This window comes from Ostrea edulis, chromosome 5, assembly GCF_947568905.1.
Source record: "Ostrea edulis chromosome 5, xbOstEdul1.1, whole genome shotgun sequence".
Lineage (NCBI taxonomy): Eukaryota > Metazoa > Mollusca > Bivalvia > Ostreida > Ostreidae > Ostrea > Ostrea edulis.
The window spans coordinates 29,144,237-29,216,325 of NC_079168.1; the positions used below are offsets into that span (position 1 = coordinate 29,144,237).

The window sequence follows — 72,089 nt, forward strand, 5'->3', positions numbered from 1 at the left end:
CACCACAGGGGCTCGGTTGTCAGATATTGAAGTTTTGTATTATTTGTTCCCGAATAATAAATTGAAGTTTTGCATGAGTTGTGTCCGAATAATAGATTATATAAATAAAATCCACCACCAAAATCCGCTTTTTTCGAGGTTTTAAAAAAAGGTGTATCATGTGTACATTATAATCTATTATTCGGACACAAATCATGCAAAACTTCAATTTATTATTCGGGAACAAATAATACAAAACTTCAATATCTGACAACCGAGCCCCTGTGGGACACACTGGAATCAGGTGTCTTTAGTGGAGGATGCATCCCCTGTTGACCGGTCTTTAAGCAGCTGTTTCAGTCATCAATTTTAATTCATGCCTCGCATTGCAAGTAGTTCCCTCAAGTAAATTTTAGTTAGCAAAGGGCTACCTCTTCCATAAGTGATGTAATCTTGTAGCGATCACTCCATGTCGGACTCATCTCATGAAATCAGAACGTATTATGTACACGAATTCTTCCAAGTACGACTTATTAAATCCATTGTTTACACTCGCGACGACATGACATGTTATTGTGGATAGCATGGAAGGTATATTGTTTGATATTAATATATTTTGGGTAGATCTAGTGTTGTGCATCATATATTAAGTCACATCAATATTGTTTATATATATTACATGTAAATAGATATATTTTTTAGAGGTCTAGTGTTGTGCATTATGACTATACATAAAATCACATCGTTTCAGATGGAAGGATAACCAAAGCCCTACTGAAAACCAGAAGTGGAGAATTTGACATCGAGAGTATTCATACCCTAAACCTTCGGGATTGTGGTAAATGTGTGCTTAACCTGCATACTTTATACCTTTAATTCATGACCAGGAATGAATTATTAGTGCAGTTGCGTTATTTATCAACACACAAAAATATTTGCATTAGATAAAATGTTCTATCGTTAAAGTGATAATGTCCTACGGATCCAGTGAGGGCCTGTCCCGAGACACAGTTAGATTATTCTAACTAACTTAATATAAGTTTGTTGTCATCGATTGGCCTGATTTAATTAATCAGCCTTATAGAGAGTGGACACATGACATTTAGAGCCCTATCAGGACTGAGAATCGAATCCAGTACTCATTAGTTAGGAGCACTGATATTAATCTCGGCGATTAACTACAGAACTCCTAAATATATAACTACAATACAATACGCTTTTGTTTGCATGATTCTTAGTTCTGCCATCAATTTAATTTGTACATTTTCTCCTTTCCAGTGGTGGTGTTTTGGCAATTTTTAATCAAGTTGATTGACTTAATTTTGAACTTACTAATTTGGGGTGGGATGTGAAGAAATTAGGCCCTATTTAAGGAATTGGTAGACTGTAGATACTAGCATTGATATAGCTTAGTCAATTTCATTTCTTTCATTCCACTGCACAGCATTTTGTGTAATGCATGCGAGGTTTTTATATGCTTATTTATCAATAATCCCAAACAGTTAAATTGGTCCTCATAATTCAGATTTATGTAAAAGTTAAGTATTGCTAGCATCTGACCAGGCGACCTAGATTCAGGTCTCAGTGCCGACGGTGTAGATTGTGTCACGCACTCTTCTCTGTTACACATTATCTCCATAATCTTTCCAGGGTTGAGTGATCTTGGATGTGTCAGTGAATGCACTCAGTTAGAACGACTTAATCTGTCCAGAAATGATTTGACCAAGCTCAACAAACTTGCAGGATTAGGGAACCTGGCTGTCCTAAACCTCTCAGGAAACCGCATTACAAACCTAGGTAATATATGATTATTAAGTTTTTAGTTATCACCAAATATATGCCTTTCATTTACATCACCTTTCAATACTTATCATTTCCATTAGTGGAACTCTTCAAATTAAAGGCGCGTAAAGTCGTGCTACCGGGACAACATACGTAAACATTACTTAGGCATACATAATATAAATTATGGTTTTGGATATATTATATATAACCGACTGCAAACCACAACACTGATTAAAATTCTAAAGTCAAATTTAGGAATTGATTATTCTTACAAGAAAACAGACGAACTTATTAAACTATGTGAGGGAGTGCAGGTACTAAATCTGCCAAATCTGATCGATATAAAGCATCAATCGCAAAAAGAACTGTGAAGGGAAAAACCTATATGCACATCCAACACAAAAACTTTTAATGTGAGTAATATGTTTTTAAAGTTATTCTGTCAGACTATGAAGACATTCTATTTTATCATACAATTAGGACAGGTTCATATGGCATGGACTTGGTAATCGTACACGAACACCCCCTACCCCCCCCCCCCCCTCCTCAATTTCCATATTTTAGAACAAGTTATATATATGCCAAACTGCATTTATTAAGACGTTTATAACACTAATTAACACAACTAATGCGTTTCCAAACTGCATTCAAACTATTTTGAAAATTACAAAATATTGATGGATTTAGGACAGAGAACATCATTGTTTAGAATTTTTGAAATAGGTGTGGTGGAGTTTAAAAACATGTAACATTTTTAATAAGATTGTGTTAGAATATTTGAAAAATGCAGTTTGACCAATGGTTATTTTATTTAAAAATACACCATGTATTTTAACTCTTAAAAAAAGGGGGGTGCTATGACCGTTTTGTTTATGTCCCAGTAATCTCGCACTTGCTCGCGAGACTTGTGCATTTTCTTACCGATGACACACAAGAGTCATCAAAGCGCGATAACTCTAACGAGCTGGTAATGAGAAGTATTATATACACCATGAATTGCACATTCATTAAAGTTTTTATATGACATAGTGAATTTTGACTATTATTCATTTTCCATTCCTTATTTCATGTTCTATGTATTTGTACAGAAGGATTGCAAGCCCTCGAAAACCTCCAATCAGTCAATTTGGCAGGAAATTTAATAGGAAGGTAATTTTAAATTTTTATTTTAATACCTCGTTATATTTAAGGTTTAAAAATAAAACAGTACAAAATTTTGTTGTGAAATCACTAATTTTAAAGGAGATATGTTGTTATTTGTGTTGTATGGGCATTTCCTCAAATTCAGATTCTTAAGGAACAAGAAATGAACTATCATGATGCCCCAGCCATGTAAATTTTTCTCTGAAATCACAAAAATTTAGCCCTACAAGATATGAAGAGACTTTACAGTGCCTTTTACCATAAATTTTATTTGGTTTAATTTTCATATTGCTACGAGTGAATTATCTTTTTTTTTTTATGCCCACAAAATCAAAGATGCAGGGGCATATAGTTTTGGGCCTGTCCATCTGTCTGTGGCAAAATACTTTAACCAAAAACTTTAACCTTGGACATATCTTTTTCACTACAAGAGGTAGAGCTTTCATATTTGGTATGTATATCTCTTGTGGCAAGACTTTTCCATTGACACCAAAATCTTTGACCTTGAGACCTTAACCTTTGACCTGGTTCCTCTTTATTGTAATCCGGGGCATCAGTGTTTCACAAATACATCTTGTTTCACAACACAAACTATTGCTTTGTCATTAATACATGTGTATCCTAGCTGTCTCCATTATTACATTAGAAATTTTAAAATGATCATATAGCACAAGGATGTACCACTTTGCAGAGTTTTTGATTAAAATAAGTTTTGAGAAAGCAACTTTCCACTGGTTACATTTCAGTATAAACAGTTCGAGATGTTACATTTCAGTATAGAGGGTTTGAGATGTTACATTTCAGTATAAATGGTTTGAGGTGCTACATTACAGTATAAATGGTTTGAGGTGCTACATTTCAGTATAAACAGTTTGAGATGTTACATTTCAGTATAAATGGTTTGAGGTGCTACATTTCAGTATAAATGGTTTGAGATGTTACATTTCAGTATAAACAGTTTGAGATGTTACATTTCAGTATAAATGGTTTGAGATGTTACATTACAGTATAAATGGTTTGAGGTGCTACATTTCAGTATAAACAGTTTGAGATGTTACATTTCAGTATAAATGGTTTGAGATGTTACATTACAGTATAAATGGTTTCAGGTGCTACATTTCAGTATAAACAGTTTGAGATGTTACATTTCAGTATAAATGGTTTGAGGTGCTACATTACAGTATAAATGGTTTGAGGTGCTACATTTCAGTATAAACAGTTTGAGATGTTACATTTCAGTATAAACGGTTTGAGATGTTACATTACAGTATAAATGGTTTGAGGTGCTACAATACAGTATAAATGATTTGAGGTGCTACATTTCAGTATAAACAGTTTGAGATGTTACATTTCAGTATAAATGGTTTGAGGTGCTATACATTTCAGTATAAATGGTTTGAGATGTTACATTTCAGTATAAATGGTTTGAGATGTTACATTACAGTATAAATGGTTTGAGATGCTACATTTCAGTATAAACAGTTTGAGATGTTACATTACAGTATAAACAGTTTGAGGTGCTACATTTCAGTATAAACGGTTTGAGATGCCTGACAGCCCTCGATAAGCTGGAGGAGCTGAGGATACATGACTCGGTGAAGGATCTCAGTAATCCTCTCTGTCACAACTCCATGTACCGCAGGGACGTCCTAGACATGCTCCCAAACCTCAAAGTTCTAGACGGTAAGGATCAATTGATTTCATCTAAATATGCTACCAATTTAACTAAACCTCAAAGTTCTAGATGGTAAGGATCAATTGATTTCATCTAAATATGCTACCAATTTAACTAAACCTCAAAGTTCTAGACAGTAATGAGTATATATGAATGTTTTTGACCTTAATTAACATGGTACTGATTTAAACCTCAATGTTCTAAACGATGCATATGACTTTATTTGAGCTTTACATGGTACCAATTTATCTTAGATTTAAAAGATCCTAGAATTAAACATCCCAGATTTAAAATCAAGATTTGGTTTTGTTGTCATCATAAAGCCTTAAGTGCACTACAAGAAGTTGAAACTGTGCAGTAACATATTGCTGCACATTGACTTCACATTTTAGTGTCTTTCTCACATTTATTTATCATTAAAGCAAGCAGTGCAAAATACCTTTAAACTGTCACTGTGTTTAACACCAAACTTTTCAACCTCAAGCTGAATTTTACAATGTATATTTTACAGGGGAGAGAATTCTGAATGTCACTGTGTATAATATTGAACTCTTCTACCCTGAGCTGAATTTTATGATTTATATTTTACAGGAGAGAGAATTCTGAACATCACTGTGTATAATATTGAACTCTTCTATGGCCCTGAGCTGAATTTTACGATGTATATTTTACAGGAGAGAGAATTCTGAACATCACTGTGTATAATATTGAACTCTTCTACCCTGAGCTGAATTTTACAATGTATATTTTACAGGGGAGAGAATTCTGAACATCACTGTGTATAATATTGAACTCTTCTACCCTGAGCTGAATTTTATGATTTATATTTTACAGGAGAGAGAATTTTGAACATCACTGTGTATAATATTGAACTCTTCTATGGCCCTGAGCTGAATTTTACGATGTATATTTTACAGGAGAGAGAATTCTGAACATCACTGTGTATAATATTGAACTCTTCTACCCTGAGCTGAATTTTATGATTTATATTTTACAGGAGAGAGAATTCTGAACATCACTGTGTATAATATTGAACTCTTCTATGGCCCTGAGCTGAATTTTACGATGTATATTTTACAGGAGAGAGAATTCTGAACATCACTGTGTATAATATTGAACTCTTCTATGGCCCTGAGCTGAATTTTACGATGTATATTTTACAGGAGAGAGAATTCTGAATGTCACTGTGTATAATATTGAACTCTTCTATGGCCCTGAGCTGAATTTTACGATGTATATTTTACAGGAGAGAGAATTCTGAACATCACTGTGTATAATATTGAACTCTTCTATGGCCCTGAGCTGAATTTTACGATGTATATTTTACAGGAGAGAGAATTCTGAACATCACTGTGTATAATACTGAACTCTTCTATGGCCCTGAGCTGAATTTTACGATGTATATTTTACAGGAGAGAGAATTCTGAACATCACTGTGTATAATATTGAACTCTTCTATGGCCCTGAGCTGAATTTTACGATGTATATTTTACAGGAGAGAGAATTCTGAATGTCACTGTGTATAATATTGAACTCTTCTACGGCCCTGAGCTGAATTTTACGATGTATATTTTACAGGAGAGAGAATTCTGAACATCACTGTGTATAATATTGAACTCTTCTACCCTGAGCTGAATTTTATGATTTATATTTTACAGGAGAGAGAATTCTGAACATCACTGTGTATAATATTGAACTCTTCTATGGCCCTGAGCTGAATTTTACGATGTATATTTTACAGGAGAGAGAATTCTGAACATCACTGTGTATAATATTGAACTCTTCTATGGCCCTGAGCTGAATTTTACGATGTATATTTTACAGGAGAGAGAATTCTGGGACATGGAAGTGATGTGTTCTCCATGTGTCGTGATATAGAGGAGGCTCTGGAAAGTGAGTCCTACTGACATATTTAGCATCATATTCATTCATGTTACCATTGGAGGGGATATAAATGTGGATTTAAATTTTAATTTTGGGGGGTGAGGGGTTTAATACATATAGATGCCTGTTCACAGTCACAATATTTGGGGAGGGGGTGTATTTGATAGATTTAAGTTTTTCTTTCATGTTTTGTAAATATAAAATTTGTATTTAATACATTTAGTGTTGAATTTTAGACAATGTGTTTAATGACAATAATCACTTGCAGGGAGACAGGACGTAAACAGCCAGCAACACTCCACCCCCTCCCCATGGGTGTCAGATGATTACTTTGAGCCAACCACAAAATTTGAAGAGACGAGATTGGGAGACGCAAAAGAGCAGCTACAAGGTTTGTATGTAAAATAACAGCAGTAAAGAAATATCTACGCTCAAGCTCTCTCATTGTAAACGATAGTTGTTTCGACATGAAACTTTCGTATTTCAATTTTGTTTTATGTATTTATTTATTTTTCTCAATTTTCTTTTTGCAGCATTGTTATCATCCTGCAAAATATCTGTTGAAAAATCGGAAGAAGTTTTTGTGAAGTTGAAGACGTCAATAAAATAGTGATTTATCAGACACTGAAGATTTATCAATATGCCAGACACCTTTCTATTCAATAAAACATAAACAATCGTGGTTTAAAATGTCATTTATAGCACAATTACTTCAGCGTGTTGAATCGAATACTAAGTGAACAAATGGTTTCCCTGATATTTAAAAATTTTATGAGAATTGCGAATTTTCTGATGTTAAGAACATTACAACAGCATAAAATTCACAATTCTTGTTTAAAAGAATAATAAAAAATACATAAAAACTAGTTAAAAAGACAAAATCTTAATTCTATCCATTTCAAAACACCACTGCTTTATGATATGTATTTATCAATTGTGAATATCTGAGAAATCATTAATAAACATACAAAAGAGGAAGAGTTATTGCCCTTGACAACATTTTTTTTAATAGATATCAAATATTTATGGAAAATATAAACTTTTTCAGTATCAAATAGTTTACTGAAATTTTTTAATTGTACTTAGTGAATAAAATTCCTACAATAGATATATTTCTATCATGCACAAAGTTTAATTAATTGAATATTTTGATAAATGTGAAGTGATTTTCAGTAAATTGAACTGAGAAAGACTAAAGTTTTTTAATCTGCACCTCAAAGTAAATCGATATGAAGCAAGTATATACATTTCAATAGTTCTTAAACTTTATATTAATGCCAAAAGATTGTGTTATTAAATGGCTTTAATTTTGACATCTCAAAAATACAATTTCGATTCCGAACACTAGTTCTGGAAACAGTAAACCAGTACAATTTCTTTTGACCAGCAAACTACAGGTTAGCAGCATGACAAATCGTCAGGGTTCACACATGTACTACAATGTACGATGTTTCATTATCCTACTGTAGTTTTTTATCTATATGCTTAGGAAGTAGATCACTTCCTTCACTAACCGTGAACTAGTCTGGACCAGTAAAGTTCAGTTACTACCTTAAATCCCTAGTAAAGGTTTCTTTTTTGACAGACTTTGAATCCCCTCTTTTAAGAATATTCTGTGCAGTTCAAGTCATCAGAAACATAATGTTCCAGTGGTAGTTTTACAGAATAAGAAAGAAAATTGGAAAGACTAAATACAGCTGACATCTGGTACAGCTATACATATTGTCATACAGAGATAACAAGACTTATCTCTCTTGAAATACATTCTGTTACCTTGTTTATATTTTCAAGAATCAAAATAACAATGTCTCTGATATTAGATGCAATAAAACTAAATTTTTCAGCATACACTGTATGTGTTAATTATAAACATGTCAGTCTCACTAAATTGTTGCAGGATAAGTATCAATGAAAGTATCAATGAAATCTTGCTGCACTTGAAGATTTGAAGGGAGAAATATCACTTTTCAGTCTTCTTGTAAGAAGAGTTCTCCTTGGCCCAGTCCTGGGGCATTGTCATGTCCCTGCAGCTTCAGTGTCACTTTTAAATTTCCAATCCTGGCGACACATTGGACAGAGTTGATTCACCTGCTGGGAGTTCAGCCATTTGACAATACAGTGGATGTGGAAACAATGGGAACACTCTCCCCACACTGAAAAAACAACAACAGGATATCAGTTGTCTGACATGTACCATGAGGTCCATGGGCTACATCGATAACCTAAGAAGATGTGCAATTTTCTTCTTCATAGATTAAGCATATTAACAATTTAAAGTGTTATATGATTTTTTGTTGAAATGTGATGGTTAAAGGCTGATATGTGATTGCTTAAGACTGATAACTATGCTGAAATGTGATTGCTAAAGACTGATAACTATGCTGAAATGTGATTGTTAAAGACTGATAACTATGCCAAAGTACAAAGGTCACATCACACTATGACATTCTACTAAGTTCAAGTTTGATGATATAACAATCAGTCTGATACACGTATATGAAATACACAATCTAATTAAAATTAGATCCTATGATCCGCTCATCTACTATCGCTACACTAATCATAATTAGATTGATGAAATACATCGAGTGTATGAGCCCCGCTACGATGTAAACACACTAGGTAAAGATTACATCTTTGTCAAATATTTGACATTTATACAAGCCATAGATCTTTTGAATCGACCTTAAAAATGGAGACCTGTTCTATGTTGCAGCAGGCATTGGCATGTTAAAGAAACTCCCGCTGCACTTTTAGCACTGAAGATGGGTCTAAATTTGTGGTACTTCACCTAGCTACAGTGGGTGATGTCTAAATATAGAGACAAAATCTCAAAGGTACGTAAATTAAAGAAAACAAAACTTGAAAATTGTCAAAAATGTAAAGTTTTCACGCAAAATCTGTTAAGCAGTGGGCCAATTGAACTACATTATACAAATCTTTCTGGCTTGGAAAGATTGAAGAAAAGATGCTTGACTTGCAAAGATTGAAGAAAAGATGCTTGGCTTGTTAAGATTGGAAAAAATATGCTTGGCTTACAAAGAATTTAAAAATTTACCTAGTGGACAATCATTTCCCAGGATTTAAATTTACCTCGTGGACAACCATCTCTCGGAATTTTAAATTTACTTAATGGAAAATCATCTCCTGGAATTTAAATTTACCTAGTGGACAATCATCTTTCTGGAATTTAAATTTACCTAGTGGACAATCATCTTTCTGGAATTTAAATTTACCTAGTGGACAATCATCTCCCTAGAATTTAAATTTACCTAGTGGACAATCATCTCCCTAGAATTTAAATTTACCTAGTGGACAATCATCTCCCGGAATTTAAATTTACCTAGTGGACAATCATCTCCTGGCAGTTTGCAGTCAGGACAGCATCCATCAAACGCCATCCGACATATTCCACAATTTTCATCATTAGCCAACCATCTCCATGTGGCAACACCAGTCCAACTACAAGATAATCTTTATAAAATGGACTGAACACATCATAGATCATTAGCTAACTACAAGATCATCTTTATATAAAATGAACATACACATGCAATAGATCATTAGTTAATTAACTACAAGATTAGCTTAACATAAAATGGATTTACAGGCAAATGTATAGGAAAAAGTTTTAAAATCTTCTTTATAAAAAATGAACACATCACAGATCATTAGCTAACCAGCATTATTTTCTCAAGACGCCATCATGCTGGGTAAGAAAAGTGGAAATTTAGATGAAAGCTTCTTGAAATCGAGTATATTCAAATTTGTTCAAATCTTGGTGCCCTGGGGTAGGGTGAGGCCACGATAGGGGATCAAAGTTTTCTTTGCTTATATATACAGGATTGATTGTATATTGTTTAACATCCCACTCGAGAATTTTTCACTCTTACGGAGATGTCACTATATAATTGCTGGTGAAGGGCTGCAAAATTTAGGTTTATGTTCAGCATTTACAGCCTTTGAACAGGGAGGGATACTTATCGTGCCACATCTGGTGTGACATGGGGCCTCTGTGTTTACGGTCTGATCCGAAAGACCAACCCATTCAGTCACCTCTTACAACAAGCAAGGGGGTACTGAGGACCGGCGACATAAAAAGTTAGTTTCAAGCCCTGTCACAAGTTTGAACAATATAAATGTGAGTCGGATTATATAAACATGCAGTAACCTTGATCTTGTTGATTATATCCAAATATATTATGCATCTTAATTGATTTTGAAATATGTGCTTCTATAAGTTCAGAGGTTGAGGGAGCTGAAGTTTAACGATATTTTGTGGGAGAGTTTTGGATCCATAATCTTTTTCTTCAGAAAGTCTCTTAGCAGTTCACCTTCCCGTAAATCAAGAAAAGGCTCTGTAAAATTTTGGTTGACCATCATCCTCCGTTTGTTGATCTTTCCAGAAAAGGGAAGATCTACAGGACTTTCCATGTGAAGATCTACAGGACTTTCCATGGGAAAATCTACTGTAACAGGACTTTTCATGTCAAGATCTACAGGACTTTCCCCGTAGTTAAGAGTTCCCATGTGATATGCAGGAGGTTGAAGACGAACATCATTTCTTTTTTGTTTGTTCAAAATATAGTTCAAAATATAACAATGAGAGGTTACAATTAAAGGAGACCACTTCAAATTTCTCCGTTTTAATGTCTACTGAGAAACTAATATGGATCTTGAATAATGAAAGTAAAGAACTAAAAGAAGTTTTATGTTTGTTTTGAAAATTTATTTTTTAAAACAGCATAAGAACCAATGTATAAACATATGTATTTTCATGTGCATGCAGGTTTTTGGAAGTTTATCATGTAAAAGAACATTTAAATGCATGGGTGCAATATGTACATGTATTAACATCTACTTTTACACACAAGTACAAACATATTTCATCATCAACACTACAGACAATGATGCCTGGTTATGATTATATAATAGTTTTTGTGCGAAATAATGTTTGAAGTATACTTTTTTTTGTCAGCAACACCTTCCGGGCCCCTTGATTGGTCAATAAAATACATCTATCTTGTATTGTAGTTATGGTTAATAGTGGTCAGCTGTGTACAAGTAACTATGGTAACCATCTGTACATATTTCAATTCATGACATTTTGGACTATACTTCAGCATCGAGTGACAAACTTCAAGTTCACCAGTGTCACAAAACATATTCAACTGACGAATTTATATCATTTAGAAGTCTTTTGTGAATAATACCAGATAATAGGGCTTTATGTGCCTTGCTGCCCTTCTTTAGCCATCGTTTCCTTTCTGGCTTCCTCTATGGCAAGTTTAGGGTGACTACGTTTTATAATTGTTATGTGATGTTCTAAAGACCTCCACATTTCAACAAGCAAATCACGGTCTCCTCTGCAATGGCTAGTACATTACCTCATATGATTGTTTATAGGCTTTATCCAAGGAGCTAAATCTTCACATCCTTTCTTTTTAGATGCGGCCAGAAGATTTTTACATATGCTTTTTGCTAAAATTTATGCTATACTACCGGGGTGTTCCTTTTTGAGATAACCTCTTATTTGTACATGTCCATGTTGCTAAAGCTTTTACAGAAATATTTGATTGCTGTAACTTTGACTAGTATCTTTTGAATCCTTCCAACTCCATTGTAGATAAACTTTGAAGACTTTGTTTCATCCACTTGAACAACATTAAAACTTAATACTGCTGAAGTCAAGCCTTCCATAACAGTATATGTACAATACTTGGCATTGAATCCTGGCGAATCACATCTACCAGCTTCACAAATTACCATCGAATTTCCTCTCCACTTCATAAGAACATAATTTTGTTGCTCTCCGCAGTATATATCAATGACAGGTAGCAGTATAGTCCGAAATATCTTACATTTTCCTGGCTTTTTTATGATTTTGATATTTACTGTGCCAGGAAAACTTTCGTGGCACGGTAAATATCAAAATCATAAAAAAAGCCAGGAAAACAAAATTACATCAGATATTTCAGACTAGTAGCAGTAATGCTTTGCTGAGCCTGAAATAAAAAAATGTTTTTCTTGATGTTATAACATATGTATATTCAATTTCATGTACTTTGTAAACTTTGAAATGCCAAAGAAAGTCTGCATTGATCATAGAAAGTCAATCCACTAAAATATGTAGCTGCTGATGACATTATGTTGCCAGTTGGTTGTTTGCCTACAAAAGGTTGTGATTTCTATATAAATTCAGGGCTATTCATGCAATTAAAAATCACAGACAATCCTGTTCCATTAAAATGATGCTTTGTCATGTTGGTAGCAATAGGTTGTTTGTAAACCTGGCACACTAATATACAAAACTAGAGCCAAGCTCGTTGCAAAGCAACGAGAGGTCTTCCGTCGGAGCTGTGTGACATAAAAACCTTAAACTTGACCATATGTCCTTAGGTCAGGTCCTAATGCAGCCTAGTTAACATGAAAATACAGGAACCGTACATGAGTATGTGTGTGTGGGATCTAACTTTCGCCTTCTTTTCCTCTTGATATGTTATACGTAACATCACCCCGGGAAAAATTATTTGAAATACTTATCCAGTGATTTTACAAAAGACGAATACAAGTTAATAAGTTTTTAGAAAGAAAATAATCAACTGTACTGTGACAGGAAGATAAGTACTGTAACGATATAAGTAGTTTGGCTACGCTGGCGATTCTGACTTCTCGTATGTACTTATGAAATAGTTTGAGAATTTAATATATATCATTGAAATGAAGCTATAAAGGTGTACTATAAATTTTTATCGTAATATGTTTAATAAATTTATACTACTTAAGTACATGCGTGTATGATCTCATTCCACGAATCAGTCTTTTGAGGCGCGCGTGTATGTGGGATTAAATTCTTTCAGCATTTAACTTTTCAGTCCCAATAATGAACAAATAATTACTATTTAAATTTATGAAATTCATGGCTCAGGACATAAAATAAAGGTTTATAGCTGTTACCAATATTTTATCATACAACAAAATTATGATAGCATAATATTCAGATTGAAGAGAATAATTCATCGAGTTTGAATTATTTATACATACAAATCAAATAAATTGCTCTCAAATCTTGAATATTTTTATTAAACTTTAATATCTATCTGCGTAAATACATGTAGGTATATTATGTACACAGTGCGCACAGAAGTCACGTATGAATTTCACGCCAGGGGCATGTGCCGAAGTAAGTTATACACGTATTTTTCCCCCTTCACCTACCTAATGATACGGTTACCTGTTTGCGGGTCAAGCATTTTACTCATATATAACACAATACTCGAGCAAAATATTATGTTTATGAGATCAATAAGATGTTAAGGAACAACTTTTCCAGCGAAAGCCATATCGAAATATTTACCGTTTTTGAGTTATAAAGCGAAAACTTTGAAGATCCCCAGATTCCTAATTGATGGGGCCAGCCCCTTTTAAGGGATATCAAAAGAAAGCTCTTAACATTTTGCACAACTTTTGCTCTACATGTCTTAACAAAATATTTTTAGTTTAAAAGATACAAAGGAAAATATGTGTAATTTTTTGCTCCTTTAGGTGTCCTAATTTTTTAACCCTTACAACCACCATTTCGAACGCTGTAATCAAAAAACAAAAAACGATGTGCACAACTACAATGCTCCTACTTTTCATTTTCAATGCATTTTCTGCTCAAGCTTATACAGTCTCGGAGCCTTTGTCTGGAAACCAAAGCCCCTAAAATTTCATTCAAAGGGGAATAACTTGTGAACAGAAGGGAATTTCTGAAATGTTGTACATTATTTTAAAATTGTTCTGTAAAGTTTATAAACCCTGAAAATTTGAGCAAAATCCATGCAGAAATGAGCGAGATATGAAGCTTCAAAGTTAGCGTCTAGGAAAAAAAAAAAAAAAAAGAATAATAAGAATAATCTTAACCAGCACAATCAGTAGGTCTTCCGTTGTTACGGAAGACCTTAATAAGGTTTTGACACATGACTAAATAAATTTTGCATCATCTGTAGGACTGGCTTCTTGCTCTTCCTCACTTGATAGAGTTGATATAATTGTTAGACTCATCTGAGGGAATGTTTGTGAAACCCTGCTCAGCTTGGTCTCCAACTGACTCAACACTAAAGTGATAATTCATCCAATTCAAATGAGAGGCACTAAGTGCAGTGAAGATTTGACAGGTGTGGAAGACAGGACTGTGGCTGATGTTTATGGAATACTGTTCTGACGTGATTTAGAATATCTGTGGTCTGATATTGCTAGATCAGGGTTTCGTCTGCATTCACAGTTAACACAAAATTCTGCACTGATCATAGGGTGTTCACTTCTAAAGTCACATTGAGTGCTAACATTGTTTTTAGCTCTGACATCATCATAATCACATTGAATCCCGACATCCTCAGTGCTCTTTGCAGTCTACAATACATTCAATTTGTCGATGAATTATTCTGTGAAAACAATGGCAATGTTTTCATCCACATTACCAAATTGATAAAAATACAAATATATGCATTCAGCATATAAAATATCTCACCTTTATCTTTTTTGATTTTCCCCTTTTTCCTTTCTTAACTATTCCTCCTTTTCTTTTCTGTTCCACAACTTCATCATGTTCATTGGAACAACTTGGCTCCTCCACATTCCCAGCATTACCAAGAATATTTTCAAGCAGCTGAAATAAATGATTTTAAAGTTTTTTATATAATATACAGTTTCAATATTATGAATCTTACCGATTCAACAAACTACATTGGGCCCATGAGGATCTGGGTTAGAATACATCCTCAGTACCCAGCTTGCTTGTTGTAAGAGGCGACTAAATGGGGTGGTCCTTCAGATGAGAACGCAAAAACTGACATGTCATGTCAGCAGGTGTGGGATGATAAAGATCCCGCCCTGCTCAATGGCTGTAAGCACCAAGTACATTGTGTATAGGGCAGAATTTTGCAGCCTTTCACCGGCAATGGTGACATGTGCATAAGAATGAAAATTCTCAAGAGGGACGTTAAACAATATACAATCAAACAACTAACTGCATAGTTTGATCTACTCACTTCTAATTTTTCTTTCTCTTTCTTTCTCCTTTCACTTGCTTCTCTTTTCTTTGGAATTTTGGAGTCTAAAAATATTGTAGGAACTGCTCCCCTTTTAAGTTTCTTCCTTGGCTTGAAGTTCATCAAGCGTGCCTTCAAAGAATAATATACAATAATGAAATGATATTTATTAGATGTCTTTTAAAATTACATCAAACACTTTATTTATCATGTTTATCAAATATGCAAATCCTAATAAATTCCATGGTAAATTCAACAGAAAATCCTACCTCAACATCATCTTCAAAACAATCCTCTTCAAAGTGTTTTTCACAGACAACTTTGTGATAGGCGAAAACAAAAGTCTTTATGTTTAAATTGTTATTTCCTAAATTGTGAATCCATCTTTTGCACAAATTATAATCTCGCTTAGGATCAGGGATAGAAAATGTGTGAAATCCCTGTCCTCTCCTTACAGTGCAAAATCTGGCTTGACATTCAGGCATCTTTTTTCATTTTGGTGCACTAACTCTGTAACATTTGTGACCGAGGTTCTCTCTCCAGCATCTTATGTCCCAACTACGTCATAAAACAGATGCATGCTGGGAAATAATAGACACATGTTTTTATTGATGGAAGCTCGTAAGAGAGATAAATAAACCAGTTTCTAGCCACGCTGTTTAGTTTTAGAAGGCCTTCTAAGTATGCTGCGCAACAAAATATTTATTTTTCATGTTCACTTCCCTAAATTGGATCTAGATATCGTGAAGGGAAGTAACTCAATTTTAAATGAAGATCTGATGGGAGAAATAAACAAGGAAAAAAACATGCTATAGGCCTAATGATTGTAACGTTTAACAGAAGCTTCTTTATATATGATATTATGAACATACTCTGCTGTTTAGTGCACTACTTACCCTGTAAGAAGAGAGGAAATTCCCAAAAGCATGAAAAGAATAAAAGTTCACATGTAAAATACTAATCTCGTAATTTAATGAGCTCATTTAATTGTCAACATGGTCTAAACGTATCTTACTCTAAAATACACGTATTCTAAATACATTTTAATTCAAACATTTGTTATATTCAAATCAAACGTTTCATACCCTTTATTTTCACTTTCATTTTCCGTGAAACAGCGCTTTGGTTAACTCGTACGTTATGTTAATACCTCTGTGACTAAATTGAATAAAACCGGATATTTAAAACAAATAATTACAGGAATGTGTAAAGTCAGGTTTTTTGTAAAATAACATCGATATCAATATTGGTTTCTGAATATAATACACATTCTTTTTTAGTTCGGAAACAAGACTAGAACGTTTGGGTTTGAATTTTCGTTTGTTACTATTTACATCCGGTTTTATCTATCAATCAACTAAAGTCAAGCTAGCGGACAATAAGCTAGCGGCCAATAAGGATTTTTCCTAATATTTATCGCTTAGAAAATGTACGTATAACGAACCCGACAAAAAAGTACTCTCAATATACGGCGCCTAGCGCCTAAACTAGGGCATGTGTCACTCAGGTGACCACAGGACATTTTAGGGCATTGACCCCTCTAATAGATTCTGACCCCAAAAGGGTAAGTATAGGCACCGATTTGGGGCACGTCGGCGCCAATTATAACCTATTTTTACTATCTAACTATATGCGGTAGGGGTCTCGGTACGGCGCCTAGCGCCTAAACTAGGACTTGTGCCACTTAGGTGACCACAGGACATTTTAGGGCATTGACCCCTCTAATAGATTCTGACCCCAAAAGGGTAAGTATAGGCACCGATTTGGGGCACGGCGGCGCCAAATATACCCTATTTTTACTATCTAACTATATGCGGTAGGGGTCTAGGTACGGCGCCTAGCGCCTAAACTAGGACTTGTGCAACTTAGGTGACCACAGGGCATTTTAGGGCATTGACCCCTTTAATAGATTCTGACCCCAAAAGGGTAAGTATAGGCACCGATTTGGGGCACGGCGGCGCCAAATATACCCTATCTAACTATATGCGGTAGGGGTCTAGGTACGGCGCCTAGCGCCTAAACTAGGACTTGTGCCACTTAGGTGAACACAGAGCATTTTAGGGCATTGACCCCTTTAATAGATTCTGAATTCAAAAGGGTAAGTATAGGCACCGATTTGGGGCACGGCGGCGCCAAATATACCCTATTTTTACTATCTAACTATATGCGGTAGGGGTCTAGGTACGGCGCCTAGCGCCTAAACTAGGACTTGTGCCACTTAGGTGACCACAGAGCATTTTAGGGTATTGACCCCTTTAATAGATTCTGACCCCAAAAGGGTAAGTATAGGCACCGATTTGGGGCACGGCGGCGCCAAATATACCCTATCTAACTATATGCGGTAGGATTCTAGGTACGGCGCCTAGCGCCTAAACTAGGACTTGTGCCACTTAGGTGACCACAGGGCATTTTAGGGCATTGACCCCTTTAATAGATTCTGACCCCAAAAGGGTAAGTATAGGCACCGATTTGGGGCACGGCGGCGCCAAATATACCCTATCTAACTATATGCGGTAGGGGTCTAGGTACGGCGCCTAGCGCCTAAACTAGGACTTGTGCCACTTAGGTGACCACAGGGCATTTTAGGGCATTGACCCCTTTAATAGATTCTGACCCCAAAAGGGTAAGTATAGGCACCGATTTGGGGCACGGCGGCGCCAAATATACCCTATTTTTACTATCTAACTATATGCGGTAGGGGTCTAGGTACGGCGCCTAGCGCCTAAACTAGGACTTGTGCCACTTAGGTGACCACAGGGCATTTTAGGGTATTGACCCCTCTAATAGATTCTGACCCCAAAAGGGTAAGTATAGGCACCGATTTGGGGCACGGCGGCGCCAAATATACCCTATTTTTACTATTTAACTATATGCGATAGGGATCTAGGACTAGGACTTGTGCCACTCAAGTGACCACAGGGTGTTTTAGGGCATTGACCCCTTTAATAGATTCTGACCCCAAAAGGGTAAGTATAGGCACCGATTTGGGGCACGGCGGCGCCAAATATACCCTATTTTTACTATCTAACTATATGCGGTAGGGGTCTAGGTACGGCGCCTAGCGCCTAAACTAGGACTTGTGCCACTTAGGTGACCACAGGGCATTTTAGGGTATTGACCCCTCTAATAGATTCTGACCCCAAAAGGGTAAGTATAGGCACCGATTTGGGGCACGGCGGCGCCAAATATACCCTATTTTTACTATTTAACTATATGCGATAGGGATCTAGGACTAGGACTTGTGCCACTCAAGTGACCACAGGGTGTTTTAGGGCTTTGACCCCTCTAATAGGATCTGGCCTCAAAAGGGTAAGTATTGGCACCATTTTGGGGTAGGGAGACGCCAAATATATCCTATTTGCACTATATGACTCTATGCAATAGATGTTTAGTTAGGGTGCCTAGATGAACCGCCTAAACTTGGACTTGTGCCACACATGTGATTACAGCCCAATTTAGGTATTCAACTCCCTAATATGATCTGACCTGAAAAGGGTAAGCAAAGGCACCGTAAATATATTTTTTTTATGTACAAAACCATATTGTTTTTAAAATTTTGACCGTGATCTTATCAAATGGGTATCAGTGTTATACAATAAAGGTAAATTATGTGTTATTCAAAACGGTGTTTTTTCATAATTCTTTAAAATTGGCAGCGGTTGTCGTCAAGGTGATCCAATATCTCCTTATTTATTCAACCTTTGTGTCGAAATTTAGGCCATATGATACTACAAAACAAAAATATCAGGGGCATTAAAATAAAGAAAGAATTTGTTTAATACAATATGCAAATGACACAGTTTTATTTTTGGATGGATTAGAAAAAAGTCTAAAAAGTGCTCTTGATCTACTATTTCAATTTTCTAAATTTTCAGGTTTAAAACCCAATGTTTCCAAAACCAAATCTGTTTGGATTGGCTCTATAATTAATACTGAAGATACTTTCTGTAGTCATACTGGATTACAATAGAGAAGAGAACCATTCACAGTTCGAGGTATAATAAAGCTTAATTTTGATAACAGGCTTACAGCTATTTAGTAAGAAATAACCCAATGGTCAAAAAGATATATTTCTCCCATAGGATAAATTACAATGGTGAAAAGTTTATTTCTATCAAAATTCCCAAACCAAGTTTACAGTGGATATAGCAACTTATAAAAACTAAAGCCAGAAATCATGAAAAATGGCCCTGTTTCCAAAATTTAAAATCTTTTGGGGGTCAAAAGGCTTCAAAATCTGCTTTCTAAAACAATTAATTTTATCCAATTTCCTCTACGCGCTTTCTTTCTACGGGCTTCTAAATATAGCAATGAAATGAATGCATTTACATTGTAACGTCATTTTGACGTCGTTGTATTGCTAAGGTAGTTAATTAACTAAGTCAAAATTTACTCGAATGGCGTAAAGGAGAAAAACTGTATCATTTAATATTATTAAGTTCTTCATTAAATTTCCTCGTGTATTTCAGATACAATGAGTATTCATTTTGATAATAAATATGACATTGTATGGAAAAAGCATTGTGTTCTGCATGTTAGCTTGTGAAATGCAATGAGGATGCCAGTGTTGTATCGTTCATATTCAGTTGATTTGTTGACATTCTCACAAAGATTCCACAAGATATGACAAAGGGTTTCATAAAATACATGTACATGATTTATTAGATACAAAAGGCAATTTATCAGCTACCAGAGTATCACAAATGATTACTCAATTCAGATTCCATTTACTAGATATGAGGGATTGAAACAAGTTATTGTGCACTTTCAAACAATACGATAGAGCTTTAAGTTGGGAGCCTAGCGCCCAAACTAGGACTTGTGCCACTCAGATGACCACAGGGCATTCAGGGTATTGGCCTTTTTAATAGGAACTTACCTCAAAAGGTTAATAGAGGCACCATTTTGGGGCACGGAGGCTCCAAATATACATTATTTCAATAATTTTTATGGAAATTATCTCTATGACCTAAAGAAGTTTCTGGTTGTTCATATTTCATTTTTGAGAATGTATTCCTCTTAGTCTTTATTTAATTGGTTTTATTGAGAATTATGGGTAATTCTTTACTTGTTTTAAACAAATGTAAATTCAGTGTATATAGAATACATGCCAACAGTTTCATTATTCGATATACCCTTCGATCTCTTTCTTTGTTACTACATGTAGAATCTGTACAATTAAGTTTCAATTCCTGGATTATGCGGCGGACCAGCGCACTGCATGGAAACTACAACTTTGCAATCACCCATAGATATACGTCCATGGCCTGGAGTTTGGCGTCGATAAAGTACACCACAGTCAATGATTAAAGAGGTCTGAAAATGGACCGAGACTCGGAAGGCACATGGTGCGACCCCAACAGCCCCAAATTGAGGGCGGAAAATGTTACCCCAGGGGGTCCCTTTTCTTGCCTGTATACCCTTTTAGCGGACTCTTCAAACATTAAGTTGTTATTAACCTTCATTATGACCCTACATGACGTAAAATTAGGAACTTTCAGGTGAGCTCAATTGTACTTTATACCCTATGTGACCCTTTTAAGCGTTCTATATGTTTGACTGTTGTTTTCTACCCGTCTATCAGCTTTCTATTCTTTAATCGCCCAATATTCAATTATTAGGGAAGTCTGAATAGGGGCCCTGCTCCTGGTAGGACCAAGGTGGTACCCCTACCGCCCCAAACTGAGGGTGGAAGATAATAGCCTAGGGGAGGGGTCCCCTTTCTTGTCTGCATAATCTTTTTGTGGACTCTTCAAAGATTAAGTTGTTATTAGCCATCATTAAGACCCTACATAAAGTAAAACTAGGAACTTTAAGGTGAGATTATTTACCCTCAGAGGCCTATGTGACCCCTTTTAAAGGTTCTATATGTTTGACTTCATTGTTCTCTAGTCTTTTGTCATTTTTGTTTTATTCCAACACCATATAGTCATTTATTAGAGAGGTCTTAAGTGGTCTCACCGTTTGGTGGCCCCAGGAGGTACCCCTACAACCCCAAACCGAGGGCGAAAAATGATAGTCGTAGGGGTCCACTTCCTTGTCTGCATACTCCTTTTGTGGACTCTTCAATCATTATTTTCTTATTAACGTTCATGTGATGTAACGTCAGGAACTTTCAGGTGAGCTCAATAGCCTTCAAGTATGAAACTTGGTAATTAAAAATTTGTTAATTAATTGTTTGAAAAATTATCAATTCTGATTTATGATGTGTTACCTTTTAGTATTCCGTCTGAGTACTCGAAGTACTTTGTTGAACTTTCTTATTGGCTGATAGCTTTTATGGTCTTATTGGATGCTGGTTTGTGGCTGCTAACTTCAGCCGAGTCGTAGCTAGGACTGTTAAAATGTGTAGAACCGAAAGTTTCACTGAAGCGCCGAAGGTGGCGAGGGTTAGGTGCGGGAGGGGTGTTTCGGGGGACCATCTCCGAGAACCCTTAATTTTAGACTTTAAATAAATCTTCCACATACTCTATCAGAGATGCGTAAAATTGCGTATCTGCCACGTAAGGGGTTAATGGACCCTTCTCCAGTTTCATATGAAAGCCAACAAAAATAATCTATCATATCTGAAATGTACACTGAAGTAATTCAGACATGTTCCTATAATTTTCTATCATCTTGATGCCATGTAGAATATATATATATATATATATATATATATATATATATATATATATATATATATATATAATTATCATCATCGTCATCATCATCATCATCAATTGAAGTTACGCTCCTGCGTGGCAGTGATTGAGTGATACGAAGTGCACATTTTCAAAAGTTTTCTCCATAAAAATGGAGAAAGTAAACCTTGTTTTTATCATAGATATAATACAACCTGTTAAAACTAAGCATAATGAAGAATTTGGTAACGTAAGCTTTACTATTTAGGACCGCAATGGTAAGCGCGCCACCAACTTCCGGTGTAAGGGGAGTAACTGCAAAAATGTAGGTCTGAGTAAGTAGCTCTTAAGAATCCTCTGGTTAACTTTTCATTTACTTTTATTAAAATATACTTATCTCTTAATAATTGCAAAGTGACATACAATAATGTTTTGAAATTGAAATAAATGTTTTACAATTTCCTAAATTTTCAAACCTTGCAAATATTTGTGTCAGTATCCTTTATAGAAAATAACGTTGATTTTGAGCGTGTTTACTGGCATAGTTTTGCTGATATAACATTTATTAATATGACATGAGTCACACTACTCTTTTGATATTGATAGGTCTGAACAGTATGGAGCGCCATATTAACATAAACTGAAATAATGGAAGATATCTTCAATTATTTGAAGATATCATCAATTCATTTGATGCGCGCAACAATTTAATTAAAAGATCTCTTCAAATAATTAATGATATCTTCAATTCTGAATTATTGCTCGCATTAATTGAATTGATGATAGCAATAATTCTTCAGCTGAATTGATGCGCACTTTGATTTAATTAATGATCTCTTCAAATGAATTAATGCTATCGACAATTGAATTGATGCGCTACAATTTCATTGAAGAGAGCAATAATTGATATATTGTGCGCATTAAATCATTTGATAAGAGCAATAATTGATTTAATGCGCGCATTAATTCTAATATGGCTCTCTTCAATTGAATTAATATCTTTAATTTATTTGAAGAGAGCAATAATTCTTTTAGAGAGAGCAACTATATAATTAAAGATATCTTCAACTCAACATATCCAAAATTGAATTAATGATCTCTTTAATTGAATCGTTGCTCTCTTTTAAAGAATTGATGCGCGCATTAATTCCTTGTACAAAAGCATTGTAAATAATTAAAGATATCTTCAATTGAATTAAAGAGATCATCAAATTATTTATATCGAGCTCTAAATTAATTATTGCGAGCAATATTTCTACGAAATTGATGCCCTCATCAATTGAATTGAAGAGAACAATAATTGAATTCCATTATTGCTCTTATTAATTCAATTGCATTGATGCGCGCATCAATTGAATTGAAGAGAGAAATAATTGAATTAATGTGCACATTAAATCAATTATTGCTCTCATTAATTCAATGGATGCGCGCATTAATTCATTTGAGGAGAGCAATAATTGAATTGAAGCGTGCATTAATTCATTTGATGAAAGCAATAATTGATTTAATGCGCGCATTAATTCAATTAAAGAGAGCAATAATTGAATAAGATATCTTCAATTATTTGAGTGTATGTTAATTTGGCGCTCCATAGAACAGCAGTATTGAAAAAAAAAACGAATATTGTGCGATGAAATTCCTAAATACATATCTAAATACATTATGTCCATCATCTTTCAAAATTTACTTATAATTAGGTTTACTTCATATAAATCTGTTATTTTTATATCAATATCTACATATGCTGGAAGTGCACATGTCACAAAATTCCGTGGAATGATGAATACTACGTTCTGCTAAATTTTCAAATGGAGTATCAAGAATTTAAACAATTCCGTTCTGAAATAGAACATCCTCCAATGATTTAGAAATAAAAATCTAGTACGTTGGGGAGGGGGTCATTAGTGGCGGATTTAAGGTAAATCGTGGTCTCTTGTTTAGAAAAATATAAACGATAAAAAAAGCAATAATTCATTCCTCTCTCAGAGCAATAAATGACAAAATCTTTTGATTTATTGAATTACTTTTATTGGGAGAACTTACATTTTTTCCAAAACCCCTTAAAATTTGCGTCATTTTGTTGATATCAAAAATGACAGAAAATAGTAAACATTTCCACATAGAAGACATATTTGAAGCCCAATAAAATCTGTAAAATCCGTAAAATCTAGGAGGTTCCGGGAGCCTCCACCAGGGCTTAGCCCTGGACCCACTGGGGGTCTCAAGGTGCACCCCCCCCCCCCCCCGACCCCTGCATCATGAAGTTGCGCCTTCTAACCCCAATTTCTGGATCCACCCCTGGTCATGCTAATAAAGTGATTGTAAAACGTGGTACTTTGCATAAAACTACTTTGGTGTTTATACATAGAATTAATACGGCATTACTGAAAAAATCCAAATTTATTTTACATTATTAGACCTGATTAATTTTTCTCTCATTGTATAATTGAACATATTTATGATTTTTACGTAAGTCATAACAAAGACACGTGTCTGCGCCAAACATGTGGGTCCTCAAACAGGGCCCATTTCATTTCAAACATCAAACACTGGTCTATCGAGTATTCATTGATACACGACAAATATTCGTACGAATTAATGTACATCAGATTTGGCACGGTGTGAAAGGGATAGTTTCGCACTATAGACCCGGTCAACTTTCTCAAAAAATAAAAATATCTCATATTTGAAGGGATATTACATGTGTAAAAATTTATGAAATAATTTAGGGAAACGTGTCAAGTATACCTAAGTGGCACAAGTCCTAGTTTAGGCGCTAGGCGCCGTACCTAGACCCCTACCGCATATAGTTAGATAGTAAAAATAGGGTATTGTTTGGCGCCGCTGTGCCCCAAATCGGTGCCTATACTTACCCTTTTGGGGTCAGAATCTATTAGAGGGGTCAATGCCCTAAAATGTCCTGTGGTCACCTAAGTGGCACAAGTCCTAGTTTAGGCGCTAGGCGCCGTACCTAGACCCCTACCGCATATAGTTAGATAGTAAAAATAGGGTATTGTTTGGCGCCGCTGTGCCCCAAATCGGTGCCTATACTTACCCTTTTGGGGTCAGAATCTATTAGAGGGGTCAATGCCCTAAAATGTCCTGTGGTCACCTAAGTGGCACAAGTCCTAGTTTAGGCGCTAGGCGCCGTACCTAGACCCCTACCGCATATAGTTAGATAGTAAAAATAGGGTATGTTTGGCGCCGCCGTGCCCCAAATCGGTGCCTATACTTACCCTTTTGGGGTCAGAATTTATTAGAGGGGTCAATGCCCTAAAATGCCCTGTGGTCACCTAAGTGGCACAAGTCCTAGTTTAGGCGCTAGGCGCCGTACCTAGACCCCTACCGCATATAGTTAGATAGTAAAAATAGGGTATTGTTTGGCGCCGCTGTGCCCCAAATCGGTGCCTATACTTACCCTTTTGGGGTCAGAATCTATTAGAGGGGTCAATGCCCTAAAATGTCCTGTGGTCACCTAAGTGGCACAAGTCCTAGTTTAGGCGCTAGGCGCCGTACCTAGACCCCTACCGCATATAGTTAGATAGTAAAAATAGGGTATTGTTTGGCGCCGCTGTGCCCCAAATCGGTGCCTATACTTACCCTTTTGGGGTCAGAATCTATTAGAGGGGTCAATGCCCTAAAATGTCCTGTGGTCACCTAAGTGGCACAAGTCCTAGTTTAGGCGCTAGGCGCCGTACCTAGACCCCTACCGCATATAGTTAGATAGTAAAAATAGGGTATGTTTGGCGCCGCCGTGCCCCAAATCGGTGCCTATACTTACCCTTTTGGGGTCAGAATTTATTAGAGGGGTCAATGCCCTAAAATGCCCTGTGGTCACCTAAGTGGCACAAGTCCTAGTTTAGGCGCTAGGCGCCGTACCTAGACCCCTACCGCATATAGTTAGATAGTAAAAATAGGGTATTGTTTGGCGCCGCTGTGCCCCAAATCGGTGCCTATACTTACCCTTTTGGGGTCAGAATCTATTAGAGGGGTCAATGCCCTAAAATGTCCTGTGGTCACCTAAGTGGCACAAGTCCTAGTTTAGGCGCTAGGCGCCGTACCTAGACCCCTACCGCATATAGTTAGATAGTAAAAATAGGGTATTGTTTGGCGCCGCTGTGCCCCAAATCGGTGCCTATACTTACCCTTTTGGGGTCAGAATCTATTAGAGGGGTCAATGCCCTAAAATGTCCTGTGGTCACCTAAGTGGCACAAGTCCTAGTTTAGGCGCTAGGCGCCGTATATTGAGAGTACTTTTTTGTCGGGTTCGTTATACGTACATTTTCTAAGCGATAAATATTAGGGAAAATCCTTATTGGCCGCTAGCTTATTGTCCGCTAGCTTGACTTAGGCTATCAAACAGTCAATCCACATGCAGAATGTGCATGTTGCTGCGGTAAGTATGACTATGAGGTAATATGATTGATTTGATTTTGAACTTGTATTAGATTTACATGAGTTATGAAACATTACAATACTTCCAGTGTTATATAAAAAAAAAAAAACCCCACAGGGGTTCGATTGTCAGATATTGAAAGTTTGTATTATAAATACAAAACTTCAATACAATCGAGCCAAATGGTTCAATGTATCATTTGTTCCCGAATAATATATAAATTAAATCCACCGCCAAAACCCGCTCTTTTCATCTTGTTAAAAAAGGTGTATCTTACGTAGGGGTGAAACGACACAGTACCTTCTTGATTCGATTCGATTTTCGATATTTTAGTCTCGATTCGATGATTTTCGATTCGATACATTAGCATGTACCAAATTCTTTATAATGCTAAGATTTTTCATGTTTCATTGTATTTATTACTCTCTGCAAATAAATTCTACATAATGTAAAAACGTTTAACATAAAGCAACATTCTTATCACTTGTCCTTAAGCCGAAATGCCGACATACCCAGGATTTATACATTGGAAGAGCATTTTTCAACTCGACTGCATCCATTTTGATACAGCAAAGTTTACTCGTATGTTGATTGGTCAATTTTCAATTCCATTGGCTAATCAGAAACCGTGGTATCAAAAGCAATGTGTGCTATGATTTTAGAACCGTATTGAATCGAAACAGACCCGGAATAAATCGAACATCGAATCGAGACCGCTACATCGCGATTCGGCCGCATCGCGATGCATCGTTTCACCCCAAATCTTATGTACATCATACATGTACATTAAAAAAAGTATCGTCGACTGCCCTATTTCGGTGACTGACCAAAATCGGTGACCTTTTGTTTACATGTTCGCGTTGTCGTTTCCGGGTGTAGATTGCGTCATCAATTTCGCCATAGTGTTTGCAAACAATCAACAGGAGCACCCCAAAAATAAGCCCATTTACTTATTACTTTTTCAAGCAAACCTTCAAATTAATATAAAGAATACCGAAAGTCTAGAATTCTACACTATGTTATTTTATTCATTGACGTTTAGATGCACATTCCTCCTGTATATACGTTTTAACAGTTACAAAACTTTTGGCAAACTTATATCAACAATGGTCACCGAAGTAGGTGACGTCACCGTTTTAGGAGCACAAAGTGACATGTTTTTTGTTATGAAAATATATTCAGTTAACGTACCATTGGAGTTGGAATTTTTGGATGAAAGTAAAGGAATGTAATATTACTTTAAAGGTAGGTGTATTATTTATTTATTTAATCCAAGTGATTAATGAGAAAATCGCGGTTTATCACTAAGGTCACTGAAACTGGTCAGTCAACAATACAATCAATAATAGATCTGAAAATCAAGGAATGTGGGACGTTTCAACCTCAGGGACGTTTCGACTGAAGATGTTTCGACTTAAAAGACGTTTCGACCTTAGAATATATTAGGTCGAAACATCTCACCTAATTTTTTTTTATTGATAACTGGGACGTTTCGACCCAAAGTTTAATCTTAGACTCTCCCTCTCTCTCTCTCTCTCTCTCTCTCTCTCTCTCTCTCTCTCTCTCTCTCTCTCCATATATGTATGTTTATATAATTTATTTTGTTTAATGTATATAAATTTTATGAATTGATTTTGGAATGTCAGTGTTATGTATTTATGATGTTAAATAAATATGTTTCAATGCTTGCCACTTGCGTTGTTAGTTATGGAGATTTTGATTTACATAATGATTTTTGTAAAGTTTGGAAACAAATGCTTATTTCTTCATTGGAATTCATTATTATATTAATTAATCGTCGCTGTGACTACAAAGAGCAGCATGCGAGATAACTGCGATCAAACATGACAAAACATTGGCGTTAATTGGTGGACTCGAAAGCGAAGCATTTTAAAAATAATTAAGAGGCAGTGTTTGGCGTGGAGACGATAATGATGAGATCAATGTATACACATCCAAATACATATGAAAGTCACCCCAAACAATATTCGTTACACCCTTACAAGTTAGAGTTGTTGACAAGATATCTGGTAAGTTGAATTCATATTTTTCTACTAAACACTGATTTTCACATAAGCGTGAGATTTCCTCATTAAAAATAAGCTAAATCCGTCAGACAAAAAGAAACACAATTGATTATCGAAATGTATGAGGTCGAAATGACTTTGGGGTCGAAACGTCCTAGTTATATATAAAAAAAATAAGTGGGACGCTTCGACCCAAAATGGGGTCGAAACGTCTTAGGTCGAAATGTCTTTGAGGTCGAAACGTCCTGTTACCAAATCAAGAGACTACTGAATAATTGTTTGCCTCTGGCTTGATTACAAAATGCAGCGGTCAGTCAGATCCAATTGCCGTCGAAATTTAGAGGTCCTGGGTTCAAATCTTGGTCTGGATCATTGCATTTTCTTCCTTCTGGTTACATTTGATGTCGTAGACCACCCCTGGATTTGCGGGTGAAAGTCATGCCGGGGGCAAAAGAATCAGGGTTGTGTCATCAAGGGTGAAGTCATTTAAGGACAGAGGAATGTGGCAGTCACACAGGTTCAATTGCTGGTGGCCAGTTAGCTCAGTTAGTAGAGCACTTGGCTAGAGAAAATTCAGGGGGCCCAGGTTCGAATTTCAGTCTGGTCTGTTGCATTTTCTCCCTTCTGGTTTGTAATACCCATTTAAAACAACCAAAATTAAAAAAAAAAAAAAAAAAAAAAAAGAAAGAAAGAAAAAAAAGATGCAAGTCCTCTGGTGAACCACACAAGTAAATGAAACTTTTAACAAAGTTCTTGTAACTAATCTAAGATCTATCATCAAGATGAAGTTAAGTGTGGATGATGCTTACTAGTTTTTTACTATGAGGTGAGATCATGAGAAGATTGTTCCTTTTCTTGCATATATTTAATGACTAGTGGAAGCCATATAATGTTGAATTTTACAGTTTGAAGTGGGTTTTTTTTTTAAGAGGTAATAGATTGTAATTGGGAAGGGAGGAAATGTTATAGACTAGACCAGAATTCAAACCCAGGCTCCCAAATGTCTAGTCAGGTGCTCTATAAGCAAACATGTACAGGTGTTTATTGAAATATTAAATTGTGTATTTTAACCTCAATATCTCTAATGGTCAGATAGTTTTTCTCAGCTCCATCGAGTTCATGATAAGAAGGTTTGACCGTAGTTGATACAAATTCAATGTTTTAGTGGATTGATGATACACTACGTCTGTGCAGGGATATCCACATAATATATCTAGAATAAAAGGGTGTACCGTAGATTTGAAATATATAAAATGTTAATACTGTGTATTGTTATCTAAAAATAAACTGTTTTGCAAAATTGCTTTTCTATTCATTTATTTCATGTTTCAGAAGGTAATGGATTTATTCCCACCAAAATGTTTTCCAATCAAGTATTGGAAAGAGAACACACAGAAGCAGGTGTTGGCAGGGCTGGGTAGTAACAGGAATATCGACATCACTGATGTTAAAGACAGAAAGTTCTCCTCTCAGCATGTTCCGTGTGAATCAAAGAGATATTCTGCTTCAGCACCAGCACTGCCCCTTGGTCTGTCCCCAGACAGAGGTAAATTTTGAAATAGTAACAACAGATGTACAGATGTTTTATGTGATTTTTTAAAAGTCGAAATTTTAGAATGTCTATTATTGTATGGTTGACATGTACTGGTAAACAGGAGAATTACATATAATTTGTATAATACTTATTCATGGATTTATTTAGGTTCTTTAACTACTGGTAACGGGTACCTTTCCCCATTTGACAACACATGAATATCAAATTTCCTTTTCCACTTGTAAAAGATTCCCTTCAATTATAAAAACTACACAAAATTGAATGAGAATTTTAACAAATTTAAAATCATTTTTATGTATTCTAAGCCATTTTATATAATTTTAAAAGTCTTACAATATAGGTAATGATCAGTGATCAATCAATTTATACGCCTGTTTCGAGATATTACATGCCCTCCTCCCCATGAAGCTTACAACTGCAATCTCAAAAATTCCCCTTAACTTTGAAATGGGTAGTAACATCTAAAAGGTGGATAGAACCCTGTTATTGCATGCTTTCAGGTAAATTTGGACTGATTGGGTACAAAGTTATCATTGTGAGAAAAGTATATTTGTTTATTGACATTACTAAGAAATCTTGTTTTTAGATTTAATGATATACGTGATATAATGAATGATACACAGGGTATCTAAATATTGGGAGGTATATAATATTATATGAAAGGCGAAGATAACGAACAGTGATCAATCTCATAACTCCTATAAGCAATACAAAACACAGAGTTGGGTAAACACAGACCCCTGAATATATCAGAGGTGGGATCAGGTGCCTTGGAGGAGTAAGCATCCCCTGTCGACTGGTCACACCTATATCTTGATCAAGTAAATGGAGTTTTCCGTAGTCAAAATCAGTGTGCCAAGAACGGCCTAACAATCGGTATAAAACACGTAAGACAGCATTTGACCCAATGATAGGTTGTATTGGCAAACTAGATCGTTATGCATTCTAATCCAAGTGAGGTCTTAGGCAGTCAAATGGGTGTTGATGAGGCTGAAATATTCAATGGTGACATCATAGTAGAATAACATAAAAACTTACATCCAAAGTAAACATTTTGTGACATAGTTTTGTTTTGGAAAATCAATGAAATCAAATATAAAGGTCAAGTAAAATAGAGAGAACTTGACTACCAAGCTGATGAGTTGCAGGTAAAACTCGGTTTGTTTTGATGAGTTGCTAGTAAAACTCAGTTTGTTTTGACGAGTTTCAGGTAAAACTCGGTTTGTTTTGACGAGTTGCAGGTAAAACTCAGTTTGTTTTGACAAGTTTCAGGTAAAACTTAGTTTGTTTTGATGAGTTGCAGGTAAAACTCAGTTTGTTTTGATGAGTTGCAGGTAAAACTCAGTTTGTTTTGACGAGTTGCAGGTAAAACTTAGTTTGTTTTGACGAGTTGCAGGTAAAAATTAGTTTGTTTTGACGAGTTGCAGGTAAAACTTAAGTTTGTTTTGACGAGTTGCAGGTAAAACTTTTTTTTTTTTACGAGTTGCAGGTAAAACTCAGTTTGTTTTGACGAGTTGGAGGTAAAACTTAGTTTGTTTTGACAAGTTACAGGTAAAACTCAGTTTGTTTTGACGAGTTGCAGGTAAAACTTAGTTTGTTTTGATGAGTTGCAGGTAAAACTCAGTTTGTTTTGATGAGTTGCAGGTAAAACTTAGTTTGTTTTGACGAGTTGCAGGTAAAACTCTGTTTGTTTTGACGAGTTGGAGGTAAAACTTAGTTTGTTTTGACGAGTTGCAGGTAAAACTCTGTTTGTTTTGACGAGTTGCAGGTAAAACTTAGTTTGTTTTGACAAGTTGCAGGTAAAACTCAGTTTGTTTTGACGAGTTGGAGGTAAAACTTAGTTTGTTTTGACGAGTTGCAAGTAAAACTCTGTTTGTTTTGACGAGTTGCAGGTAAAACTCAAGTTTGTTTTGACGTGTTGCAAGTAAAACTCTGTTTGTTTTGACGAGTTGCAGGTAAAACTCAAGTTTGTTTTGACGTGTTGCAGGTAAAACTCTGTTTGTTTTGACGAGTTGCAGGTAAAACTCAGTTTGTTTTGACGAGTTGCAGGAAAAACCTAGTTTGTTTTGACAAGTTGCAGGTAAAACTTAGTTTGTTTTAACAAGTTGCAGGTAAAAATTAGTTCGTTTTGACGAGTTGCAGGTAAAACTTAGTTTGTCTTGATGAGTTGCAGGTAAAACTCTGTTTGTTTTGACGAGTTGGAGGTAAAACTTAGTTTGTTTTGACAAGTTACAGGTAAAACTCAGTTTGTTTTGACGAGTTGCAGGTAAAACTTAGTTTGTTTTGACAAGTTGCAGGTCAAACTTAGTTTGTTTTGACGAGTTGCTGGTAAACTCAGTTTGTTTTGACGAGTTGCAGGTAAAACTTAGTTTGTTTTGATGAGGTTCAGGTAAAACTTAGTTTGTTTTGAGTTTGTTATTAAGTGAATTGTTTTGACAAGCAAAGTCACTGAGTATCTGTCATGCTTTTAGTTCCCTACCCATTTGAAGACAGGGTCACAAAGGGGATGCAGACACAACTTCAGGAAGTCAACAACTTCTGTCACAAACTGAAAATGATGAGAGCAGGGTTGAAGAAGGTTTGCAATTATATTTAACAGCATTAAGAAATTAACAGCATTAACAGATTAACAGCACATGTATGAATATAATGCTGTAAATTTCTTAATATACTGGGGAATTTATTATCTTGTAATTTCATGAGAAGGGTCACAGATTTACAGGGTTTTGATTTCAGTGTGTATTGCTAAAATACTTGTTAAAACTTCTCGTTCAGCAGACTTCTCATGTATTCCTGTTCTTTCAATTTGATGTCTTCAAGTCATTTTGCAATATTGATACCTTGCTTAAAATGAGGAATTGACAGTATACTATGTATGTGCTTTGAATATTTGAATTAAATGGTTGGAAATGATATAATGTGAATTCTTTGTGTTGCATGTTATTACACACAATTTAAATGTCTTTTTAGACTAGAAATACAAGAATGCAGAGTGCATTTAAAGACGTAGTAAACCAATTGGAAAATTTAGATACTAAATCCCTAGATGTTCCGATGTGGTTAGATGACCTTGTAAAACTGTATGAAAAGGTGAAGGACATTGAGCAGGTTTTGGTAGGTGTATATATTTATTACATTTCATTGTCAGGGATAGATGAACAAATGATTATGTATGTATGTATTATTAGTTATATGTCATTGATAGATGAAACATATGATTATGTATGTATATATTATACAATTATGGACTGTTTAGCAGGGAGACAACACAAATTATCAGGTCTGATTAGGGTTATCACCCGAGGGCGCCTATAAGTTTTATTATCCCGAAGAATCTGAACGTTAAAAAAACGATCACACATTTATTGACTAGTACCATGTATCTTTTCAATAGTTTTTGAGGGGTGAAATCAATGTTACCCTCAGCTACATACATTACTTTATTTTACACTCAATGTCATACATTTATTATCTTCGCTAGCCAAGGGTGACGATACACGGTGTTTCTCTATCCTTTGAAAGAGGAACACCGTGTATCGTCACCCTTGGCTAGCGAAGACGTACATTTAGTAGATATATTATGTTAACGAAAGCAAAACATTGAGGTTTGAGGAAGTTAAACGAGAGAAAGCTTTCAATTGTGACGTCACAGTGAATGACGCAAAATCATTACGTCAAACATAAACATTTCGTTACATATTTCAAAACAAAAAAAGAAACATCAAGTGAAATGCAAAATTGCATTAGAATTGAAATATTTTTCTTCTCGATTGTTATTTGTGACTGTTAATGTTGACGCTGAAGTTTATGATTAACGATCCCGCATATTTTCAATTATTTTTTAATAGAACTTTTGCTTGTGCCATTATCTAGAAGTTATCTTCTAAAGGGAGACAACACGGTTGTCACCCTGCACGTGAAGGAGACATCACGAATGGTCTCCCTCCAAGTGAACAGCCCTCGACCAATGAATTAACTGTATTATTCTGAAGGATAATAATATTAGTTATATGTCAGGGATAGATGAAACATATGATTACGTATGCATGTATATATCATTAGTTATATGTCAGGGATAGATGAACAAATGATTATGCATGTATATATTAATAGTATATATGTCAGTTAAGGGTGACTACTGCATGAATTCTCAATATCAGTGACTTCATTGTAGTTGGTTTCTTTGTTACATGCAATAAAAGTTGTATACTTCATTTCAGAATTACAACTCACAGTATACAGGGGGCTGTCTAGCCAGTGTTGGAGCCCGAACAGAGGGTGAAAACGGAACTGTCATTTGTCCTGCAGATCACAATTTCAACAGAGCTGGTAGGAGTGCTGTGAACGTGGAAATTTACATGTGGGGGGTTATTTAGATGAAATACGCAATTACAAGATTTTCATGTAAATTACCCACATACTACGAGGGCAAGTCAATAAGTAACTAGCCTAACTTATTGCCAGTTGAGATCCACCTCTTCTTTTTCGATGTAATTACCCTATAGTGTGATGCATTTAGACACTTGATAGTGTCAAGTGCCATCAGCCCAGAAGTGAAAAGTCAGGGTCCTCAACTGCCATCACGACTTCTTCGTCAAACTGGAAATGGCGTCCATGGATATCCTTTTTCAAGTTTGGGAATAGGAAGAAGTTGCTAGGAGCTAGTAACAGGCGAATAAGCAGGATGTGGTATTAATTTATACCTGTTTCGCTCTACAGCATCCATTGCAACTTTGCAAGTGTGGACTATCGCATTTGTTGCAGCAAAACATCTTTAGAGAGTTTACCTTGGCGTTTTTCACAGATGGCGGCTCTCAGCTGCTCTAGCAAGTTTGCATAGTACACTGCAGTTATTGTACTTCTCTTGGGTAAAAAGTCCAACATAATAACGCCTTTTGTATCCCAAAATACTGTGGCCATCACCTTGCCAGCAGATGGTTGCGTCTTGAACTTCTTTGGCATCGGGGACCCAGGCACTACCCACTGACCCACTGACGACTTTGAGCTTTATTCTCTGGCTCATAATAATGAACCCAAGTCTCATCTACAGTCACCAGATGCAAAAGAAAATCATCTTTTGACCTAAAACGCTTCACAAGGTGCTGCATACTGATGCTCTTGTTGCCATTTGCTCATCACTAAGGGATTTGAGGACCCAACAGGCTGTTAGTTTGCGCATACCTAAACAATCATGCAAGATTGTTGAAACGCTACCATGTGAAATGCCTAATGCCTGTGCTATTTCTTCCACCTGAATTCGCCTATCAGATCCCGAACTTTCTTACACATTTCTTTGTCGGTGGCATCCAGTGGGCGTCCAGACTTGACTGCATCTTCGAAAGACGTTCTACCGCATTTGAATTCCCCTACCCAGAATTTAACTTGAGCATAAGATGGTGCAGAAGACCCATAAACATTGGCTAACTCGCCGTGTATTTCCTTGCCTTTATTACCTTTAAATACAAGTAGAGAATTATAGCACGGTACTCAACTTTAGATGAAAGTATGCCTTTGCACCACTAGCCATGTTTGACATTCAATACCTTATTAAAGAATGACTTGATACACGTGCAGTTTTGTACCCAGGTATAAAACATGTATTGAAACAAGGCCTGAAAATCATTACCGTCTCGGTCAATCAGAAATGGGATAGGCTGGTTACTTATTGACTCGCCCTCGTATTTCCATAGTTATGTAATTATTAATTAATAGTACCGGCATAGGGTAATTAAACAGGATACTCAAGTATGTTTTGAGATACTGGTAATTAACAACACGCGGAAATATCCATGTTCACAGTAACAAAATATGACATATACTGATACAGTGTAGCTAATTTATTTGTAGTGAAAACTTGATAATTGTTACATGTGTACTGATGTGCATGTCTACATTGAGAAATATATTTTCTTGCAGCACTTATTGAATTCAGTACAAATCCTCAAGTAAAATTAATACAGAAAAATACCATTGAACTTGGTTATGAAATACACCAGCTGCAGTCCAAACGCTGCAGGGATAGTGGTAAGGAGTTTTCTAGTTATTGTTTATTGCTTGTTGATGCTTTATTCTGAAATTCTACGTTAACTATATAGAAATCACAGGAACCAAGCCCGTTTTTTAACTGGGAGTGAATTAACGCAAACCCAGTATGTGGGTATATTAACCCATAATAACAAAAATAGGCCTGGCCTTTGTGGTGTATTTTACGGAAGCAAATTTCTGTTATATTTTAATAATTGTACTAAACTTCTGACTGTTTTGCATTAGGATACACGGTGGTACTTACATGTAATACAAATAAGTATTATCATGTTCAAAATGTCTCATGTATGAACATTGCTCATACTAATAGTGCATATTTTGCTCTTGTTTTGTTCTTTTCTTTTTATCGTCATATTTTTTAATAAACATTGCACATTGAAATGTTAACAATCATGTATGCTGTATGCCCGAGAGGGTCCTAATTTGGAAATAAATCATATTCTATTCTATTCTAAACTAGATTACATTATAGCTTTTGATCTCATTCGTGTGGTGCATATCACTAATTTGATATATCATAGCTCCATCAAATGTCCATTATATATAGCACTTAAATTCTGGTCTGGACTACTTTTGAGATCATCTCCATTTCAATATTCCCTAGTTTGCTTTCCTGTTTCTCAATGGGATGCAAGAATAGAAATAACATTAAATGATTTTTTTGAAAAATATTTCAATAATATTTATCGAATTTAATGTATAGACGGTATACTAAATAAATTGATTATTGGTTTATCAAACAAATAAACTTTTCGGCAAAATGTGGTACAGTATCTAGGTGTAATTATTTTTAAAATGTACCAGAAGATATTGTATACAAACATTGTAATTCCAATAACAAACACTTTGTCTACTAAAATCACTGTTTTATTTATTATTAAAGTAATGATAGCAGTGATTTTTCAACATTTTTCAAAAGGGTCCTTTGGCTTTCGTATCGGGAATTTCTTTTCAACATTTTGATCATATTGGGAAAACCTAGTCATTATTGTAAATATGCTAGATATATCATATCAAACAAGAAATCAAACACAAATTTATGTCATTTTTCTTTTATTTTACATATTTAACTTTCTTTTCTTTAAGCTCTTAAAATTTTTGACTATTTTTCTAAATCATCTAGAATTGATGCGTCATTGTCATGTCGTACATAAACTATTCACATTGAACTTATTATTATTTTTTTTTTCTTCAAATATACGTTTTTCGCCAGTTTTATTATTGGGAAAAGTGCAAGTTAAATTGGGAAAAAATCTGTAATTTTTGGGAAGGGAAAGGGCCGATATTCGGACCTAAAATGGTTCTTAAAACATCACTGCATAGATCTAGTCCACTCTCATTGATCGATTTAAGAAGTCGCAACCAAAACTTTTTCACATATATATCAGTGATGTAAATAAATACTTGTTAAAGTTTTGAAAAAAATATAATAGTTTGATAAAAAATGAAATATTAATGAAGCACTGGGCTTAATTATTTTAAGGTACGTAGCTCACTACACTAAAGCTTATACTCTTTATGACACTACGTCACAAGATGGGGATTTACATGTTTTGTAAAATTATTTGTATCGATCGACTGGTTTGTCTATCATCGTAGCTCAGTGGTTAAAGCATTGGGATCTTGAACTGCAGATCTTGAGTTCAAACCCCCCAGAGCCTTTTGTTCATATGTGTTGAAATGATTTTTTTTTTGTTTTGAAAATCATGTTTTTATCCAAATTTGTATCTACATGTATTTTGCCTTTTTTGGCATATATACTTATTGTATATGATCATATCTTTCATAATGCCTTCTAAAACAAATTTCATTCATAGGTATGAATGAAAATGTGTGTAACTGTATAAATCTATTGCACTATTTTTTTTGTTCGCGCAGGAACACGAATAAGCACGGGTTTCTGGAATGACAACTTTGGGAATGATTTGAATCAGCTGTTTTGTTGTATTGGGGATCATCTCAAAACTGAAGTGGTAGAAAGAGTGCATGAGATAAATAGAACATCTATAATTTGTTTGATTTGATATTTGCTCTATCCAACTTGTTGTGATTTTATTCGCTCGGCAAGTCTTGCGAATAAATAGCCATTTCAATTCGTTGGATAAAACAAATATCAAATCACACAATATAGATATCCTTGATATATCCTTAATATATATTATATTACATCTTTTATTGTTACATTTTAGACTACTGTGTGATAAGGGGAGGGAGTGTCTGTGAACTTATAAATCTAAAAGGATCCTCCGAGGGAATTCCCCGTACAATGTGCTCCATTGCAAAAGAACACTTCTCTGATGAGTCTCCCACTTCTGTTGATTTGAGGTACGATGTACATTACAATATACTATATTGTACTTCTTCACGTAAACATTACAAAATACTATATTGTACTTCTTCATTTAAAAACATTACACACTCAGTGACAGGTACAGTAGGCTACTGAAGGACTATAGATTTGTCTAAACCAAGATTTAACTACGAGATGACAATAGATTTGTATAGACCAAGGTTTAACTACGGGATGACAATAGATTTGTATAGACTAAGGTTTAACTACGGGATGACAATAGATTTGTATAGACTAAGGTTTAACTATGGGATGAGAATAGATTTGTGTAGACTAAGGTTTAACTACAGGATGACAATAGATTTGTATAGACTGAGGTTTAACTACGGGATAACAATAGATTTGTATAGATCAAGGTTTAACTACGGGATGACAATAGATTTTTATAGACTAAGGTTCAACTACGGGATGACAATAGATTTGTATAGACTAAGGTTTAACTACGGGATGACAATAGATTTGTATAGATCAAGGTTTAACTACGGGATGACAATAGATTTTTATAGACTAAGGTTCAACTACGGGATGACAATAGATTTGTATAGACTAAGATTTAACTACGGGATGACAATAGATTTGTCTAGACTAAGGTTTAACTACAGGATGACAATAGATTTGTCTAGACTAAGGTTTAACTATGGGATGAGAATAGATTTGTCTAGACTAAGGTTTAACTACAGGATGACAATAGATTTGTATAGACTGAGGTTTAACTACGGGATGACAATAGATTTGTATAGACTAAGGTTTAACTACGGGATGACAATAGATTTGTATAGACCAAGATTTAACTACGGGATGACAATAGATTTGTCTAGACTAAGGTTTAACTACGGGATGACAATAGATTTGTATAGACTAAGGTTTAACTACTGGATGACAATAGATTTGTATAGACTAAGGTTTAACTACTGGATGACAATAGATTTGTATAGACTAAGGTTTAACTACTGGATGACAATAGATTTGTATAGACCAAGGTTTAACTACAAGATGACAATAGATTTGTCTAGACTAAGGTTTAACTACGGGATGACAATAGATTTGTATAGACCAAGGTTTAACTACGGGATGACAATAGATTTGTATAGACTAAGGTTTAACTACGGGATGACAATAGATTTGAATAGACTAAGGTTTAACTACGGTATGACAATAGATTTGTCTAGACTTAGGTTTAACTGCAGGATGACAGTAGATTTGTCTAGACTAAGGTTTAACTACGGGATGACAATAGATTTGTCTAGACTAAGGTTTAACTACAGGATGACAATAGATTTTGTATAGACCAAAGTTTTAAAATTACAAGATGACAATAGATTTGTAAAGATCAAGGTTTAACTACAGGATGACAATAGATTTGTATAGACTAAGGTTTAACTATGGGATGAGAATAGATTTGTCTAGACTAAGGTTTAACTACAGGATGACAATAGATTTGTATAGACTGAGGTTTAACTACGGGATAACAATAGATTTGTATAGATCAAGGTTTAACTACGGGATGACAATAGATTTTTATAGACTAAGGTTCAACTACGGGATGACAATAGATTTGTATAGACCAAGGTTTAACTACGGGATGACAATAGATTTGTATAGATCAAGGTTTAACTACGGGATGACAATAGATTTTTATAGACCAAGATTTAACTACGGGATGACAATAGATTTGTCTAGACTAAGGTTTAACTACGGGATGACAAAAGATTTGTCTAGACTAAGATTTAACTGCAGGATGACAATAGATTTCTATAGACTAAGATTTAACTACGGGATGACAATAGATTTGTCTAGACTAAGGTTTAACTACGGGATGACAATAGATTTGTATAGACCAAGGTTTAACTACAGGATGACAATAGATTTTGTCTAGACCAAAGTTTAACTACGGGATGACAATAGATTTGTATAGACTAAGGTTTAACTGCAGGATGACAATAGATTTGTCTAGACTAAGGTTTAACTACGGGATGACAATAGATTTGTCTAGACTAAGGTTTAACTACAGGATGACAATAGATTTGTATAGACTAAGATTTAACTACGGGATGACAATAGATTTGTATAGACTAAGGTTTAACTGCAGGATGCAATAGATTTTGTATAGACCAAGGTTTAACTACGGGATGACAATACATTTGTATAGACTAAAATTTAACTACAGGATGACAATAGATTTGTATAGACTAAGGTTTAACTACGGGATGACAATAGATTTGTATAGACTAAAGTTTAACTATGAGATGACAATAGATTTGTATAGACCAAGATTTAATTACAAGATGACAATAGATTTGTATAGATCAAGGTTTAACTACGGGATGACAATAGATTTGTCTAGACTAAGGTTTAACTACGGGATGACAATAGATTTGTATAGACTAAGGTTTAACTACGGGATGACAATAGATTTGTCTAGACTAAGGTTTAACTATGGGATGACAATAGATTTTTATAGATTAAGGTTTAACTACGAGATGACAATAGATTTGTATAGACTAAGGTTTAACTACAGGATGACAATAGATTTTGTATAGACCAAAGTTTTAAAATTACAAGATGACAATAGATTTGTAAAGATCAAGGTTTAACTACGGGATGACAATAGATTTGTATAGATCAAGGTTTAACTACGGGATGACAAAAGATTTGTCTAGACTAAGATTTAACTGCAGGATGACAATAGATTTCTATAGACTAAGATTTAACTACGGGATGACAATAGATTTGTATAGACTAAGGTTTAACTACGGGATGAGAATAGATTTGTCTAGACTAAGGTTTAACTACAGGATGACAATAGATTTGTATAGACTAAGGTTTAACTACGGGATGACAATAGATTTGTATAGACTGAGGTTTAACTACGGGATGACAATAGATTTGTATAGACTAAGGTTTAACTACGGGATGACAATAGATTTGTATAGACTAAGGTTTAACTACGGGATGACAATAGATTTTTATAGACCAAGATTTAACTACGGGATGACAATAGATTTGTCTAGACTAAGGTTTAACTACGGGATGACAAAAGATTTGTCTAGACTAAGATTTAACTGCAGGATGACAATAGATTTCTATAGACTAAGATTTAACTACGGGATGACAATAGATTTGTCTAGACTAAGGTTTAACTACGGGATGACAATAGATTTGTATAGACCAAGGTTTAACTACAGGATGACAATAGATTTCGTCTAGACCAAAGTTTAACTACGGGATGACAATAGATTTGTATAGACTAAGGTTTAACTGCAGGATGACAATAGATTTGTATAGACTAAGGTTTAACTACGGGATGACAATAGATTTGTCTAGACTAAGGTTTAACTACAGGATGACAATAGATTTGTATAGACTAAGATTTAACTACGGGATGACAATAGATTTGTATAGACTAAGGTTTAACTGCAGGATGCAATAGATTTTGTATAGACCAAGGTTTAACTACGGGATGACAATACATTTGTATAGACTAAGATTTAACTACAGGATGACAATAGATTTGTATAGACTAAGGTTTAACTACGGGATGACAATAGATTTGTATAGACTAAAGTTTAACTATGAGATGACAATAGATTTGTATAGACCAAGATTTAATTACAAGATGACAATAGATTTGTATAGATCAAGGTTTAACTACGGGATGACAATAGATTTGTCTAGACTAAGGTTTAACTACGGGATGACAATAGATTTGTCTAGACTAAGGTTTAACTATGGGATGACAATAGATTTTTATAGATTAAGGTTTAACTACGGGATGACAATAGATTTGAATAGACTAAGGTTTAACTACGGGATGACAATAGATTTGTATAGACTAAGGTTTAACTACAGGATGACAATAGATTTTGTCTAGACCAAAGTTTAACTATGGGATGACAATAGATTTGTATAGACTAAGGTTTAACTGCAGGATGACAATAGATTTGTATAGACTAAGATTTAACTACGGGATGACAATAGATTTGTATAGACTAAGGTTTAACTGCAGGATGACAATACATTTGTATAGACTAAGATTTAACTACGGGATGACAATAAATTTGTATAGACTAAGGTTTAACTACGGGATGACAATAGATTTGTATAGACCAAGATTTAATTACAAGATGACAATAGATTTGTATAGATCAAGGTTTAACTACGGGATGACAGTAGATTTGTATAGACTAAGGTTCAACTACGGGATGACAATAGATTTGTATAGACTAAGGTTTAACTACGGGATGACAATAGATTTGTATAGACTAAGGTTTAACTGCAGGATGACAATAGATTTTGTATAGACCAAGATTTAGTTACAAGATGACAATAGATTTGTCTAGACTAAGGTTTAACTTCTGGATGACATATATTAGGAGGTGTATCTCAACTAAGATTTCACTACTGGATGACAATATATTAGGAAATGTATCTAGACTAAGGTTTAAAATTGTACATGTATATTCTCTTTGGCAGTGTCTACATTCCGTCGGAGTGTGTGGTCTCAACTAACCAGGGAAACATTTACATTTGGTCAGCGGAAAAAAGGTCAGATTCTGTAGAAAATAAAAACCAGCGGATCAAAGGTCAGATTCTGTAGAAAATAAAAACCAGCGGAACATAGGTCAGACTCTATAGAAAATAAAAACCAGCAGAACAAAGGTCAGACTCTGTAGAAAATAAAAACCAGAGGAACAAAGGTCAGACTCTGTAGAAAATAAAAACCAGAGGAACAAAGGTCAGACTCTGTAGAAAATAAAAACCAGCGGAACAAAGGTCAGATTCTGTAGAAAATAAAAACCAGTGGAGCAGAGGTCAGATTCTGTAGAAAATAAAAGCCAGTGGAACAGAGGTCAGATTCTGTAGAAAATAAAAACCAGCGAAACAAAGATCTGATTCTGTAGAAAATAAAAGCCAGTGGAACAGAGGTCAGATTCTGTAGAAAATAGAAAATAAAAGCCAGCGGAACAAAGATCAGATTCTGTAGAAATTAAAAATCAGCAGAACAAAGGTCCGATTCTGTAGAAAATAAAAACCATCGGAACAAAGATCAGATTCTGTAGAAATTAAAAATCAGCGGAACAAAGGTCAGATTCTGTAGAAAATAAAAACCAACAGAACAAAGGTCAGATTCTGTAGAAAATAAAAACCAACAGAGCAAAGGTCTGATTCTGTAGAAAATAAAAACCAGCAGAACAATGTACCATCGGTAGCTTGTTGCATGAATAGATATGAATTATTCCTTGTTTAATGTCAATCTAATTAAATTCTGTAGATATATTTAAATCTATTACCTCCAATGAGTGGATTTTGTGTATGTTCACTCTCAATAGTTAATTCTCCACTGCATTTTTGCACAGGATGTAGTAATTTGCATGCATGTACATACCTGGTTATTGGCCTATGCTTGTTTGCCTTTTTGTATTCCTGTAGATCAGTCTTGAATCCAGTCTAGGACATAGGTCCTCCAAATGTCTGGTTACCCTAGCAATGTGTATAATCTCTCCCCAGACATCCGGAGGGCCTGCGATCCTGGACACATAATATGCATTCAACAATTATTATAGACTCCCCGTAAGAGTACCATTTTAATTTCATATACCTAACATAATGGAGTCCAATAGGAGACAAAGATTCATATTAATTCTTAGAGGTGAAAAGGTCAAACATCAAGGTCATTGAGAGCAATCATGTGCTGTATACACTAGTAAAGCAATCATGTACTGTATATACTAGTGATGTAGAGTACATTTCTTCATAACAATTCAATCTGTAACTATCAAAAATTAAATTTTACGTTTCTTAGTACAGTGTATTTCTTTGCATTGAAAGATCAGGTTTGAACAATGCTATGGACACCATTGATTTGATTTGTCTGTTTGCTGGTCAATGAACAACAGGTAGGATTGAGAACCTGGTACACGGCTATAGAGTCTCAGGTCAAAAAGTCAAGGTCAAAGTAATCATATAAGTAGACTGTTACTCATGATGTACTCATAAAGAAGTCTGTTGCAAAGGATGCTCTGCTTTCAGATGTTTGTGTTTGCTTTTTGTTCTCCACTCCAACATTGAAGGGAACATAGAAATACCGGTGTCCATGCGTCAGTCTGTCCCACTTGACTTTGTGGACGCAGCTCCTTGGAAACTGCTCAACAGATTTTGTAGGATTGTTAATCACCATATGTAGTTGATCATATTGGGTTGTCATTTTGATTTGATAAATTTGACAGGAGTTATGTGACTGTTGAATTTGTACATGCTACACCATAGACACACTTTGTGGATGCAACTGCTCAACGGATTTTCTTCAAATGTAGGATTGTTAATCACTATATCTGGCTATATGTAGTTTATCATATTGCGCCGCCATATTGATTCTACAAATTTGACAGGAGTTATGGGACTTTTGTGCTTCAACTTTATATGCGGCAGCGGGGAACATATGGTTACCAGTAGCAATCTTGTTGTTGTTAGCAGGAAAGCTGAAAAAGTTCACTGTGATCTTGAGTTTGAATGCTTTTATTCTTAAAAGATTTACGTATTACGTACTGCTCTGTGTTATGTTAACGCAGACGGTATTATGTCCTGTTCTGTGTCATGTTGACGCGTACTTTTATGTTTACTTTCAGTAAGAACCTTGTGAGACAGAACCTGATGACCAGATTTCCTGCCCATGAATCCTGGCGACAGGCTCTCTTTGGTTCACACCCACGTCATGTTGTCATTGCAGATTGCACTACAGTGCAAGTTCATGATATCAGGGTATATATGTGTGTGTGTGTGTGTGTGTGTGTGTGTGCGTGTGCGTGTGCGTGCAATATACCATGGGGATCCGGGTTAAAATAGGTCCTCAGTGCCCCTTGCTTGTCATAGGAGGTGACTAAATGGGGCGGTCCTTCGGATGAGACCGCAAAAACCGATGTCCTGTGTCACAGCAGGTGTGGCACAATAAAGATCCCTCCCTGCTCGAAGGCCATAAGCACCAAGCATAGGCCTAAATTTTGCAGCCCTTCACTGGCAATGATTACATCTCCATATGAGTGAACAATTCTTGAGAGGGACGTTAGATAATATACAATCAATCACTCAATACATATCAAGTAATGTACATACATCTATCATTATCTCAAACAAATTTTTAGGTTGCCAGGATGAATGAGAGCTATTGTCATGACCATGGTATCGGTGTCCCACTTTAAGCGAAAGACTTAACTTTGGCTGTATTTTTTTAACCTGTGAAACAGGGCTTAGAATATTTCACATTCATGTATAAAGTCCTCATGACCAGGCCTTTCATTTGGGACCAAGACTTTTGACCTAGTGACCTTGGACTTTAACATACTTTTGAAATAAAGGGGATAGAGCTTTGGTATTTTACATGTAGATTCCTCATGACTAACCTTTGCATTTGGTACCAAGACTTTTGGCCTAGTGACCTTTGACTTTTCAAAATCTTTAACTTGGAAATAACTTGAACCAAGGGGATAGGTTAAGAAGAGTCCCACTTCTCGGTGAGCTGTGTTGTCTTCTGAGAACTCCTGTTACTACATACATCTTCCATTTTCATTCACATGTAACAAATACCTACAAAATTATCATTCACATGCAACAAATACCTACAAAATTATCATTCACATGTAACAAATACCTACAAAATTATCATTCACATGCAACAAATACCTACAAAATTGAAGAGTATCTCTCCCATGTGAATATTTATTGCCATAAACTTATTATTCAAAGCCAATCTGAATGTTACATGGATAGTTATTGATTAGTAAACCTTACTTGTCACATCAGCAATTTCAGGATAAAGGGGGTGATTATCTCCTTATGCCGTAATTTAATTTTACCGTAATAAAGAAGGCGACATAACATCGCAGCTTGACATTCATGATATACTTCTTTTTTACATTCATACAGGGACAGTATTCATCCAATGTTGACCTTTTTGCACTTCCAAATAAATTCTTGCATCCCAAGGAGCGTATTTGTTTGGTAGAAAAGCATCCATCTTCCCATCATGCCTACCTAACAGCGACAGACTACAGCTTGTTCCTGTTGGACGATAGATTCCCAGGTCACCCAGTAAGTAGTCGCACAACAGAAAAATGTCATAATCTGTAGATTATCAATTATCATTTCAAACTTTATGAGGCTGAGAAAAAACTTGGACTGAGATACATGTATCTGAGGGTTTGAGATGTTTAGGTAAAGATACGTAGAGAAAATTTAATTGGGATTTCCAACCCATCCATGATATCTGAGGTATTGATGTTCGAAATACTAAAGTTCAGCTGTATCTATCATGGTGCCAGAATTGCCCACAGGTATTGAAGTGCCCTGTGTTGCCAGATTGGCTGGAAAGATGTGTAGCTGTGCTCACACTACTAAAATCCTAGTGTTTCTTGTTATGGGATTATGGTGAAGTATCTTTGACTGAACTTGTAAAATGGTTTTTTTTTTAAATTCAATGACTTTTATCCATAATGAAAATGTGTCTTGGTGGAATTGTATTTTCTATTTGTAGAAGTACAAATTTAAATGATTGAATTCCTTGAAATGCATATTCTAATGCCTGGTACATTTATTTTCTATAATCATTTTCAATATAATGGTAAATCATCATTCCCATTGAATCAGTATGTCTGAATGCATATGAAATTTGAAATTATAGATGTTGCAGTGGAAACACATGCTTAGGAAACCGCCACAACTGGCCTCCTCAGTTGTCATGGACACAGACAATATATTGCTTGCTATGGGAACTCTTTCTCCAGCAGAAGTTTGTGCCTACCAGTACAGATATGGATTCTCTGAGCTACCCCAGTCTATAGGATCACCGTGGAAATTTTCCAGTATTGGGTAAATAGATTGAATCAGATGACAGATATTGCTGGCATATATACCAAATCTGGTTCAAAGCAGTTATACAATACTAAATCTGGTTCTAAGCAGTTATACAATATACAATACTAAATCTGGTTCAAAGCAGTTATACAATATACAATACTAAATCTGGTTCAAAGCAGTTATACATGTATTACTACCCTTCGATTTCTTTTGGCAATTCATTGATTCATGCCGAATTAATTTCAGTGTTATTCATTACATGTCTATTGTTTTGATTGAACAAACATAAAGCTGAACGAGAATTTACACATCAATAAATCCGAAATCACTATATATTCATACATGCCTGAAAACATATAAAGAAATGTACGGCGACTATTCAAATTTTTGAAATTGTTATTACAGTGAATGAGTGACATTTCACTCTGAAACTTAATATAAAAGTGCTATGCACTTTTATTCAGTTTGCAAGTCAAATGTCTTGAGTTTACACATCGATAAATTCTTAATCTGAGAATAAAACTGAATTGAACATATGATCCAGCTATTTACATGCCTGACACCTATCTGCAGAGACTTTACAGAATGGCCAGACATGTGTAATCCCCTCCATAAGTATGCTTCTGACCTCCGACTAAGCATGTCACTGACGGGAATTTCACTCATCAACACGGCCCAAGGTTTCCTTTTCCTGCAGGTGAGTAGTGGTGATAAGGGTGAACTATTTCATTATTGAACTGAAGCAAAGGAGAGATGTATATTGTTTATCTTTTCTTTTTATCACACAATTCTATCACATATTTTTATAGAACTGCCACTGTCTGATTTATTACTTGGTGATTTTCCTATATATATAATGTAATCTTCTTATAAAATTTTCATTGCGTCTTTCTCAGTAATTATCAATCACAGCCTCTTGATATCTGGTACTACAAGTTCTGTAATGAAAGTTCACTGTGTAAATCATGAATGATTCTGATTTATTTACAACAACTTCATGTTACTACAACTTCATGCTCAGAACCAAACTCTCTATACCTCAGCTGTTCTGGGTATTCTACATGTATTTTTATCATATCATGTATTATAGAAAAGTAAAACGTAATTTTTTCATAACACCTGCAAATAAAAGTGTATGTGTGCGTGCGTGGGGGGGGGGGGGGGGGGGGGGGGGGGGGGGGGGGGGGTTGTTATATGTTTATAGTTATCACTGACTCCAAAAACTAAAAGTGTGTGGGGGGGGGGGATTTACAAGTATATAGTTATCACTGACTTCATCCATCTTTTGTTTGGACATTCCTCTTGATTCATAAGTAATAAATATGTAATTGAGACACAGAGAAGCTTATACTTAGAACATCTTTGTGTATGATCAGATAGTGCACCGTAACCTTGATCTAAGGTCATATAAGGTCATATAGGCATGGTAAATGGGGAGGAAAGTATTGAGGAGAAATATTAGATGTTCATAAAATTTTATGTGCACAAATGTTAATATGAAAGGATCATCTCAAAGGTCATTTCACCAAGTTCAAGGTCAATTTGAAATATTTGGATTTTTTGTTCTAGCGCAAACTTTGTGATGGCCTAATTTCAATGCTCCTTGCGAGGACAACTCTAGCTAACATTTACAATCACATTGTGTACTTCACATGTGTGGAATTTATCACGAACAAGAGAGACCAGTACTGTACATATACAATGAACAGTCACTCACACACTTTGTCGTTAATGTTAGTAATCACGAAAATCTTTGTTTTTAGAATGATAGGTAATAATTGACATTTCAAGGTGTTTTTTTTTATACTATTAAGCTTGACAGTCAGGGAGAACTTTACTTCCAAGAGTTTAAGACTTCCAAAGAGACTGAAGACTTGACGTTTTGTGCCGGACCACTGTCTGGTGATTTAAGTGTTGAGAAGGAATTGGTTCAGAGAGGAAAAAAATGGACAGAAGATTTACACGAATATGTCAACTGCTGTAAAAAGTCTATCAAGAACGTCAATGTTACAGATTTCTTCTCTGGTATGTCGAACTTTTTTTTGATATATTTTGGAAATTTTCACAATGGCAACAAGACTTGCACATATCTTCAGCATGATGAATTTGCATTATAGTACGTGTGAATGCATCTTTCAAAAATTGTTGGGTGATGTATTTGAGGGGTGGATTTTAGGGGTATGTTGTGGAAATATTGTAAAATGATCAAGTACAACTACAAGTCTGCTCATTTTTGTTTCTTCATAAATGTTTACATTGTATTTCTAGCAGTCTGAACTCATGTCGCTCGATATACGGACAATTGCTGTGTGGGAGTTTGATTAAAATCAAACCTCATGTCGCTCGATATACGGACAATCGCTCCGTGGGAGTCTGATAAAAATCAAATCTCACGTCGCTCGATATGCGGACAATCGCTGTGTGGGAGTCTGATTAAAATCAAGCCTCTCACGTCACTTGATACACGGACAATCGCTGTGTGGGAGTCTGATTAGAATCAAGCCTCTCACGTCACTCGATACACGGACAATCGCTGTGTGGGAGTCTTGATTAAAATCAAACCTCTCACGCTTGATTTATGGACAATCTCTGGGTGGGAGGTCTGATCTTAATCACACTGATAGTGTGGTAATGTTATAATAACCCTAGTATTCTACATAGATGTTTACATGTACAGACCCTGAAGCATACTACTACACCATTTGAATGGTTCCATTCTCGATGAGAACTGTTCCATTCCCACATTAAACTGTTCCGTTCCTAGACCAAGCATTCCATTCTCATTTAAAACCATTAGTTCCCTCAAAGTGTTTGTTCCCTCAAACATTCGTGCCTGCATGGTCATTCGGAACTCCCACGTCTGTGTCTGTCAATCAGTGTAGGTTAACAGTGCGTGGTCGAGGTGGAAGAAGACTACAATAATTGCTTTTGATTTGACAAAATATTTTGGAAATTTCACATGCTGGACTTTTCATAGTTCAAATCCGTAAAAGTTTACAGAGAAATAATTTACCAATTCACCACAGCATGGCAGTGAGAGCATATTTTTATTTTGAGGTAAATGGGAAAATTAACTTTCACCAAATATTGTGAACTAAAATCAGCTTGCTAGAGAAGAAAATGTGTGAAAATGGATTTCAGATTTTTTAATATAAAAAACAAATAAATAACGATGTTACCAGTTGATGAAAAGAATTTCATGCAGTGGTTTTTTTTTTAATTTGTCGATAGGGGATTTTGAAACAAACAAAATGTCAAATTATAAGATCCATTTTAAGTAGTATACTTCATAGACTAATGTGAATTTGAATTTGACATGTTTAGGTGAAAATGTTGGAAAATTATTTTAAATGAATTTAATTGCTTACTTGTTCAACTGGTGTGGTGTCAGCTTCAGAAGTAGGTATGAAGTGATCGAGACACTGGGAGTTGCTATAGTAACAGTGTTCTTGTTCTAGTCTACGGGAGAATTGACACAGAGTCCACACTATAGGTCCCTGTCTCAGGTGATATTCGCTTCCTTGATATCCCTCTCTAAATTTTGGCAGGTGTCTTCAAATCTTTTAATGTATGTCTACTGAATGCGGACCATTAAGTGTACCATCAATCAACATGGTAAATCACTGTGATCGTTGAAATAATGTGGGCATTCTGTTATCAAATTTAAATGCAAAATAGATAATTTTTATATGAAAATAATTATTATTAATGATATTAAAATTAAAATTCTTAATCATTATTCATTGTTAAATTGCATGTACATGTATTGATATATTTAAAATAATCTAAATACAGTACGGTTTAATGTGTTATGTACTGTAATGTACATTTGTATGGTTATGTACCATTGATTTTAAGTTTACAAGAAATGCATGTACTGCAGTACAAACTGACTTCCTCTTTTAAAACAAAACCATCTGCAGTAAGTAATTGGAAAATTTCACAACATTTTTGAATTAAGGGTGACAATTATGTTTAAATCGGACCTTAAATGACCTAAAAATTAAACTTTTATTTAGGCGAGAAATATCTCTCTTTCCCGCAATGTTTGAATAAAAAGTACCGAGAGTTTCCGAAATGCAGAATTTGAAATCGAGGCCAAACTGTTCGTTTCCATCTTGGCCCAAAGCGTTCTGTTTTCTATGAGAACCATTCGTTCCCTATCTCAAACCATTCTGTTCTTGCTGAGAACTATTTCGTTCACACTGTTCAGCATTCGTTCCCCAAACAAAACCATTTGTTCCCAAACCATTCACTGTTCATTCACCATGCTTCTGGTGTAATAGTATGCTTCAGGGTTTGTAGTAGTGCCAAAGCAATTCAAAATATTGAGCTAACAATATCTTCCTATGTCCAGTGTGGATTGACCCTTGACCTTTGACTATGAAACCTAAAAATCAAGAGAGGTCACATACTCCATAAGATGTACCTGTGTACCAAGTTTGGTGTCAATCAAGCAAATGATTCTTAAAATATAGGAGACAATATATTTCTTTGTACAGTTTGACCCTTGACCATGTGACTTCAAAATCAATAGGGGTCATCTACGCCTTAGGATGTACCAGTGTTCCAAGTTTGATGTCTCTCAAGCAAAGGGTTTTTAAGATATTGAGCAGACAGTATATTCTTATGTCCAGTTTGACCCTTTACCTTTGACCATGTGACCTCAAAATCAATAGGGGTTATATACTTCTTAGAAGTTGATATTCTCTAAATAGGTTGCAGACAGAGAATGGACACCAATATTGAAATTACATTGATGTAATTTGATGCCCTGGCTCTGTTGAAGCAATTATTTTAATTAGGAAATTGATTGATATAATCTCATTTTTTTCTGTGATCTGATTTTTTTTATTTAGAATGAAAAATATTACCATTACTACTGAAATATGTTCTCAGTTGAATCATTGAAATATGCTGCTCTCTGTTCAATTTTTGTCAGATTTCAGATAGTTTTTATACAAACTTTTATAATTCTTTAAATCAATTTACTCATTATGTAAAACTTATACGGTACCAATTTTGATGCACCAGATGCGCATTTCGACAAATAATGTCTCTTCAGTGATGCTCAACCGAAATTTATGAAATCCGGAGTAACAGTAAACTTGTAGGCCCTAAGAGCTATTTTAGGGAAAAACAGAGTGCCAAAAAAGTACCACTGAATAATTTTTAAGAGCTGAACAGTAGAGCTACATTCTTGACTGTGACTTTTGATTACTTTTTGTCAGAGATAACCCTGAGTAAACCGGGTCATGTTTCCTGCTCCCTGTGTATGCTGGACACCTGTAGTCTGAAACTGACCATCCACAGCCGTGCTCTGTGTTACTCCTGTCTACATGAAGTGAATGAAGCCCAGAGAATCGCAGAGTCACAGTACAATGTATGTCATACTCATATACATTGAAAACTGCCTAATCCGAGGCCTGTGTATACAGTGTAAACTGCCTAATCCGAGGCCTGTGTATACAATGAAAACTTCCTAATCCGACACCTGTGTATACAGTGTAAACTGTCTAATCTGACACCTGTACAATCTGTTTCACTGGACATTCCAACCCTTTTTCTCAATTTCATATTTCCATTGTTTTTTACACTGTTCATTCCGACATAAAATTTGTCTCCCAGTGCATGTCGGATTAGACAGGTTTTCATTGTACATCAGGTTTAAGGACACTTGCTAGAAACAAACATCTGGATGCACGGGTTGATAATTATATACTTTTGGCTTAATCTGGTTGTAATTAGTACTACTATTAAATTCTTAGAATATTAGGAACTTATATATTTTCTATGATGTTCAAAAATTGTAATATATTGCCCCTCTCAATATAACTCTATAAAAATATTTCCCTCTGTATTGGACACAAATGAGAGATTGTGAACAAAAATTGAATTCCATGTGATGAAATTTATTTACTTGCCCTATATAAACATCTATCCAATTTTGCATATTACAAGTAGTTTGATTTAGGGGTGAGTATAAAACCCTATAATTTTATATTAGCATTATTAATGAGTCATTCTAAGTATCACAAATACAATTTGAAACTGTTTGTTGATATTTTCAGTTGCTTTAGATTTGTCCCTACTTTAGATTTTATTTTCTCCAGAACATTGTTTCGATTGAGGACTTGAAGGTATCTGATGATGTAGAGGACAGTGGAGGAGAGAGAGATGCGCTGAGTGAGATCTTGCTTCACCAGTGGAATGAGGAGGAGGAGACAGAGGAGTGTGAGGAGAAGTTTAAACAGCTCCTCCTCAGGAGGGTACGTGACTACAGCACAAGTGTTCACAGTGCGTTCAATCAACAAATAAGTAGTGGTTTATAACCAGTGTTTATCGAATGGTGAAATCCCCCACCAAAAAGAGAAAATAAACTATATAAGGAACGAAAATTAAAGTTTCCATAAATATGCTTATTTTTTTCAAAGCATGAAAATTTGACCTCACAAAAACAGGTTGGTCTACTGTGTTTTTGTCAAAAGAGGTTGGTCTACTATATTTGTGTCGCCTGCGTTACGCAGTGGCGACATATAGGGATCACTATCCATTGTCCTGCGTCGTCGTCTGGCGTCATCGTCACAAAAAATTTCTGTCACAGTTTTCTCAAGAACCACATGGGGCAACTCCCTGATATTTGGCACAGAGCATCAGTGTGGCCAACTGTATTGTGTAAGACATTTTCGAATCTGTCGCTTATCAACTTCCTGTTTGCCGGGACTTAGAATTTTTTACAGCAAAAAAATTTCTGTCACAGTTTTCTCAAAAACCACATGGGGCAACTCCCTGATATTTGACACAGAGCATCACTGTGGCCAACTGTATTGTGTTAGACATTTTCGAATCTGTCGCTTATCAACTTCCTGTTTGCCGGGACTTAGAATTTTTTACAGCAAAAAAATTTCTGTCACAGTTTTCTCAAGAACCACATGGGGCAACTCCCTGATATTTGGCACAGAGCATCAGTGTGGCCAACTGTATTGTGTAAGACATTTTCGAATCTGTTGCTTATCAACTTTCTGTTTAGTGACAAAAACCATTTCAATAATTTACTTTTTCAACATTATACGTGATATATTACATATAGAATGAACTAGCAGGCGACACATGTCTTCCGGGGAAGACTTAATACTGCGTTTTGTCAAAAATATCTTTACAAAGGCATTGGTATTTTGTTTTTATTTTTAGGATGAAGAAATTAAAGAAAGAAGAAAATCAAAGAAAACTTCATCAAAAACTCTAGAAAAGCGACTGTCAGAATTAGAGGTGGGTAACGTCCTTCCTTCCTCCGACATGCCCACTGCTGGTACAGAGTGGGTGACAGACAACAGACAGCTGGAAAATGTAGGTCAAGCTGGATCTGATGTAAGTGGTTGTGATGTGGAAAGGAATGAGGAATCCTCTGTATGGAGAAGTTATAGAGAAGAGGATTATAGTGATGGTAGAATTTCTGAACAAGATTCTTTAGTCAAGGATCAAAATGAACCAGAACAAGTTCAGTCACATTTAAAAGAAGAGAGAGCAGACTTTGACAATGGACAGGACACACCTGGTTTGTTTATAAGTCAGATTGAAAAAGATTATCCTTTCATGAAAATGTCACCGCAGACAAGGAAGAACTATTATACATCAGATCATGTGTCCAATGTGAGCTCTATATCACTCAGGTCAGATGGATTTTTATCTACCCCAACCAGGTTGTTGTCTTTACATTCTCCCATTCGTAATAGAGATCGAAGATTGACAGGGAGAAGTGAAAATGGGGCTCAGGACAGCAACCAATCTATAAAAAATCCTGGTGCAGGCACCATGTGTTCATCACCAAAACTGTCAATTTCTTCCAGAAAAAGAACTCGACATTCCTCCATATCAAGTTCATGTAGCAAACAATCAGTGAAATCTAATATCTCAATTCAGTCTGACGGATTTAGGTCAACTCCATCACGCATGCATATCCTGCACTCCCCAGCCAAACAGTCCAGATTCATTTCATCTAGCAAGGGCAGTTCAACATCCAGTTTATCTGACTGGAACTGTTCCATGGATTTGTTTGACTCCAGTCTGAAAACTTTTGATTTACTCCAGAGTCCAGAGGTGGTTAGACAAATAGCACCTTCACAAGCAGGCAGCCAGAGTCAGCCAGACAGCAAAACGAAAGTCAAGAAACAACTCATGTCTGGCTTTTGATAGAAGTTATTACTTTGTTATGTTCCCTACCAGACACCTGTGTCTATCAGTTTTTGGGTTGATTTTTTTCTTATTTTTATAACATATCAAAATTAAGATTACATTGATTATATGTTACCTGATAAACTGTTGAACATGCCTTGATTAGGTTGTAATACAAGTGTAATTCAAATGTTTTAATGTCTCTCACCAATTGGATTAGTGAAGTTGATAAAATCAAATGATTCTCAATTTGTGAATCCAAAAACCTGATTTTTTACAAAAGTTGTTTTCAGTTTTGATCGGTAATTTTCTTCAGTGCCAATTTCTGTCATAATCTGGATTTGGTTTAACGAAAAACTGGATGACGGCAAGAGGTGTTTCCCAATTTTTTTCGCATCTAGGGCAGATTTAGCGACTTGTATTGCTGAAGCTCTCTGTAGATCACCGCTACGCATCGCTTTCACGTATTGAAAGGGGTGTTCTGCAGACTTATGGTTTACACCATATAACTGCAAATCACATGGGAAAAAGTTAGACAAACAGTTGTCTTGGCCAGCAAAAGCGTGACCTTCGGATTTGCAAATTTTGCAACGCTTATTGTTTGGTATTCCTTAGTGTAGTGGTTTTCCTCCCAGCAATTCATACACCGTGGAGTGCGTTTGGTGGACGGTTGACCGTAGTGGTAAATAGTACATCTTAAACTGGCACAAATAGCTGTACGTGGGAGGAATATACCTTCGTCTAGCGCTTTGGTATAAATGAATCTATTACCGTTAAGGATGCCGGTCATTTTTCTAGTAACCGGATGACGAATTTTTTCGTACTTCAGATCACTAGTGAGAGTAAGATTGAATTCTCAGGCTGTCCAGTGGCCCTAAAATTCCTAATTTTTTTCAGTTTTGCTAAAATTCCTAAAAAAATGTAAAATTCAAGGGGAAATCCTAAAAAAGCCCTTATTTTTCATGTCAATTCCTACTTTTTTATCAGTCTTGAAAAATCAAAATGCATTCATACAAAATGTGTGTTATTAACGTAGATTGCAGTTCTTATTCAGATAATGCTGATGCAGTGAAAGGCAGTTGACCTTTGGATCCATGTGTCAAGCTTGTTTATTGGTTGTGACTTTGTGATAAAGAGTTGAGATTTATGTAACCTCTTATTTGTGTGTCATGTGAGTTTCTTTATTGTCAAATTTGACAAGGTAAGTCCTTTTAAATAATTAAAACTTCCGCAATTTGGTTAAAAATTCCTAATTTTAGCCCTAATTTTTTAAAATTTTACCCCTAAAATTTGCCCTTATTTTTTGTCCAAGGGTGCTGGACAGCCTGAATTCTTGAAGAATTTTGATTACTTCGTTGTCATCAACCGATAGAGGCACGCCTTTGATTGTTATTTTCAGAACATTTTCAGTAGGGTTGGATATACCCCCTGAATAAGGATTCGTGTCGTATACTCTCACATTTGTACTTCTAAGGTCTATTCCCTCTGTAAGAAGTTTTAATCTACTTTCCATTGAGCCGACATATATTCTCCAAAGTTCTCTGTCTTTTTGAACGCATTTTAAGTAATTTATTTTGTTTCCAACGGAGATCGACAGGTCAAAGTCTGAAAAGCGTGTAGATCCAAACTGAATTTCTCCGTCCTTTAGATAGACCGGTTTAAGCAATTCCATTGTCTTGGAGTAGTTGTTATAAATTCGATCGGATGAGTAACCGACGTGAATTTTGCTCACAATACAAAGAAAGAAAAAGGCGAAAAATCCAAAAGTGTATGAAAACATACAAAAAATTCACACAATCAAACGTAAACATATATACACTGATATGTCCAAAGGAATTTTTGAAAAGTTTCCTAAATTCCTTGAAATTTGTCAAAGACACGGAGCAGACATAAACGCGTTGAGCCTAGCCCGAGTCACGTGACTTCTTTGATTACAAAAAGTTAATTAGGATGATTGCAAATTTAGAAGATATTAGATGTGTTGGCACGACCCGAATGCCGAATGCCCCGCCTGCAGTAAAGTCAAATGTAGGAAATCCATTAAAGTATAGCATTGAATGTGGTATTCAGATTGTATGTTACACGCATTTAGTACTATGAAGAACTCAACAACAATCCTTTATATATTTGAACAGCCATAAAATAAATACATACTTTATAAAAGGGGTGTAACTCCATAAAAAATCAACGAACCGGAACAGAACTAAACTTCGAATCAGCGACCTGTAACTCATCAATATACAACAGCATACAAAATATCAGTTCAATATCTTATGGCGATTAGAAAAGAAGTCCGGAAAACTCTCGCATATTTCAACGCTGAATCGTGACCAATTCATCATACAATTTCCACATGATATGAACGTTTATCGTTCATGCACCGGCATTTAATGTCATTTCAATTTTCAAAACCAACCAAAATTTCAACGTTGTTTCAATGTTAAATTTTTTTGTTGAATCAACGTAAAAGAATGATATATGTTTGCCGGGCAATAGTGTATTTGATATTTAGTACATATAATTATTAAGGACATAGGAAAGGATTGATTGATTGTATATTGCTTAACGTCTCACTCGAGAATTTTTCACTCGTATGGAGACGTCACCAAGACCGGTGAAGGGCTTCAAATTTAGGCTTACGGCCATTGAGCAGTGAGGGTTATCGTGCCACACCTACTGTGGCACGGGGCATCCGTTTTGATGCCGAGCGTTTGGCGATGGAACTGTCACTACCTGTTTTAACGACTTAGGTCTGTCGCGACCGGGATTCGAACCCCGGCCTTCCACATGCGAGGCGAACGCTCTAATGAAACATTTTGTCTTATTTTTGTAAGATAGACTTAAAGGCCTGTGCATTAATGTATCATATTACATGTAAATGAACAACCCTCACCGTAAAACATGAATCATAGAATATAACCAATTATACATTTAATTACAATATTAGGGTATAAAGAAATACAAAATTATAAACAACGTTCATATGAAGATCAGAAAAGGTATTCGAGCTTCTCAAACTTTTATTTGTGATTTCAAAATATTCCCAAACAATTCTGAAGTAAACTTGTTTGCCTCGCGTGTACACAAAAGTTTGTTCACCATGGAAAAATAAGACATTCTACCTGGAAAAGTTGTTATAAATGCATGTGCTTGCACAAGAACCGAAAATGTTATTAAAGGGTGGTTTAGACCCCAACTATTATTATTACAGACGACATTACCGGTTTCTGTGGTACATGTAACTAAGCATCTCTTTCTACAGGAATGGAGTTGAATCACGCGTCATCGAAATCTATTTTATCGAGGAACCCTGTTGTCGTTTCAGTTTTCTCTTGTAAATTTTCCCCATTGCAGTTTTCCGTAACTTCCTGTTTCTGAACTTTCCCTTTGATGACGTTCACCACTCTATATACCACTGCAAACACCACACTGGCCAAAATACATGTCACCCCATATAGTAAGGGAAACAGTGAAATCTCGGCGAACCTGCTCTTGGAAAACGACAGTGTCAGTAAAGTCATACAAAGGGGGAAGTTCTGAATCCCCGTTTCCAGCGCCACCGTTCTCCTTTGGAAGTGTTCCATTCTAAATATGGAGGCCACAACATAACCAAACAGAAACCCAATGAAGGGAAGAAGGAATGCACCGAGGTAGATTTTCCAAGAGGCGTTGTACATGAAGGGGTACAGCAAACTGAGCAAGGTAAGAGTGAGGATGACGGACATCGCACCTGCTATACTACCGATCTGGGAAAAGAAAACAATATCAGATTAAGGATGTCGGACAGCGCACCTGCTATACTACCGATCTGGGAAAAGAAAACAATATCAGATTAAGAATGTCGGACAGCGCACCTGCTATACTACCGATCTGGGAAAAGAAAACAATATCAGATTAAGGATGTCGGACAGCGCACCTGCTATTCTACCGATCTGGGGAAAAGAAAATAATGACGGACAGCGCACCTGCTATACTACCGATCTGGGGAAATGAAAACAATGACGGACAGCGCACCCGCTATACTACCGATCTGGGGGATAAGAAAACTATCAGGGTAAGGATGTCGGACAGCGCACCTGCTATACTACCGATCCAGGGAAAAGAAAACAATTGATCCATTTCTCCCTGTCGTCAACAAACTTGACTTTAAAATGATAGAACAATTATACACCTTTTCAAAACGTGCATTATTCTTCTAATTCGTTATTTCTATAGATGTATTACGATTGATATTTTTTTTTTTACGTTTTAACATGAAATGATAAATTGTTGAAAGTTTTGAGAAATGCAGAATGTTTTTGGACACTGACTACACCATGCTTAGCAAGGTTTGAAATAAAAAAGGTGAAAATAACGAACAGTGATCAATCTCGTAACTCCCTCAAAGAACACGAATTGGAGAGCAGTGCAAACACGGATCCCTGGACATATCAGAGGTGGGATCATGTACCTAGGAGAAGTAAGCATTCCCTGCCGACCGGTCACAGTCGTCGTGAGCCCTGTATCTTGTATTGCTAAATTGAGCAATTCGTAGTTAAAATTGGTGTTCAAAGAACGGCCTCAATTGGTTTGAAACGCGTCAGACAGCATTGTACCCAATGACAGGCTGTTTTTGTGTACTAGATCGATATAAAGACCATATAATTTGTAAAATGCTGACTTTAAACGAGACTGCTGTAACATCAACTTATTTGTTAGTATCCTACCTCAATTTAAAAACTGATTATACGCAGAACAAGCTCTTGCGTATCAAATCAGTTGAGAGACATAAATACCATATGCAAGTGATAATGGGATATTGATACATACGTGTAAATATAAGAAGTTGACGATGGAGAACCTGAATTCATAAAGTTGAGTTGTTTGTTTGCTTTGCACATCTTTTTTTCTATAAAATAGTAAAATATGTCGCAGATGTGAAAGACTGGTGTCTTTTATTTCGAGTTCACTGGGATATATCGAATCGGCATATGAATGAAAATGATTAATGTTAATAGATAAAACGTAGTCGATATATTTAAATGTCGAGTTGAAGGCCACAGCTAGATATATTTTTCCTCTTGCATGAAAGCTTTTGAATAGATTCTGCCACATAAGAATATAAAAACAAGTCATCTAATTTTGGAACACAATTCATGCCCATGGGAATTCCAACAGACTGTTTTAAGACCTGCTCACCAAATATTACGAATATGTTGTCAATGAGGAACTCTAGCATAATTTAATATGAAATTCAGAGTACTTGCACGTAGAATCAGTGTGGTGTTTAACGAAGTAATTTTGAATAACAGACTAAGAGCTATGGATATTTTCTTTTTCCAAGTTTTTATTGAGGAAGCAACTGTCAAAAATCTAGTCTTTGATTTATCGTGATGAATGGTCCTCTAAAGTGTTGTAAAGTCATACGTTTTCATGTTGATTTTAGTAAAGTTTTGTGATTTAAAATTTACTAAAAGTTAAAGTCTTTAGTTAGAAGTTAGTTAAAAGTTATAATTTTTTTAAATGAAAGGTGAATATAACGAACGGTAATCAATCTCATGACTCCTACAAGCAATACAAACTAGAGAGTTGGGCAAACACGGACCCCTGGACACACCAGAGGTGGGATCAGGTGCCTAGGAGGAGTAAGCATCCCCTGTAGGCCGGTCACACCCGCTGTGAGCCCTATACCTTGATCAGGTAAACGGAGTTATCCACAGTCAAAATCAGTGTGCCAACAACGGCTTAACAATCGGTATGAAACACATCCGACAGCATTTGACCCAATGAAAGGTTGTATTGGCAAACTAGATCGTTATACTGACCATAGAATTTGCGAAATGCTGACTTTAAACGAGACTTTGGAAACCCCTGCACTATCAACTTGTTTTTCAGTAGCCTACCTCGATTTAAAAACTGATCATACACAGAACAATCTCTTGCGCATCGAATCAGTTGATAGATATGCACTATATGCAGGTGATAATGGAATATTGCTACGTAAATATGGGACGTTGACGATGGAGAAGCTGAAATCATCCCGTTTTTCATAAAGGTGAGTTGAACATTAGTTTGCCTTTAATATCTATTATCAATAAAATATCTAAGAATCCAGTTTAACAACATTGTCTTGCTCTTTAGTGGAATATAACACGTTTGTATGATAGCTACACTTGCAACAGAGATATACATGTATGCAATCTGTGAAAAACAATATAATGATAATCATCAAATGTCTTTGCAATAAAAGTACCTTAACAACAACCATGGCAATTTTGGGGAACTTCCAGCGGAGTAAAATCCCGAGAAGGACAGGCGTGATGGTCATTGCGAATGAGATAAGTATGTTGATATATGGTATAACAAGGTTGTCATCAGTCCAACTTCCGCTGTAGATCAGCAGGTTTAGAGGCATCAAGCCGAAGGCGAGAATCGTGGACGCTGTAGTCATGGATATACTGAAAATGGAAGTTTGAAGAAACTATTCAACACACAACTCCTGATAAGAATTGTAGAAATAACGATAATTGTATAAATCTGGCATTGTTCGCCAAAATTCAATGTCAGCTCATGAATGTAAATTAAGGAGACTCGATACCCCAAAAATGGATGCATGAGTTGATACATATTTTTAGGCTTAAATTGGTTGTAATAGATACGAATATATTAAATTGGTTGTAACAGATACGAATATAAACTTCCTAATGAACATAAGGGACTTGTAAATTTTCTATGATGTTCAAAAGTGAAGTATATATCCCCTTCCAATATACACATCCCCCCCCCCCTGTTTTGAACTTGATTAAGAAATCATGACCATTATTCTTTTTTAAATTAAATTCCATACGTGTATGAGAATTGTATCAATATTGTACTTATAAAAACATAAATTTAGCTTTTATTTTCATCTGTTTTCCAAAATATTTGTTTGTAGCAAGTGTCATTAATTTTCCGGGTCTACTGTACCTCGCATCTTGTTATATGAGATTTTATACCGTGCACATATTGATTGTTGTTTCATGCATCATCAAGAATATCTTAATCATATCGGGACTTGTGTAGAATTTTGTTTGGTGGTCATACCTGAGCGGAACGTCGCCGTCCACCCAATACGAGAACACATTGGATGTGGAACCACTCGGACAGCAGCCCATTACCAGCATTCCTAGCGCAGGAACATTAGGCAGCGTCAACGCATGCGCCAGACCAAAAGTAACCAATGGCAAGACAACAAACTGTGACATCATCCCAATAAGTATTCCAAATGGTCGTTTGATGTGTTTCAAAAGGGGCTCTATTTCGGTGACGCTTCCCATTCCAAACATGATGGTAATCAGCGTAACTTTGATGACAATGTCGAAGACCATTTTCAGAGTTGAAGGACCAGGTGTTGTAGGGATCCCAGTCACGTTACTAAACATAGTAACATTCTCTGATATTTGCATATCTGTCACTGTTTCCATTGAATTCTTTCGATAGAGAAAAAAATTGATATGGATCCTTTAGCACTAAGGCGTGAAAAAACACAATCGTTAAGATATCAACAAGAAGCAATGTATTACAGAATCAAACTTTTACCATTTATGTTGTTCACCTGGCAAATATTCTCACTAGCACGTTCTTAATACAACATTATTCTCTGTTTAACACTCCAGACGTATGCCTGCCAGCCATATTTCTTATCTCAAAGTAGTAAACACGGCGATACGGCATGAATATGATAATATATGTAGAGTAAAATGTACGACTGTCACCCGAAGAATATGGGACTCGGTGGACTAAACGTCCAAGCCTTTATGGGGAACTTAAATCTATCGACGTCTTAATGTTTTTCTTGTTTAGACTACCTCTTTAACATTAATGAGAATCGACAGAGTTACTTTTATTTTCTGTGATGTCATCGGAGACAGTTTTCATACCGTTGTCCGTTTTTGTAATGACATTTTTGCTGATATACCAGGATTGACTGAGACAGTTAAATAAAGTGGACGCCCCATAAACACGATTTTTCGTCCGAGGGTGAAAATGAACAGTTGAAGTCTTAATTATTTCACAGTCCAAGGCGAGTTGCAGATAACTGTTATTTCTACTTGGGGATTTGATATTGCATAAAATATATAAAATATTAATATTAATCAATTCTAACATTTATACACCAAATGTAAAGTTTATTAGAACACTCAGAGACGAACAGATCTGGGGCCCGTTTTACAAAACAACTTACGACAAAGTCGCAATTCTTAAATTCTATTACACAATTATTACTTTAAATGAATGAAGTAAAACTTTTCTATGGCTTAATTTTCAAAAAAATAAAAAAAAAATATTTTGCATTTGGAGTGAATGATCTTACAATAAACTGGAAAATTCCAGCATGTAAAGTTGGTCGTAAGTCGTAAGTTCTTTTGTAAAACGCGCCCCTGGGCACTAACACGTGGCAGTCTTTTCCTCCCTTTTTGAAAATGTACTTTTCCCGAGTGTTTACTTGCTAAGTCTGCAGTTTATTCAACACGCAAACGACCCGCGACCGACAAATAATCGGAAGAATCGATTCATTTAAATCATAGGCGCCGGGTCATGGATAATGTAAATAAAGACTATAGAGGAAATTCGAACTATGATCGTGACATTTCCCCCACTCCATGATTTGGAATTTTAGTTTTTGCAATCAAGTTTGCTTATTACATTCTAGTATGCTTTAAAAAATTAATTTCATAAACGTTTGCAAATGGACTTTACTCACAGTAAGTAAGGTGAAGTCAACTTTCAAATATTTATGAAATTAATTTTTTATAATCACTTTGCTAATATATCAGATCATGTGTTCAACATCATCTGTATATCTTTAAGTCGGATGGATTTTCATCTATACCCCATTCAGGATGTTGTCTTTACAATCTCCCATTTGTAATAGAGATCGGAAAGTGAAAATAGGGCTCAGAACAGCAACCAATCTATAAAAAAATCCTGGTGCAGGCACCATGTGTTCATCACAAAATTTTACATTTCTTCCCGAAAAAGAACTCTACATCCCTTCATATCAAGTTTATATAACAAATAATCAGTAAAACCTAATATCTCGATTCAGTCTGACTTATTTAGATCAACTTCATCACGAATGCATATTCTGGACATCCCAGCCAAGCAGTTCAGATACATTTCCTCTAGCAAGGGCAGTTCAACACCCAGTATTATCTGACTAAATTTGTTTCATGGGCTTGTTTGACTTAATTTACTCTAGAATCCAGGTGGCGGGTAGACAGATAGCAACCAGAGTCAGCTAGACAACAAAAGTAAATAAAAAACAAGTTGATGGCTCGCCTCTGATAGCAATTATTACTTTGTTATAATTGGGGTTATTATTTTTTCATTATATAACACATCTGAATTAAGCTTACATTCCTTATTCGTTACCTGAAAAACATATCTTCACTAGGTTCTAATACCAGTGTATCAAATGTCAGCTTTGCATGATTTAATACCCGGCAATCTTTCCCCAATACACAATTTCCGAGATATCAGCTCTTCTGTGACGGAGGTTCGTTCCGTATTCTATTGAACGCGTGGATGGGTGCAAGATGTATACATTCATATGTTATAGATTGGTTATGTAGAAAACGATAAAAGTTATGAAAGAGCAAATCTTATTTATATGGATGCAAGGTGAAGATAACGAACAGTGATCAATCTCATAACTCCTACAAGCAATACAAAATAGATAGTTGGGCAAACACGGACCCCTGGACACACCAGAGGTGGGATCAGGTGCCTAGGAGGAGTAAGCATCCCCTGTCGACAGGTCACACCCGCCGTGAGCCCCATATCCTGATCAGGTAAACGGAGTTATCCGCAGTCAAATCAGTGTGCCAAGAACGGCTTAACAATCGGTATGAAACACGTCAGACAGCATTTGACCCAATGCGAGGTTGGCATACATAAAACTGATTATATCAAGAATAATTTGTTAGAATTTAAAAACCATGAAATTAAATATGAAATTGATATTTATTTTTCCTTCGACTCGCGTGATACTTCTATCAAAAAAAAAGATGGTGATTATCAATTTTTGTTTCAGCTATTTTATTGTCTATTAATAGTAAATTTCTGGATAATATGTGTTTCCCTGATGTTCGAGTGGTGACACAACAGCTACACTCTGTAGTAATTACCCCACAGCGAGTCTACGAAAACATATTTTGTGTCCTTGTCCGCGAGTTCAACAAAGAGAAACAAGTATTAGGCAACTCAGAAATTGCGTATAGGATTACTGAAATTGATAAAATGAAATGACTCACAGTTTGTGGTTCGACCTCTCCCCTCTCCATGATTTGGGATTTCTAATTTGGGGCAAAGAATATCGTTTAGGGTTTTTAATCTTTTCAATGAACTCTTCCATTCTCAATTACCATATAGCGTGTGACAGCGTGGCGAGAAGTTTTTCAATTTGCAAACACACACCCTGGATATACCAGAGTTGGGATCGGGTGCCTAAGAGGAGTAAGCATCCCCTATCGACCGGTTACACCCGCTGTCAGACCTATATCATGATCAAGTAAACGGAGTAATCAACAAGCTGCAGTGGGTATCTATACATAAAGTGAAATTTTCTGTCTGTTCTCAGTATAATTTCATTTCAGGTTTTCGAAACCAATCCAAATTTCAACATTGTGTCCATGTCAAAAACTTATGATGAATCAACGTAAAAGGTTGATGTATGTTTGCTGACCAGCAGTGCATTTGATATTTAGTACAAAGAATTAAGGACAAAGGAAACAAAGAAACATTTTTTCTTACCAAGGTTTGGTATATAAAAGTAAATGTATGCATCAAATGAATAACTTTTACGGTAAAAAAGGATAATAGAGCATAAAGATAAGCAATGATACATTTAATTGCATGTACAATATCAACATATCAAGCAATAGAATCGCCCATGCATACCAAATTACAAAACAATATTAATAAGAACATCAGAAAAAGTTATTGAGGTTCTCAAACTTTCATCGATGATTTCAAAATATTTCCAAGCAATTCTGAACTAATCTCATTTGCCTTACGTGTACAAAAATGTTCGTTCACAATGCAAAAAAAAAATCCTATACATGGTAAAGTGGTTAAAATGTATGGACATGTAACGACGGATAAGTAGCAATCCCTACTGCAAGACTGGAGTTGAAACAGCCGTTGTCAAAATCTAATTGATCGACAAACTGAGTTTTCGGTTTCTATTTTCTCTTGTATATTTTCCCCATTGCAGTTTTCCATAACTTCTTGTTTCTGAACTTTCCCTTTGATGACGTTCACCACTCTATATACCACTGCAAACACCACACTGGCCAAAAGACATGTCACCCCATATAGTAAGGGAAACAGTGAAATCTCGGCGAACCTGCTCTTGGTAAACGACAGTGTCAGTAACGTCATACAAAGGGGGAAGTTCTGAATCCCCGTTTCCAGCGCCACCGTTCTCCTTTGGAAGTGTTCCATTCTAAATATGGAGGCCACAACATAACCAAACAGAAACCCAATGAAGGGAAGAAGGAATGCACCGAGGTAGATTTTCCAAGAGGCGTTGTACATGAAGGGGTACAGCAAACTGAGCAACGTCAGATTAAGGATGACGGACAGCGCACCTGCTATACTACCGATCTGGGAAAAGAAAATAATATCAGATTAAGGATGTCGGACAGCGCACCTGCTATACTACCGATCTGGGAAAAGAAAACAATATCAGATTAAGAATGTCGGACAGCGCACCTGCTATACTACCGATCTTGGAAAAGAAAATAATATCAGATTAAGGATGTCGGACAGCGCACCTACTATACTACCAATCTAGGAAAAGAAAACAATATCAGATTAAGGATGTCGGACAGCACACCTGCTATACTACCGATCTGGGAAAAGAAAACAATATCAGATTAAGGATGTCGGTCAGCGCATCTGCTATACTACCGATCTGGGAAAAGAAAACAATATCAGATTAAGGATGTCGGACAGCACACCTGCTATACTACCGATCCAGGGAAAAGAAAACAATATCAGATTAAGTATTACGGATAGCGCATCTGCTATACTACCGATCTGGAAGGAAAAAGAAAACAAATGACCCATTTCTCACTGTCTTCAACAAACTTTACTCTAATATGATAGAACAATTTTACACCCTCTAAAGACATACATTGATTATTTCTCTAAGTCATTGTTCATCGATATATCATTATTATAGTGTTTGGATCACGTCGAGTTGACAGCGAGCCTCTTCTTGCAAAACAAAGAGATCTCTGTTCGCGTCTCGTTTGATCAGCTGATCTACCCCTATCAACTGGACATGATCTAACTCTTCGGATCATATTACTGTAGTAATGATAAATTTATCACATACTCAACTTTATGACAAACGGGATGATTTCAACTTCTCGATCGTCAACTTCCTATATTCATGTAGCAATATTCCATTACCACCTGCATATGGTGTTTATGTCTCTCGGCTAACTCGATACGCAAGAGCTTGTTCGGCGTATGGTCAGTTTTTAAATCGAGACCGGCTTCTGACAAACAAGTTCATGATGCAGGGGTTCCAACAGTCTCGTTTAAAGTAAGCAATTCACAAATTATATGGTCGTTATAACGATCTAGTTTGCAAATACAACCTATCATTGAGTTAAATGCTGTATGACGTGTTTCAAACCGATTGTTAAGCCGTTGTTGGCACATTGATATTGACTACGGATAACTCGGTTTACCTGATCAAGATATAGGGTTCACGACGGGTGTGGCCGGTCGACAGAGGATGCTTACTCCTCCTAAGCACCTGATCCCACCTCTGATATACCCAGTGGTCCATGTTTGCCCAACTCTCTATTTTGTATTGCTTATAGGAGTTGTGAGATTGATCACTGTTCGTTATCTTCTCGGCGCGGGTTCGAATCTCGCTCGCGCCGGTAAATGCGAAAGTTTCCCAGTTTACTTGCCGAAGGTCGGTTGTCTCTTCCCAGGTACATTGTATCTGGGTTCTCTCTTCCACCAATAAAAACTGGGTGCCATCAGATAACTGAAAAATTGTTGATTGTGACGGAAAACATCAAAACAATCAATCGTTATCTTCACCTTTCATACTCTAGTATATATTATTATACACATTTATGAAATAATGAATGTATTCCCAAACATCAAAAACCCAAATTATTTTTGTGAATGCAGTTTCGTTTGTGACGCGGTGGATCATGTTTAACAAAAACGTGTATAAATGCAATGTGACGTCATCAGTTTAGAGAGACATGACAAACATGATGACTTCATTTTCTCCATCGTCATTTCCCATATCTATATAGTAATTATTCCAATATCACCTGCTGTGGTGTGTATGTCTCTCAACTGATTCGATACCTAAGAGTTCATTTTAGTCAGGTTTTAAATCGAGGCAGCTACTGACAAACAATATTTCGCAAATTCCATGGTCGTTATAATGTTCTAATTTAACAGAACAAAACTGACATGGGGTCGAATGCTGTATGACGTGTTTCTTTACCAATTGTTAGGCCGTTCTTTACACACTGATTTTGACTACTTATTTGTTTATATGATCAAGAAATAGGGCCCACGGGGGATGTGACCAGTCGACTGTGTATGCTCACTCCTCCTAGGCACCTGATCCCACGTTTGGTACATGTATGTTCAGGGGTCCGTGTTTGCCCAACTCTTAATTTTGTACTCTTTATAGGAGTTATGAGATTAATTACTGTTCGTTATCTTCACCTTTTTATGATCAGAAATCAGATCACCACAGTGTGGCAATCCGGAAAGTCGGATCACATTGAGAATTTAACAATATCAAAACACGGATTATTGATGGATATATAATGCAAATATTTACCTGCAATTCATAGAGATCTTTAAACAATAAAATGCTTTATTGTTGTTTTATCGGATGATAAAGGGAGCAAGCACACCAGAAAAAATTCCTAATCCGCAATAGCGGATTATGTAATTTTTCTACAATGATTGCTATACCTTCATCACCCGATGAAACAATAAAGAAAGATAATATATTGTTTATATTTTTAAGTATTCTTTTAAAGATATAAACTAGATTAAAGTACTAAAATATCAAATGGTTGACCCATTCATTACTTTAAACTGGCTGTTTCCAGCAATCACACCCGTTGATCTTGACGACGCTCTATATTTGGTAATGATTACACTGGTAGATGGTACTAAAAAACGGATCGAACTAGTTTGCAACAAAATGCATTCATTGTCGCAGATGAAAGCAATTTCAAATTCAAAATATAAGAGAAAAGATTCAGTGAATGTCAGTAAATTACGTTTAATACTTTCTACATTTTACAAATAAAATAGTAAATTGTAATATATTTTGGGGAATGCAGATATTTTTGGACAATAGCTACATCATACCAGGTTTGAAGTAAATATTCGATTGATAATCCAGTTTAGCAAGTTTCTAATGCTTTTTAGCAAATTATAACCAGTTTGTATGTTAGCTACATTTACCATAGAGAAATACAGTCTCTTTCAAAAGTTTTGGGGAGGGAAGAAAATCAAGATAATTATCAAATTTCTTATTATAATATATTCAATAAAAGTACCTTAACAACAACCATGGCAATTTTGGGGAACTTCCAACGGAGTAAAATTCCAAGAAGGACAGGTGTGATGGTCATTGCGAAAGCGGTAAGTAAGTTGATATATGGTATAACAAGGTTGTCATCAGTCCAACTTCCGCTGTAGATCAGCAGGTTTAGAGGCATCAAGCCGAAGGCGAGAACCGTGGACGCTGTAGTCATGGATATACTGAAATGTGAAGTTTGGAGTGTCCATTCAATGTACGACTACGGATAAAAACTTTGAAATATTTGTTTTAAAAATTGTAAAAATCGACAATTTCATTTCCGTTCATATAAATTAAGGACACTTGATACCCCCCAAATTTAATGCATGGGTTCATATGTATTTTTTGGCTAAATACGAAAAACAATTCTTAATAAAAATAAGAGAATTGCAAATTTTCTATGATGTTCAAAATTTGAGAAGAATATTACCCCTCGAATTTAACTCTATGCATAATTTTTGGACAAAATTGAGAAATCATGAGGATAAATTACATGAAATACAGTAACTTGTATTCATTTGATTTATCAAAACAGAAATTTGGTTATTATCAGAATATATTATGCACATATTGATTGTTATTTAATGCGTCAGCAAGAATTTTTAACTCATATCGTGACTTGTGTAGACTTTCTTTTCGGTTGGTGGTCATACCTGAGCGGAACGTCGCCGTCCACCCAATACGAGAACACATTGGACGTGGAACCACTCGGACAGCAGCCCATTACCAGCATTCCTAGCGCAGGAACATTAGGCAGCGTCAACGCATGCGCCAGACCAAAAGTAACCAATGGCAAGACAACAAACTGTGACATCATCCCAATAAGTATTCCAAATGGTCGTTTGATGTGTTTCAAAAGGGGCGCTATTTCGGTGATGCTTCCCATTCCAAACATAATGGTTATCAACATAACGTTGATGGCAATGTCGAAGACCATTTTCAGAGTTGATGGACCAGGTGTTGCAGAGATCCCAGTCACGTTACTAAACATAGTAACATTCTCTGATGTTTGCAAAGCTGTCACTGTTTCCATTGAATTCCTTCGATACAGAAAGATGCACCGTTTATGTCATCCAGTCGGTAAATGTTTTTATGTGAACTTTCTCTGTCTTCCTCTTCAGACACACGACTGTTATCTCAAAGTATTAAACAGAAAGATAAGGCATGATATAATAATACAGTAAAATGCAAGAACATCACCCGATGCATATGCGGCCTGCTGAAATAAAAGTTCAAGCCTATTTGGGGAGCTTAAAATCTGTCGACGCCTTAAATCTGTGTGGTCCCACTTTTGACAAAGTTTGTCCACCTTGCAAACACACTATTAAATCATTGCACGTGCGTATTTATGAGGCTATGAAAAACGACGATAACGAATGGTAAGCAATGCAAGGTGAATATAACAAACAGTGATCAATCTCAAATAAAGAGTTGGGCAAACACGGACCCCTGGATATACAAATGTACCAGAGGTGGGAATAGGTAGCTAGGAGGAGTAAGGATTTCTTGTCGACCGGGTCACACCAGCCGTGAGCCCTATGTCGCGATCAGACATACGGAGCACTTCGTAGTCAAAATCAGTGAGCCAATTCAAGACCGGACTAACAATCGGTATGAAACATCAAACAGCATGTGACCCAGTGATTGGTTATATGGGTAAGCTAGATCATTATAACTACCATAGAATTTGCAAAATGCTTACTTTAAACGAGGGATTTCAACAGTCTCGATTGAAGTCAGCATTTCGCAAATTCTATGGTCGTTATAACGATCTAGTTCGTCAATACAACCTCGCATTGGGTCAAATGCTGTCTGACGTGTTTCATACCGATTGTTAAGCCGTTCTTGGCACACTGATTTGACTGCGGATAACTCCGTTTACCTGATCAGGATATGGGGCTCACGGCGGGTGTGACCGGTCAACAGGGGATGCTTACTCCTCCTAGGCACCTGATCCCACCT

At 35.8% G+C, this 72,089-nt stretch overlaps 6 protein-coding genes across 8 annotated transcripts in view; 2 read left to right on the plus strand and 4 right to left on the minus strand.

Annotated features, from left to right (window-relative positions):
* LOC125649849 (leucine-rich repeat-containing protein 61-like) overlaps window positions 1-7,145 on the plus strand; it is a 9,942-nt gene extending 2,797 nt beyond the window's left edge. Inside the window, exons 1-8 of one of the 2 annotated variants that reach the window (XM_048877668.2) lie at window positions 503-570; window positions 731-817; window positions 1,630-1,776; window positions 2,853-2,913; window positions 4,439-4,590; window positions 6,407-6,475; window positions 6,735-6,857; window positions 7,000-7,145. In XM_048877668.2, coding sequence (XP_048733625.2) covers window positions 564-570; window positions 731-817; window positions 1,630-1,776; window positions 2,853-2,913; window positions 4,439-4,590; window positions 6,407-6,475; window positions 6,735-6,857; window positions 7,000-7,076 — 723 coding nt within the window. In that variant the 5' untranslated portion in view covers window positions 503-563 and the 3' untranslated portion in view covers window positions 7,077-7,145. Of the gene's footprint in view, window positions 1-502; window positions 571-730; window positions 818-1,629; window positions 1,777-2,852; window positions 2,914-4,438; window positions 4,591-6,406; window positions 6,476-6,734; window positions 6,858-6,999 lie in introns of those variants that run through there. The other variant, XM_048877669.2, reaches the window with a different exon arrangement.
* Window position 7,146: 1 nt separating this feature from the next.
* On the minus strand, window positions 7,147-16,601 carry LOC125649851 (anaphase-promoting complex subunit 11). The gene is made up of 3 exons (XM_048877672.2): window positions 16,395-16,601; window positions 9,810-9,928; window positions 7,147-8,619 (listed from the first exon to the last, which is right to left on the minus strand). Exons 1-3 carry the CDS (start codon window positions 16,424-16,426, stop codon window positions 8,483-8,485), a joined length of 288 nt encoding a protein of 95 aa, XP_048733629.2. The 5' UTR covers window positions 16,427-16,601; the 3' UTR covers window positions 7,147-8,482.
* On the minus strand, window positions 11,174-16,401 carry LOC125649850 (THAP domain-containing protein 3-like). Its single transcript, XM_048877671.2, has 4 exons — window positions 15,768-16,401; window positions 15,499-15,630; window positions 14,979-15,116; window positions 11,174-14,860 (listed from the first exon to the last, which is right to left on the minus strand). Exons 1-4 carry the CDS (start codon window positions 15,981-15,983, stop codon window positions 14,654-14,656), a joined length of 693 nt encoding a protein of 230 aa, XP_048733628.2. The 5' UTR covers window positions 15,984-16,401; the 3' UTR covers window positions 11,174-14,653.
* A 9,879-nt stretch (window positions 16,602-26,480) lies between the features above and the next one.
* Window positions 26,481-55,781, plus strand: LOC125649847 (uncharacterized). 2 transcript variants are annotated; one of them, XM_048877667.2, is made up of 16 exons: window positions 26,481-26,534; window positions 29,877-30,090; window positions 32,571-32,677; window positions 33,070-33,213; window positions 34,320-34,428; window positions 36,016-36,123; window positions 38,334-38,469; window positions 42,968-43,039; window positions 45,121-45,253; window positions 46,415-46,579; window positions 47,169-47,356; window positions 47,918-48,041; window positions 49,159-49,369; window positions 52,576-52,727; window positions 53,458-53,613; window positions 54,536-55,781. In XM_048877667.2, exons 2-16 carry the CDS (start codon window positions 29,883-29,885, stop codon window positions 55,532-55,534), a joined length of 3,012 nt encoding a protein of 1,003 aa, XP_048733624.2. In that variant the 5' UTR covers window positions 26,481-26,534; window positions 29,877-29,882; the 3' UTR covers window positions 55,535-55,781. The 2 variants fall into 2 exon arrangements, with proteins under 2 accessions (XP_048733624.2, XP_048733623.2); XM_048877666.2 differs by having other exon boundaries at window positions 26,491-27,762.
* A 2,737-nt stretch (window positions 55,782-58,518) lies between these two features.
* On the minus strand, window positions 58,519-63,186 carry LOC125650845 (ileal sodium/bile acid cotransporter-like). Its single transcript, XM_048879392.2, has 4 exons — window positions 63,074-63,186; window positions 62,579-62,964; window positions 61,749-61,953; window positions 58,519-59,262 (listed from the first exon to the last, which is right to left on the minus strand). The coding sequence occupies exons 1-4, from the start codon at window positions 63,074-63,076 to the stop codon at window positions 58,792-58,794; spliced, it is 1,065 nt and encodes a 354-aa protein (XP_048735349.1). The 5' UTR covers window positions 63,077-63,186; the 3' UTR covers window positions 58,519-58,791.
* Window positions 63,187-66,682: 3,496 nt separating this feature from the next.
* Window positions 66,683-71,160, minus strand: LOC130054928 (ileal sodium/bile acid cotransporter-like). The gene is made up of 3 exons (XM_056166038.1): window positions 70,781-71,160; window positions 70,105-70,309; window positions 66,683-67,144 (listed from the first exon to the last, which is right to left on the minus strand). The coding sequence occupies exons 1-3, from the start codon at window positions 71,158-71,160 to the stop codon at window positions 66,683-66,685; spliced, it is 1,047 nt and encodes a 348-aa protein (XP_056022013.1).
* Between the last annotated feature and the right edge of the window lie 929 nt (window positions 71,161-72,089).

Coding starts and splice junctions, on each gene's coding strand:
- LOC125649850 (XM_048877671.2), bottom strand. CDS start 15,983: ATGCCTGAATGTCAAGCCAGATTTTGCACTGTAAGGAGAGGACAGGGA. Junction 15,117..15,498: donor AAGAGAAAGAAAAATTAGAA/GTGAGTAGATCA, acceptor CATTTATTTCAG/CTGCTTGAAAATATTCTTGG. Junction 14,861..14,978: donor GAAAATCAAAAAAGATAAAG/GTGAGATATTTT, acceptor AATGTATTGTAG/ACTGCAAAGAGCACTGAGGA.
- LOC125649851 (XM_048877672.2), bottom strand. CDS start 16,426: ATGCTTTTGGGAATTTCCTCTCTTCTTACAGG. Junction 9,929..16,394: donor ATTTCCTCTCTTCTTACAGG/GTAAGTAGTGCA, acceptor ATTATCTTGTAG/TTGGACTGGTGTTGCCACAT. Junction 8,620..9,809: donor AGGAGATGATTGTCCACTAG/GTAAATTTAAAT, acceptor TTGTTTTTTCAG/TGTGGGGAGAGTGTTCCCAT.
- LOC125649847 (XM_048877666.2), top strand. CDS start 27,730: ATGAAAGTAAAGGAATGTAATATTACTTTAAAG. Junction 43,040..45,120: donor ATTTGGTCAGCGGAAAAAAG/GTCAGATTCTGT, acceptor GTTTACTTTCAG/TAAGAACCTTGTGAGACAGA. Junction 48,042..49,158: donor AAGGTTTCCTTTTCCTGCAG/GTGAGTAGTGGT, acceptor TATACTATTAAG/CTTGACAGTCAGGGAGAACT.
- LOC125650845 (XM_048879392.2), bottom strand. Junction 61,954..62,578: donor GACGGCGACGTTCCGCTCAG/GTATGACCACCA, acceptor TTCCATTTTCAG/TATATCCATGACTACAGCGT. Junction 59,263..61,748: donor TTGCCATGGTTGTTGTTAAG/GTACTTTTATTG, acceptor TTCTTTTCCCAG/ATCGGTAGTATAGCAGGTGC.
- LOC130054928 (XM_056166038.1), bottom strand. CDS start 71,160: ATGGAAACAGTGACAGCTTTGCAAACATCAGAGAATGTTACTATGTTT. Junction 70,310..70,780: donor GACGGCGACGTTCCGCTCAG/GTATGACCACCA, acceptor TTCACATTTCAG/TATATCCATGACTACAGCGT. Junction 67,145..70,104: donor TTGCCATGGTTGTTGTTAAG/GTACTTTTATTG, acceptor TTCTTTTCCCAG/ATCGGTAGTATAGCAGGTGC.